Source organism: Drosophila novamexicana, unplaced genomic scaffold, assembly GCF_003285875.2.
Source record: "Drosophila novamexicana strain 15010-1031.04,08,12 unplaced genomic scaffold, DnovRS2.1 tig00000193-arrow-pilon, whole genome shotgun sequence".
NCBI classification, from domain to species: domain Eukaryota; kingdom Metazoa; phylum Arthropoda; class Insecta; order Diptera; family Drosophilidae; genus Drosophila; species Drosophila novamexicana.
Window position 1 is genome coordinate 6,309,983 of NW_020824787.1, and position 65,201 is coordinate 6,375,183.

The window sequence follows — 65,201 nt, forward strand, 5'->3', positions numbered from 1 at the left end:
AACAAATATTAAAAGCCAAAAGCAATATTCATTAAAATGGCGATAAAAAGTGCCCAACTTGAAGCGAACTCTCTTTCTCCATATATATATATTTATTTTTTTGTCGCCTCTACAGTAGAGCCTCGCAAATGAAATTCATGGCTCGTCAAAGGGTTGAGTTGGGTTAAGTGTGCAAAAGCAGCTTGGAGGCGAGGCAGTTTGGGCCTAGACGCTGTCGTTAGTTGGTACGTAATGTGCAGCTACGAGTTGACTGTGTGAACATTTCATTTTAATGTGGCGACTAGCCGTAACCCCACACACACCCAGTGAGGGGCAGGAAGATGAGGAGAGAGAGGGGGGGGGAGAGAGGGGGGAGAGCTGCCACTAGCCATGTGAGACGAGTTGGCAGTTGGCCGCTGCCCGTTGCTTCTTCATATTTCGTACTTGAAACGTAATTACTTTAGAAAATAATCGTTAAAAGTAATGGTCTGTATCAAATATATTAAAATATAACGCAACGATGGCGACGACCGGCGCTGGGCCAGCAGCAGGAGCAGAAGCTAGCGTCCGGGGCTGAATGTTGCCAACGTCAGCAGCAGCAGCCGGCGGGCGGCGTGTGGCGGGCAGCGGTTGGTGGGCGGCAATTGGAGCTTGGTGGGGATCTGACGGAGCATTTGCACTCGTCATGTCAGGAGTCGTCAAAACGTGCTGCATTTGTACGTCAAACGAAAGGAGTCTCGACTGGGCTTGTGGAACTGGAAGCTGGTTGGGCGCCATAACGCTCCATTGGACACCATTTGCCAGAGGGTTGGAGGCGGTATCGGGGTCGGACTCGGACTCGGGGTCGGGCCATCAGTTGAAATGAGTTTTTATCAACGTCTGTCTGTGGAGGCTATCGCAGTCGCATCTGCTCCTCGACACAGACCGGTCGCACATTAGTAAGCACAATTTTATTGCACCTCTGTTTCCATGCTCTAATGTAATTCTCAGTGACATTAAAAAAAAGCGAGAGGGCGGGCGAGAAAATGTGAAAATGAAAACGCAATTCGCGCTGCAGAATAGTTTGTTGTCCGGCTTTTGCCGACTAAGACATCACTTTCATAATGCATAAGGCAATTCGGAGTACTTCACCCCTTACCCACCTCCACGCCCTTGGGCGCCCATGACGTTTGCTGGGCTCCTCCCTCCCGCTCTCAGCGCCCTTTGTATGTTAAATTTAATTTCTTTTGTTTCGTTACTCGCACGTCATTTGCAAAATGAAATTATTACAAAATGTTTTTCTCACTTTTCGCATGTTGCCTTATTTGGGCTGGGCTTTGGCCTGAGCTTGGGTTTGGGGTTTTTCTTTAAGTTTTTCATTGGCTTTGGCTTTTCCTTTTCACAATTTTTCCTTTTCCCCTGCCGGCTTCATCTAAAGCAACGATTCCCGCGGGCATATCATCTGCTCCATCAGTGCGGCGGGGCTCTCATTTCATTTCATTTCATTTTTGGTTTGGTTTGGCTTTCGGTTTTACGTTCATTTCTTTTGTGGTCTCCCACTACTCACCTCTCTGTCTCTCTCTCCCTCTGTCTCTCTCTCACTTTCTCTCTCTCTCACTCTCTCTCTCTCTCTCTCTCTCTCTCTCTCTGTGTATCTCTCCTACCCATTTCTTTTTATTCGTCTTTTGTTTTTGCATTTCTTAATCATTTTTGAGTGTCTTAATTTAACTTGTATACTCGGCTTTTAATTTCGAGTGTGTCTGTTGGCTGTGTATATATGTGTGTGTGCGCGTTCAGTTTTCCCCTTAACTGGCCCTGTTAGTATCATTAGCATTTTCACAGTTTCCCTTGTGTCATTTTGCGCGAGGCAAAGAATTTGAAGGGATTCCCAAGTAGCTGAAAATTGAATTTGCAAAATAAACCTGATATTCACGAAAACTTTAAATAAAACATCTACCTTTGAAAATAAAGTAAACGAGAAAATTAAGATATCTTCGGCACGCCGTTCATTTAATACACTTGCAGACTTATATCTTTTGCAGATGGATGCAAAAAAATGTTGTATATAGAAAAAATAGCAAAACAAAAAACCATATAAATCAGTTAGAAATAATTTCTAAAATTTCAAAAATGTTTAGTTTTTTAGGGTATTTGTATTTTAATTTCGTAAAAATATTAATTTGCTTATATAAAACAAAGATTCGGTAGGATAAGCATAAGGTAAAGCATTTCTAGAAGGCTTTATTCCCAGAGGGAGAAGCAAATGAAGGTTTTGAAAAAGATGCTTCCTCAATTTTTAGAAGCATCTAAAGTCAAAGATTAGAATATCCTTAGTCAGCACAACTCTCCATCTTAACTGGAAACTAAATGGAATTTCGTCTAAGATTGTTTGCATCGTCAAAGCGCATGAAGGCCTTATGGGTACATTAAAGCAAATCCAGCTATTTCAATTTACACTTAGCCCGATAATGTGCGTAATAAATGTATAATAACCAAAAATTCAACTATTTTAGTTATCAAAGTACATTAACAGATAAATGTGCATAGAAAGCTAAGATTCTTCCAGCTCAGATACTTTTAATAAAGTGTGTTATGTGCTTTCCTGTTACGGCTAGTCTCTTTATAGTGTCAAGCAGGGTATCCGTGCATACTAATACTCCCTCCATGGTGTCACGAGCTGAGCTACTCATTAGTTTTACCAAGTCCACTTTATGGTTATATTGTAATCCTCAACAATTGCCGATGTTGTGGGCTGGTATTAATTTCAATCATAATATCACACCACAGCCTGGCGACAACGTAGCCTCCTCCTGCTTCCCCCTTCTCCCAGCAGTCATCCTAAGTCCACAACAAAAAGGTGACAAATGACATGGTCGACTCAAAGTAATTTCTTTCAATTAGGACGCTGCGCTTGCGCTGTCCGAGATCAGCAGCCGCCGTTGCAACCACTTTTGTTGCCGTTGACATTGACATAGCGCGCATGTGCAACACACTGTCTCTCCCTCTTCCGCTCTCTCGACTGAGTGCTATCTCGCTTGCACGAATCAAATCGGGCGTCGTGTCAGTTATTAATGTTGCACATTTTGTGCCTTAATGGCTAATTCAAGAGTTGACAGATGTGCGTAATTTATTCGCGTTTCTCTTTTCTATCTGCCCGTCTCGCTTTCGGCCAGCCCGTGTGGAGCATCTGCATCAGCTCTTGGCAGATCCTTCATACCGGCCGCTTGATAAACGATCCTCGCATTCTGGTGTTGAAAAATGTTGCGAAAATATGATGAGGCCATCACGATGGCGGCCCATGATAAGCCAAAAGGCATCAGCCAAAACCGGAAAGGTAGAGCCAGACTGGAAGGAACCACAGCAGAGTCAAAGATTCGGTTCCCCTCACTTTGAATAAACGACACATCATTTGGCAGCTATTATGGTGCAAAATACTTGCATTCGAGATCAGCTTTCAAAAAACTGCTCCCTATAAATTTTAACCAGATTGTATGCAGTATAAAACGCCACGAAGTTTTTTGGAGCTGAATTGCATGGGAGGAACGCTAGAGAGATTTATAGCATACCTTAGAGGAAGCCCTAAACCCATATTAATATTTATGCATAATATACATTTTTTCAAAGTTTTTCCTCGTTTACTTAACCACGATAAGAAATTATCGCTATCGAGCAATCGCGCTTACAGAAATGTTGTCGATTTAGAGACAATTGGAATGGTGGAAACGGAACGAACTCTTTGGGGTAAAATATAGAACTTCTTTTATTGACTGCAATTTCTGTCGATATGAAAGCATACTTCCTGAGAAAATGTAACACACTACAAACATATTATTCCAGTAAAACCAATAAATAAAATGTCAATTAAATGTTTGTAAAATTTATAAACATTTTACAAATATAATTCAAAGAAAATATTCTCAAATAGTTTTCAATTATTGCCACCAGGGAATATTCAATAATTCGCTTTGTTATTGGAGCAAGTATTTTAAAGGGCAACGTGTCAAATAATTTGATTGTTTATTTGGCCATTTATTTCATTTTCGCCCATCTCCCAAAATCATTTCTTAACTTATTCAAAATTAATTGTCTTATGTGCTTAGATATAAGCCCCATTGATCAAAAAACCAACAAGGTAATTTATTTAGTTAATATGCCTGTAGTCAATTTAATTAAAGCCAGCGCCAGGCATCAACTTCAGCTAAAATCAATGTCAAAACAATTTCGATTCAACTCTAAAACTCAGTCGAGAGAGACACATCAGCAACATTTGTCGATTTGACATGCGAAAACAGTTGCTAAAGTGGATGACGCTGGTGTTGGCCTCGGACGCGGCCTTGGCCTGAACAGGAGTGTGGACAGGAAAGGCGGAAATCGGAGCGGCGGGTGGCTGCGTTTTGCGGTCGCACAAATTGCGGAGTCGTGTGACCAAATCGTCAACAACAACGGCGACAATGCAAATTGCTTAGATTTGCGTTGGACCACAAAGCGTCCCGACATGGTCGGACACCTGACCGGCCAGTCAGCGGGCATCAGCTAGAACTGGTGTTGAAGGATTCACGATGTGACAGTGTCCGTCCTTTGACATGCGGCATAATGTTGCTGCCAGCCTGGCTGACTGTTGCTGATGGAGGCACCAACAGCGACAGCAGCAACAGCGAGACAAAAACTACCACACACACACGCGCACACCTAACAGGGAGAGCTCAAACTGCTGTTGACAGCGACAGCAACAAGGACAACAGCAGCAGCAGCAACAGCAGCAACAACAACAATGTCGCTAACAACAGCGGCAATAAACTTGAAGTTGACAATTGTAAAAAGCTGGGCACATGTGAACCAGCCACCCGGCCCCAGCGATGACGGCAACAGCATCAAACAACTGAAATGTTAGCAGCAACAAACAACAGCAATAGAGGCAACAACAACAACAACAACAGCAACAACAACAACAAGCAACGGCAATCATAAAATCAACAACTATGAAATTCATCACCGGCAACAGCCGCTCAGTGAAAGCCGCTCGTTGACACTTCCGCCACATGCTCAAGCTGGAGTCACTGGATCAGCAACAGCAACAACATCAGGCAGTTGTCGCTGTCGCACCATCAGCAACATACAACTACAGCAGCAGAAACAGCAACAGCAGCAGCGACGGCATCATCATTCACAGAGGCAACGGCGACGGGTAAGTGAAATTAATTGCATTGTTTTTGGCCAATGAATTCCTAGTTGCCAGTTTTTGTTTTCGGCTTAAACGCCTTGACGCCTTTTTGCCAACAACAACAACAACATCAGCAACAACAAAAACGAATACAAAACACACAACAGCGGCCACAGCGCGTTAAGTCCTCACCCTGCCTCCGTTAACTCCTAATCCTGTGTGCCTCTACAGTTCATCACACGTGATTGCCGCAGTATGTTGCAAGCATTTGAAAGCATTGCGCTGTGGCACAGTGTTGCCAAAGTGTTTGTCAACAAGAGAACATTAAATTTCCAGTGTTGTTAAAGCAAAACTTGTAGGATTTAATCATAGCAATTCCAGAGAAGGGCATAACACGTTTACGAAGTTTTAGAAAATTAAAAAAATGTAAATATTATTTACTTTATATTACCATAATATTAGTTAGTTCATTACGCTGCATTTCATTTCAATTGAGACTATGACAAAAAAGTCCTAGAAGGGAATCGTGTGAATATGAACGAAATAGTTCGAGTAAATTAACTAACGTTACAAAATAAACTCGAATACTGCCTTTGTAAGCAAGTAATTTATAACTCTCAGGCGCTCAGGCGTTTCGATTGGTTCGGTTCACAATGCGAACCAGTTTCTGCCTTAAGGCTTGGTTCGTGAACTTGGTATCACTTTCTTGGTTACAGGTTCAAATCTAACTATTTTTTGCTTTTTAAATTAAAGTTCAGGCTGATCTTTTTATATTTAACGTAATATGAGGTTTGATTCATGGCAAACAAAATGTTGAAAATGCTGCTCTATTCGTGCTCTAATAGTGCAGAATAGTTTTTAATCTCGTCGAGTGAACCGCTCAGCTTAGCTTCAATTTCTATTGATCCATTTACAAATGCATTTGCAACCACTGTGCGCCACTTTGAATGTGTTTAGAGCTTGCTCGGTCTGATGCCTGCGACTCCAAAGCTCCGCTGCATGCCACATCCTCGCAGTGCCCCCCTCCGTCCTGCCCGCTCAGCGACCCCTTCGTCGAGGTTTTATCGCGCTGCTCTAGTTAGTTACCATCATCAACATGTTGACATGTCTATGACTGCACACACACACACACACACACACACACACACTCACATGCACATATCTGAGTGTGTGTGTGCGTGTGTTGTTGTTGTTGCAATGCGCCAAGCGAGCTCAACAGCGTTTATCACTCATGCTTATGGTCTTGTTTTTGCGGTGATATATCACACTTGACACTCATTCATTCAGTTTTAGAGTTTAGTGTTTTGTTTGGGCTCGTTACCAGCATCACCCCCTCCCCCATTTTCCGACCCGTTATGCGACTGCCTGTGACCAGCTAACAGCTGTCTGCTTGCCACAACGCTTCCATTTGAATTTCATCACAATTGAAGCAACGCGGAACGAACCATTCAAAAATCTCCAATCCCCCACCCACACCTGAAAAGCTACTCGACTCAGGATCTGGCACTGTGTCCCTGGCATAGTTGACGGCGCCGCAACTATCTTCAGCCTGTGGACGCCACCCAGCACGCCCCATTCACCCTCTAACTCACTCAGCCTCCGCCTCACCCACCAAGCCAAGCCATGTTGCGAGTCTTTGGTGATTCTGTGATATTTTGGTCTGATGAATGCTTCTTCATAGTCGTCAGTTTTCATTCACATGCTGCTGCTCGTCATGCTCATCCTTATTATACCCTGTACTCATTAAAAATTCTCTGACAGGGTATGCTTCGGTTGTAAAGACATCTTTGTTTACAAGGAGTTTATGAAATGTTGATCAGGCTATTGAGCTCAAACGAAATGTGTCTGCTGAGAAGTTGATAATTAATTTTTTGATTATTTTTTATCGATAGCATAACTCAGCTTATTACAGTTGATAAATATCGACTTCCTATTATCGATAAATGTCTTTTTATAATCGATAGTTATCGATTTCCAAAGACTTTGAAATTGCAGACCGGCTTATACATTTTTGTTCTCATTTCGAAATTTCGATATCCAAACCATGTTTTCTGAAAAAAACGCGGTGTTTGTGTAGACAAGCATGCTTTACACTCCCTCGCTCTCTTTATCCGCCGTTATTCCAAAATCGATAAATATCGATTTCCAAATCCTGTTGCTTTTAAGTATGCTTACGGAAAATATACGGGACGCAGGGTGACTACTAGTCGGACGCCTTCAGCAGACGCATCTTGCCTCTGTTGTTGCTGCTGTCCTCTGTCTATGCTGACTGCCTGTTAATTTGTGCGCTGCAGGGGGAGGCAAGGTGAAGGGGGTTTAGTGTGCGGCAATTTATCCACTCGCATCACTCACATGAATTTTCAACACTGTTTTTGGGATATTTGTCCCCTTGTTGTTGTCGTTCTTGTTGTTGTTGTTGTTGTTGTTGTTGTTGTTGTTGTTGTTGTTGTTGTTGTTGCTGGTGGCTTGTGTTTGTTTTTCAATTGCTCCACAAATGTTTATGCAGATGAATTGTATTTTGAGTTGTGTTTTTGTCTGGCTGTGGCCATGGCTCTCAGTGTGTGCCAGCGAACAGAGCGTGACTGTATGAGTGACTGGGCGGTGGGCGTGGCAAGTGTAAGGAGTGCCGCTTGGTCCTTTGCCGCTTGATGAATGCGGCAAATGTTTGCTAAGCTTTCCATAATGTGACTATAAGTTGTGGCCAACAATATGAATGGCTTGATAGGAATTTGTCTGCATATCGATCCAAAATGTAGATAAACCAATAAATGAACTGTTAAAAGAGCAAAGAGTGCCAGAAATATGGAAAACCTTAAATATAATATAAAGAGACAGATGCCATATACAGTGTCCGGAATGGATTTGACTACAAAATAGTTTGGCCTGCCATTATATAATATAATATTTTTTCGTTTTATTAACTAGAAAAAATGTTGAATATTTGAAATCTCATCCTTTCCAATGGATAGGATTTTCTTTTTTAGAAAAATTAGAGGAAAATTCAGTAATCAATTATGAAGACAAAAAATCAAAGTTTAACATTGAATTTGTTAGTGTGAAAGTCAGACTATTGCACTCAGGATTTTTATGGACTATATTTGATCTGAAAAGAATGTGAAGAGTGTGAATGTGTGAATGAAGAAGATGCTTAGAACACGGCAGAGTATCTCATACCTTAACCTGGTCTTCGAGCTCTGATCTTCACTCTGTTGTTCTTACAAAAACTCCATCAAAAACCTCATCTACCTGTAATGCCAATTGTTTAATCAGGCAAAAAAAGATGCACCCTTCACCTTTAAAACCTAAAGCATAAATCCAAAGATCTCATCCCAGCCCAAATTCAGATTTCCACAAAATGCTCCCCTTTTGATTGTGCGCCCTTTTCAGTTGCGTCTTGTAGTAAATTAATTGGAAGCTACGTACAGAAAAATAAACAACCCGCGGCACTGATGAAAATGTTGCCAAAAAATACTGACAGACGCTTTACCACAACTCATAAACATTTGCACAAATGTTTTTGGTAGAAAATATAGAAAATGTTGCATATGGATATAGATTTTATTTAAACTTTTTTTCAAACATCCGATGTGTGTAAATGTAATTTAGCAGGCGGGTTGGGCTTAATTGTTCGAGGCGGGAAGGTTGGGTTAAGGCTGAGGGAGGGGTGAGGGGTTGTTCAGAAATGCCATTCAAATATAAAGTTGTTGTTGCCACAATGTATCTGCAGCTATGAGTTGCAAATGTATCTGCAGCACGGTCTAAATTTAACGCCAACAACAAAAAGTTGCTCGCAAAACAAATGTTTTTGACGCATTTTTCGTAACGTGCAAGGGGTAGGGGTTGGGGGCGTCCAGAGGGCAGGCGTGGCTGGCGCCAGGCATTTACAGTTTTTATGACGCCGCGTCGCAGTCGACGCGACGGCGTCAGCATCAGCGTCTGACGCGTCCGTCACCGCAAAGGTGTCAGAAAATTGCATGCAGCAATTTTCAGCCGTTTGACAGATGGACACGAGACGGAATCAAAGGGAACGGAACGGAACGGAATGGGGAGGAGCGGAGTGAAACAGCGTGTGATAAAATCGTGTGTCAATTCGATTTTTGACGTTAACCGCCGCCTAAACAACAGCAACAGCAACAGCAACAATAACAACGGCAACATGCAGCAAGTGCAACTTTTGTTTTTTATTAACCAGAAATGGGTAGCATGGAATTGGAATTGAAATTGGGTGCCGGCTGGGCTGTTGCCACGGCTTGTTGCAATAGCAGCGGACGCGCAACATGACATCTGTGGCATCGAATTGGCAGCTGCTGCAACGCAATTGCTGCAACCTGCCTCCAAGACGCGATGCTGCCGGCAGTTTGTTGACGCTGCGTTGTGGGCGAGCTAAATAAATGCTAACCGGTTCGGTCATCAGCTGAGTGACAGCAGAGCGACAACCCTGTCTAAGGCGAAGGACCGAGGGTGAAACAGAACAAGGTGTTGAATGCTCAACACTGTGCAAAAATAAAGTGCAATTCATCAGAAGCTTATATCTTAAATATATACATATATTTATTATTTATTTTTTAAAACATAAAAGCGCAGTTCTACTCCTTAAACAGAGTTGTTCACATTAATTTGCTGTCATTCCTAACCTTAAATCATTTTGTGTTTCACTTCCATTTTGTTCCCACAGAAACTTTTTAAAATTAATTGAATCACCCTAATCCATGCACTTACAAATTTTAAATAAAAGTTGTGGTTTAGTCTTAAGACGAATTTTAAAACTAATTTAATTTAAAATTATGCTTTGCCGTGGCCTCTTTATATATGTATATACCATACATGTCATATTATAGCCAAGAGATATACATACATATATAGAAGAGAGAGACGTAGTTTGTAAGCTGTAACCTAACTTTTACTTCAAATGCATAAAGATTGAAAACCGATTTTGAAGTTCAAGCCCAAAAGCTACTTATATTTACATATTTATTGGCCAATCTCGTCCTCATATAATTTACGTCTGAGTTCTTGAATAGAAACATGAAGCCTCATTTTGAGGTATACAGATAACTATCACGTTTATTTTTAATTTACTTTGGTCTTATTATTATTAAGAAATAACAATTTCTCATTAAAAAATTAACCAACACTCAAACTTGAATGCTCAACGAGCTTGTTACATAACCTCAAACTTGGATTATTATTCTATTATGACATCGAAATAATCTGATTTTATTATTTTTTGGGGATCTAAGTAATCAGCGTCAGGCCATATTCGGAGCCTACAAATATGTATAAATTTGTATATTATTGTTCACAGAGCTGCACTCCCCAGATTTTCTCTTTCTTCACTTATCAAAATAAAAATAAAAAAAAATTGCATTGTGCAATTGAAATCATGTTACAATGTGCCACGAGATGAAAGAGAGGTGGGGTAGGCATGGTAACATTCCGTTATGTCACATTTCTAGCCCACAAATAAAAAATAGCGAATCCAACTTTTGACGTGTGACAGCAGTTGGCGTTGCATTTTGGCCGCAATTGTCAGGTGCCGCGATATTCGAGGACCTGTCAATCCGATTTCAGATATTTGAACATATACTGGTAGAGTCAAGGGGAGCACGCAGCCCACAGCTCTTCTCTATGAATGGAGGAGCTTTAATATAAGCTTAAAACAGAGTTGAGTTTTAATGCTAGTGAATCATGTATTCGAAAATGGGATTAAATATAACAAATCTAAACTGATTTATATAGAGCTTTACAGAGTCAATCATTTTAAATTAAATTTTATTTATTCCATAATTATGTTCAAATTTAAGTCAAATATTACGACATTTTTTCTAATAACTAACATAACCTCACTAAATGTAGCAGCAAATGCAACTATGCGTATGCTTGATATACAGGAAGCCGAGCTGAAATCCGAGGTGAAACTGGAAATATGAGTAGTAAGCGACAGATAACTGGAAATAGTAAAGAAAATCAAAAACAAAGAACTTTTCTTAGAAACGCCGAACAAGAAACAGAAAGTAATAAAGATGCGTAATGGTTGCCTGCGCACAAGTATCGGAAAATAATTACAGACAGGCGAAAAGGATGTAGAGTTGACGGAACATAACCTGAAATAATCGGAATAGAAACAATTGAATTAACCTCAACATTTAATAAAACTTGTTTTGTGCATTAGGCAAATGTTGCAAATCATGTTCCATTTCCGAAACACTCATAATTGCCGGCCGAGCAAAGGCAAAGCAGATTGTCACGTGCGCAAGAGACTGCCCGCCTACCCATTCCACTGTTCCTTACGCAGCACGTCATAACCTCAGCTCAGCCTCAGCTCAGCTTTTGCGGTCGCCAAAAGCAGCGCAGCGCATTCAACAATTGGGCTGCTGTTGCTGCCGTTTCGCTGCCGCCGCTAAGAGGTGTGGGTAGTGGGGAGTGGGAGGTTTGTCTGGGCAGCGAAAAACGACTTGATTTAGCATTTTATTTTGCATGTGTAACAGAAGCAAAAAAAAAAAAAAAAGAAAGAGTTAAAAGTTATCCACACGCAGCTTTTCAAAATTTTGTTTTGATGCAGGGCGCACAAAACAGAATGCAGCAGCACAGCAGCAGCAGCAGCAGCAGCAGCGAAGTGCTCATTTCCTCCGTCTGCCCGCTGCGACGCTTCATTTTCAATTTCAATAAATAACCTTGATTTAAGCGGCTGCGGCGTCGGCAGCGATGCCAACGCACAGGCGGCTCCCACCCCCACAGTCGTTTGACCAGCTGCAATGCAAATACAAAGAGCGCATGAGAGAGATAGAGAGAGAGAGACGGCGGGCCAGACCGGCCCCCACACACAAACACCTGTCACACTGCACATTGTCGCCACTGCACAGCGCTGTTCGCTCTCTCTCCCTCTCTCTGTGTCTGTGTGGAGCTCTCTTGCACACGTGCTCTCACGGCCATTGCAGTTGCTGTTGTTCCGCTGCCCATTTGTTTCCATTTCGATTCATGCGTTTCGCTCAAGCTTTCTCCTCATTCCAAGCCAAAGTAGTAAAGCAACGGCTATAAATCAAAACAAAACTGCAGCCGCTGCCAGCTGGCGACGAAGCCGCATGCGCAGACCTCACTCAGTCAGCAGCAGTAGCAGCAGCAGAAGCAGCAGCGTTACTCTCTGAGCACGTAACGCTCTCTTTCTGTCTGCTGCCGGCATATATCAATTTAATGGGGAAAACGTCGTCGGCTCTCTCTCGCTTGTGCACGCCACAATTCATTTTGATAGCCCTCGCGCGCGTTTCTTTCGCTCTCGCTGCGACGTCGCCACTGCCGCTGCTGCTGCGGCGCTGCTATTGCCGTTGCTGTCAGCTCTCAACGTTGTCAGTGTCAAAAAGATGTTTTAGTCGACAACGGCAGCGCTGAACGAAATCATGTCGCATATTTTCATTGTTGAATTTTTCGCTAGAAATTCAACAGCGACAACCGCAGCAACAGCAGCAGCAGCGCAGTAACGTTAATGTCAAATGCAGCGACGTCGCTGCCGACAGCGGGTTACCAATACAATTACAGTGCGTGGCGCGTGTCAATCAGTCGACGCTAATAAATCGAATGGTCCGGTTAACGGTTAACGGTAAACGTTACAACTGACGTTTCAAACCGATTCAGCAAACACATTTTAACCGTTTCGCAAGTCGCGCGCGTTTTTCTAGTCGCCCAAACAAAAATACACAAAGCAACAGCGGAAGAAGCAGAAAAAGCAGCGCCAGCAGCAGCAAAATAATAATAATAAATTTTGTGGCAAGCGTCAGTAAATCATTAAATTAATAGCCCCACACACACACGCACACACACACACACACACGCAGCGGCACAGCTGTTGTGCGTGAGTGTTGTTGGTATTTGCCAGGAGGAGGAAGAGAAAGCGCTGCCTTCTGCTAGTGCCTTGGAAATTGGCGGCAGTTGACCGCAGCTACGACGACGACGACGACGACGCATGCAACACACACACACACACACACGTACACATACACATGCACATAGGCACATTGAGCTAGCGAGAGTTCGTCATCAGGCAGAAGCAGGCGGGGAGGCGCCGTGTTTCGTCCCCTTTGCCCATTGTGACATTTGATTTATTTGACGTGTGTGTTTTTGATAGAAGCTCAACACGAAACTGACACGTTCACACACACACGCACACACACAGGGACACGCGGGCACACACATACAAAGCGAAGCAGACGCCCCTCTCAAGAATTCAAACGTGGAACGCAAATAAAAAGAAATACATTTAATTTGTGCTTGTATTTGTATTCGAACTCGTGTATTTGGCTTAGTTAAGTGCGTTCGCGTTCGCCTCAAAGTGTGACCAACAAACAACAAACAACAAATAATAATAACAACAACAACAACAACAAATCGCCAATCGATGTGCGAACTTAATAACAGTATTTAAAGGCAGAGACAACAAAACTAAATTATTCACAAAATGATGCTACACGAGGCTGTCATGTTGGAGATCTATCGCCAGGCGTTGAGTGCAAGGTGAATTAACCGTTAGCCGTTAAACGTTAACCGTAATTAGACATGTTTTGACAGCAATTCGTTTGATTCAGTGTTGGAAAGTTCTAGAGCGTGTTGTTATTGAGAGTGTTTAGAAAAGTTGGAGCAAGAGAATTAAAGCGCCTTTTAGAGTTTTTTTTTAAGAGCGAGAGTTAGAATGTGTTTGATTTTACTAATTTTGTAATAATAATAGTAAAAATTGATTTGTTGTAGCTTTTAAATGCAAATAAATTCAATTCAATTACTTTTGGTAATTCTTTGCACTGCTCTTGTGAATTTAAACACTATTTGCATTTAATAAAATTTAAAAATGCTTAAATTACGTGCCATTTACCTACCGTTTCATGTTGACAAAATTTGCATTCCTTGACTTGACTTAAATGTCTGTTGCTTGATTTGAATATTTCTAAATTTATTTATATTTCAATTGTACATTTTGGCGATTAATTATGTGCTTCCAATGGCACTTTCTTTTAAACAAATATATTCATATTATATTTGGCACACTTTTGTTATCAATTCTTAAAGAATTTCCCTTATCTGAGCACTTGCTAAGTTCACCAGAGCTATTTAATTGTGCGCTTTTAGAAGACTTTGTTCATATTAGCAAAATTTATATTTAATACATATACACAAGTAAATGAATAAAATAATTATTTGCATTTCAAGTAGTTTTGTTAAACATTAGTTATGTATGATTTTATTAAATATAAAAATAGTTTAAATGATATTTTAGAGAGCGGGAGGGAAAACCCTTTACTGTAGACCCAAAGATTTTTACATTAGATTTGTAATATAATATATGCATAGCTCTTCTTATCTGCAATATTAAGTATCAATGAACAAATTCTGGAGGTTTTTAAATAATAGTTTTATTTTCTAATATCAATAAAAGGTTGAAGTACAGATGTACCTCTAAAAAAAATAGTGATAGGCTCTATAGTACAGAACGTAGAAGCTTTTTCTGCTAATTTTATTTTTTTTTAGCATAAATAAGGATATGTCACTTTAAAAAACTATATTGAAAGTTCAATTTAGCATTTGATAGAGCAAGGCAAATGCTTTGTCCCGTCTTAAGCTTTAACCAGTTGAGAATTACAAGCGTTAAGCAGCGAAAAAGAAAGTATACATAGTTAAGAACACCAGAGTCTTAGTCAAGCAACTTAATTGATTTTTCAAGATATTCGAAAGTATTAGAAAATAGAAATTAAGATGCAAGGAGTATTTAATTGCACTCACAAACAACATTCGAATAGAGCTTCCCGCCGAGTTTCATATCCGAGGCATATTTTTTGTATAAGCAACTCCTTTAAAATATGCTCTCTGAATTGCATATTCCAGCGAGCTGGCGAGTCCGCGTTGTCAATCGCGGGAATCGAATGCATCGGCGGCCGCTGGAGACGCCCGCTGCCCGTCCAATGAGTCGCACTGCTCGGCCAACGATTGCCTGACCCCGGCGCCCACGCCCACAGCCAGTTCGCCAGTGGGCCTGCCGCTGACCGCAACCCTGGCGCCCTCGGCAGCTGCGGCTCTGCTGCCGCCGCAGTCGGCAGCGATGGCCGCTTACCTGGCGGCCGCGCAACAGAATCACCTGCTGCTGACCAATCCGCTGGCGGCGGCCGCTTCGCTGGTGCAGCAGGCAACGCAGCAGGCCGCCTCGCCGGGGGGCCATGCCCTGGAGGAAGAGGCGCCCGCCTTGGACTTCAGCCGGAAGCGCACGCCCAGCGATTGCGAGGCGACGGCCAGCGACGAGGATCAGGAACAGGATCAGCCAGATCAGGAGTCGGCGCCTCTGGACTTATCCGTGAGCACGCGCAAGCGCCAAACGCCGAGCATCGAGCAGGACACGCCGGCGCGCAAGCTGCCACGTGGCACTGACTACAAATCCCCGCTACCGCCAGGCAGCTGGGTGCCACCCATCAATCCCTATTTAGCTGCCGTGGCAGCCAAGTCCGGGCTGAGCGGCAAAATGGCGCCCAGCGAGGCGAGCAAGGCGCTGGAGAAGATGAGCGAGATGAGTCGCCTGGAGACGCCTCCGCCAAGCAGAGGAACCAGCGGCGGAGGCGGCGTAGGCGGCGGAGCTGGTGGAGCCGCCACATCTGTGACTGGAGGCGGTGGCGGTCGGCACAGCGCCTGGCAATCGCACTGGCTGAACAAGGGGGCGGACGCGGCCAAGGATGTGTTCAAGTGCGTGTGGTGTAAGCAGAGCTTCGCCACGCTGGCGTTGCTCACGACGCACATGAAGGAGACGCAGCACTGCGGCGTCCAGGTGCCCTCGCCCTCGGCGGGCCTTAGCCAGGCGGCGACGCGCACCACCAATGCGACGTCCACAACGACCTCGAACTGCTCCAGCAGCAGCTCGACCTCCTCCAGCTCGTCCAAGTCCGAGCTGAACATGCTCATCAAGGAGACAATGCCGCTGCCCAGGAAGCTGGTGCGCGGCCAGGATGTCTGGCTGGGCAAGGGCGCCGAGCAGACGCGCCAGATCCTCAAGTGCATGTGGTGTGGCCAGAGCTTCAGGTCGCTGGCGGAAATGACCAGCCACATGCAGGAGACGCAGCACTATACCAATATCATATCGCAGGAGCAGATCATCTCCTGGAAGTCCGGCGACGAGCGCCCAACCAATGGCAACCAGGGCCAGGGTCAGGGCGGCGGCAGCAGCAGCAGTGCCACGCCCACTGCGACCAGTGTCAGCGCCGTGTTGACGTGCAAGGTATGCGACCAGGCGTTCGGCACGCTCAAGGAGCTGAGCGCCCACATGGCGCAGCAGTCGCACTACAAGGACACGGCCTCCAGCTGCTCCTCCTCGGTGTCGCCGCCAGCACCGCCATCCGGCTCTGCCGCGGCGCTGAGCTCTAAACGCGGCCGTCAGCCGCGCAACGAGAAGCGCAAAAAGTCGCTGCCGGTGCGCAAACTCCTAGAGCTGGAGCGCTCCGGCAGCGGCGCCGGGCTGGACTCGGCGCTGAAGCCGCTGCGCGACTTTGCGGCCGCCACGAAGATCACGTGCGAGAAGTGTGGCAGCAAGATCGAGACAGCGCTGTTCGTGGAGCATATACGCAAATGCCTCGGCGACAGCATACCCATACCGCCACGCAGGCCGCCAGCGCAGGAGCAGCATCCGCACCAGCGCCTGGCCAGTCCCAGCATGTCGGAGAAGCCAAGCAGCAGCTCGGGAGCCCCCTCCGTGCTGAATGCGCTGGAGCAACTGATCGAGAAGAGCTTCGAGTCGCGAATGGGTCGGCTGGCGCCGGGATACCCGGAGACTGGGACGCCGCTGGGCGCCAGCATACTGAAGCGTCTGGGCATCGACGACAGCAGCGACTACACGAAGCCCTTGATGGATGCACAGGCCATGCAGATGCAGCTGCTGCGCTCCACGTATGCCACGCGGGATCGCAGCGCCAGCGAGTCAAGCTCCGCCAGTCGCGTGGAGTCCGCCTACACGCCGGACAGGCAGCAGGCCACGCCCCGACGCACGCCTGACACGCCGGCCCCTTCGGTCACTGTGGCCACGCCCTCGCTTCCACCACCGCCCAGCAGCTGCAGCACCATCATCAAGTCGGAGCCCCTGGAGCCGGAGGCCGCCGAGCTGGAGCCCAGCAACAGGCATCTGATCAATGTGAAGAAGGAGTTCAGCATGGAACATGCCACGGGTAATCCCCGCGAGAGTCCCAGTGCCGGCAGCGAACGCTCCAACAACTCGCCGCCTGTCCAGAGCACCACGCTTGCCGAGAGCGGCAGCCTCCTCGCCCTCAACTCCATGTTCGATCAGCTGAGCAGCGTCGAGACCAACAACAATAATACAGGTATGCAGGGACAAGTCCCTGTCAAGACAGGGAAGGTGGGCGGGATCGACAGAGTGTGGGGCTACAGATTTTAAGAGAAGCATTGCAGACAAAGGATTTCTTTAGATACGTGTCCCATCAGCTTATGCCATGCAACCAAAATTCCTTTATCTGATTAACAACCCTTTGGGTTATACGAGCTGCAGCCAAACTTATGGGACTTTGAGACGAATTTAAAGAGGAATTTAGAGGTCAGCAGTGGAACCAGTCTAAAGGATGCCTTAAGGCTTTAACAGGGAGATTATGACTTCGAGTCAAGCCAAATCCCAAACGGATGATGATATTGGAATATTTAAACTGCAGAAAACTCTCCTCCTTACTCCTTCTGTAGAGTCAGAAGAAAAATCGAATTTTACAAAAGGATTTAACTGATTTAAGAATAAGGACCTTCATCATGGTAACACTATTAATACATTGGATGCTCCTTTGGGCTTCAGAGAGGTCATTCTTTTAGGATTTCCCCAAAATCCTATTTACATAATATGTCAGCAGCATAGGGAAGCTGTTTATTGCGAAGTTGCATTACATAAACCTTTAATTCCGCGCTTATTCCGCAAAAATCAGTGAAAACAAAGCGAACTCAATTTGCCTTAGACTGGACTACAGCAGACCTCTGAGGTCATCACCTAGTGAATATGGTCCCTTTAAAATATAGTCATATATTATTAAATTTACCCCCTCCCTACCCCCTTCCATATTGTAGTCCACACTAATCACCTTTATACGTATCACTCACCCAATTTTTCAGGACATTGCTTCAACAACAACAACAACAATAACAACAACAATGCGAATGGCAGCACGAAGAAGCCGAAGGCTCACCCCTTGGCCGCCCTGCAGAAGCTCTGCGAGACAACAGATCCGCCAGCCTCGAATACGCGCAGTGCATCCGCATCCTCCACGGTGGCCGGGCTGGGCAACGGCAGCGACCTGGTCGCCTTCAGCTGGGCGTGCAACGAGGCGGTGCTGAGCGCCGGCGCCGGGGCGGACGCCATCATCAAGTGCTCGTTCTGTGATACGCCGTTCGGCTCCAAGGGCGCCTATCGTCATCATCTGTCCAAGGTGCACTTCGTGAAGGACGCCGGCGAGGATTCGCCGCCGCTGAAGTCGCCGGCAGCCGCGCAGTCGCCCAAGTCGCTGCCGCTGGCTTCGCCCAAACGCTCGGCCTCGCGCAGTCCGGCAACGCCAGCTGCCCCCCCGCAGCTGCAGCCGCAGACGTCGCCCTCGCCGTACGACGAGAGTCCGCAGTCGAAATTTCTCAAATACACGGAGCTGGCCAAGCAGCTGTCCTCCAAGAATGCCTAAACGTAAGCAGAGGGGGGGGGGGGGGGGGGGGGGGGCGGAAGGTTACACTATGCAACAAAAAAACTAGAAGTGTTAATGGTTCTTAATTGTGTTGCATAGTGTTATTGATGCCTCAGCTGAAACTCTTTCGCAGAGCACTGCATTGATTTCCGATCAAAGAGAACGAATCAAGTCTGCAGATAATTTAGCTCTCTCTCTCTCACACTCTCACGCTCTCGCATTTCATCGCTCTCTGCAGCCGCATTTCCCCTACTTTGCTGAATTGGCGGCACCATTTCCCCAAGTCTGTGTATTTGCCCCACGCTAACTGTCTGGGGTAGTAGTGTGTGACGTCACGGCGCTGACGTCTCAATTTGCCCAGTTTTATTGTTTGCCAAATCGCACAGCTTGCCGTCGCATTCGCACGCGCGAGAGGCGTGCAAAATTCAATTACCACCACTTTGACGAACTGCTGTCCATCAAAGAGCACACACACATACGCACACACACATGCAGACTCACTCGCATTAACAGTGCAGTGCAATTGCAGGCGTGCTAAAGAGCGAGACGGCTGTAGTGTGCGCAGTAGTTTGACGAAAGGCGACGACAACAGTTCGTCAAAATGAAAAACAAACACACAAAGCAAGCGAGCAGCAGCAAAAACAAAACACAAAAGCAAACCATGCTGACCCATGTGATTGGATGGAGCAACAGCAGCAAAACAACAATAAGAACGCTCAAGTGGGTGGGGGAATTATTGAGTGAAATCGAAACAGGTCTGAGCGCAGAGAGCAAATTCATTGAGTGCATTTTGTTGGCTCAACAAATATTGCAAATCGAAATCATTTTTCGCGGTTCCTGGTCAAAAATGTGTGCCAAAAACTAAAAAAAAAAAACAAAAAAAAACAAAAATTAAACAAAATTAATTAATTAAAATTAAGTAATTACAAAAATGCAACGCAGTATACGTAAAATCTTAAAATACCAAAACTTTCTCTCGAAAAAAAGAAAACTAATTTTTAAATTGTATTTTTGTTCCTCAGAAAATGATTGTATACCAAGCCAAGAGGCAACAATTAGGGCGACAATTTGAAAAACGCATTCAATAGTTTAATGTAAATAAACTTAGTAATTAGCACTTCCTTCCAAAAATCAATATATATATATATATAATATTATTAATTAATTACTAACAATTGAAGTCAAATCAAAATGTAATCACGGCAACCCATGTATACGCATAAATTATACAAATATACTTAACTATATGAACATATATATAAAAACTACTTGAAAGCAAATTATATACACATATATAGATACTAATATATATGTTTACAACTCAACTCTCAACAATAACAACAAACTATATATATATATAAATATGTATTTAACCTAAGATTAAACCTAAGACTTCCAAAAAGAAAAACAAGAGAAAAGAAACTAAAAAAAATGTCAAACATTTCATCGTCATCTCAAGAAGAAGAAGAACATCATCAGCAACCAGAAACTAATTTATAGATCTACTTATCATATACCTATGAATGATATATATGTACGTATACGACTTGTATTTGAGTTTTTGTGATATTATTTTTAAAACTCCTTTCGCTTCCTTTTCGCCTAGATCATAAGTAAGTTAAACGACATGCAATAAAAAATAATATTTCAAAATCCCAAAACAGCAAACGGTTAATTCAAATGTATTTCTCCAGAGATTTCCGAAATTGAGGCTCACATATAGCTGTATCTATATCTTCAAATTCACATCTAAAGTTACCAAAAGCAAACGGCTCAATACAGAAGATGAGTTCAATAAAAAGTTGTATGTTTCAAATTGAACATTTTTTGAGTTTGCATTTCACTCGAGTCTCACATCTGGGGGGAAAATTTGGGGTTAACGGGAATTGTTTATATGATATTCAAAATAATTTCAATATTTTTGAAAATTTTATCTTTCATTTTCAATGTAAAATCAATATATGTATGATTTTAAAATTCGGCTTACATCTGGAAAATTAAAGGGAATTGTTATACGATATTAAAAAAATATTTTTCGAATTTGGATTTCAGTTTGGGCTTTAGATCATATTTTTCATTAGTATTTTTTTTGATTATTGGCTCTATTAATATATTTATTTAATTTTGCAATATTTACTATATATATATATTTATTTATACATATATATTTATTTATTTTATTTTCAGATTTAAAATTATGAAAAATTAATATATGTGTATTTATTATTGGAACATTAAATGAAAGGTAAGATGACATATAACTTAACGTTTAGGTTATTTGCTTTAATAATTATTTTCAATGAGCTTTTATCAATGAACTTTTAATTAGGAAGGATCTTCCGCGGGGAACTGTGGAATGGAACATGTGAGTACATGTGGAATCGGCAATGTGTGCACATATGTTCCATTATAAATGTTTTGTACGCGAATAAAAGAACAGATTCGTCCATTGAGTAACAAATGTCTATCTTCTTATGACTCAACGAGATTCGACTTTGCAAACTTTATTTAAACCAAAAAAAAGTTTGTTTTATAATGAATATTAAAGTGTTGTGATCTGTGACGGGGGGCGTGGCAAACCAAAAAAAGCTAAATCTTCTACAGTTTTACAGCTGAAAAGGTCAAAATTGTAATGAATGAGCTGCAACTTCTTCTATGTATATGGCATATATATTATAAATTGACAGATAAATTCTTCCTTGTTTTGATTTGTACTTTTTGCAACCTTTTTTGATTTCTAAATACTTATTATTAACTATTGTAAGCCTTATCATTAGGCATATTGTCTTGATATTGTTTTTCATGGTTTTACCTTAGTCCCATTCAGTTCTAGTTCTATTGACCCCCATTAATGGCACTAGCTCTTCACTAGACTGCCCCAATGGTAGCCCCAATGATTCACTGCTGCTGACTAGGCTCAGCCCTGGCCAAATCCCAGTTAATTGTGGATTGCAGACATGGCATATCAAATTGTAAACTAATATTTGCTAATAAACACGGCGAGTTAATTAAACCTGAATTATGGGGCACATGTAGCTAGGACTGTGGCAGGGGTGGAGGGGTGGTGATGGGCTGGTACAAGGGGTGGGTCGCAAGGGGGGCAAGAACAGGAACATGCGCTAAATGTGAACGCGATTCGCTGATTTATGGCCAACAAAGGATTAAGACGCGACGCCCAGATACGAACTTCATAGATGCCACACACACACACGCACACACACGCACGCTACTGCTTGATGTACATACATAAGTGTATGTGTGTTTCTGTGTGTGTGTGTGTGTGTCTCGTATCTTTTGCGACACTGATGACGATCCAAAACGCCAACGAAATCTCCTCGAAAACTTCAATTGCCAAAGGATTCATTTTCACTTAAAATTTATGATGTGTTTCGTGTTGTTTTTGAACGGAGACGCCCCCCCCCCCCCCCACCCCCCTCCCACATTCCACTACACCCACACTTCCTCACACACACACACACATATACCTCGCCTGGGGGCGTGGCTGTTGCCATTTGGTGTCACATTTGTGTTAAAAGATAATTTTTGGCCAAAAATGTTTCACAAAACTTTTCCGCCCGCCTCAGTGTTCGGTGTGTTCGGCTCCATTGACGTCTCGTTTCGCGTGGTTTTCCCGCACCCCGCACCTTTGGTCCGACGTTCCCACGACCCACTTCCAGCTAACTCCTCCCCCTCCTCCTTCTCCCCATCCTCCGGCTGCTGCTGCCTCTGTCTCGCTTAATGAGATACAAACACATAAATTCTCAAAAGTGTCATGCATCGCAAATAACGGTTTACTTTTTTGCCCGTTTGATAAGCCAACAAAACTGCCGCCTTTATACACTCACACAGCGTGTGTGTGTGTGTATGCGGGTGGGTGTGAGTGTGCTTAGATATGGGTGTGTGACAAAAGTCGCTCGAGGCGTTGAAAGCAAAGTATCAAATTTGTACACAGGGCAACATGATTTTATCTAGAAGTGCGTAAGTGCATCATCTGTAACAGAACATGCGGTAGCATTACATCATCCGTAGTACATCATTTAGTAAAAGGACATCATCTCTAGTACATCACATAGTAAAAGAACTCAATGTGGTAGTTGTACATCATCTACTATACAAAATAAAGCATCATTACATCATTGTACATCTTTTGGTAAGACTACATCATCTCTTGTACATTACATAGGACAGTGCTCTATGTAGTACATCATTAGTAACACAAAACATTCTGGCATTGCATCATCCGTAGTACATCATGTAGTAGTACATGATCTGTGACACATCCTATAGAAAGAGAGCAATATGTAATAGTAGCATCTTTCTTACAACATGTAGTAGTATAACATCATTATAGTTGTAAATAATGTCGTATACCTTGTAATAGTGGAACATCATCTGAAGTACGTCATGAAAAGTAGTATTACATAATTTGTAGTAATTTATCTGTAGTAGATTCCCTAGTTATAATTGATTAAATATATTAGTGGCACATCATGTATTAGTATTATATCATCTGTAGTAGTACATCACGTAGCAATATATTACGTAGGAGCTGTACATAATTTTAAGTACATAATGTATCATTAGTATACAGCTGCAGAACAACATGAAGCAGCATTAAATCATCTCTTGTACAACACATAGTATTAATACATAATTTAGAAGTCGTATGACATGTTGTAGATTTACATCATCTAAATGACATTATGTGCATCACGTTATAGTAGTACATCATTTAAACGAAGTACATTATCTGTAGTACAACCTGTAGTCATATCATGTGGTAAGTCGTAATCTGCAGAACATTATGTACATCATGTTATAATAGTACATCACATCGTAGTGGAAGATCCTATTTTAGTTATATTTAATGGCAGATAATTATTTAATCTAAATACCTGCTGGTTTTTATAGCATTCCATTCTTATAAACAGAATTCAGAGTTCCAACCATCTCCTGGTTCTAGAGCCTTGATCCCCAAATAAAATATTCTCTTTATAATTGCCTTATGTACTAAGAATACTGCAAGTCGTGCAACTTTTCCCATACAATATAAAGGCTAAATTTAATTTCTATTTATTCTGGGCATTTATTTTGGAATTGTTGGGACCTGGTTCTTTTATCCTGAAGCTAGGCTTCAGATGAAAAGTCCTACATGTTTTGCATGTGCACATATATTTTAATATTTATTTTGGCAATTTTTGTGAATGTGAAAATCTTGGTTTGTAAGGGAGTAATATGACATCTCTCAAGGAAAACTCTCTAGCTGGAGTTAACTATGACCAGACCCATTCATAAATATGCAACTAACTGGAAAGACTCCAACTAGAGCCGTGTGTCGTTAAGATCTGTTGTCAAAGTCAAGGGGAAAAAACGGGGCTTGGGAAAAAAACGAATGCTTGAGATAAATGTGAATAAGTATATTTTAGTAATTCGTAGCAAAAAACATACGCAGACAGCTGAAAGTAACGCCTTCCATTAGCCACCACCAGAGAGGACTAATGAGACTAGCACACAGACAGGAGGCGGGCGGGCAGGAGACGCAGGCAACAGGCAGCAGGGGGAGGCGGCGGGTGGCAGGACAACAAGCGCCTGCAGTGCGAACAGCAAAAGTTTTGCAAAGTGTCAGAAAATGTGAATGCGATTGTAGGGCGGCCATGCCAAAAGGGGGTGGTGGGTGAACGAGGGGGAGTGGGAGCGATGGATCCGGTGTGGGTAATGTGCCGAGGTAAACGCCAGCAACGAGATGGATGATATCTAGACGAATGATGCATGAGTCGCACTGGGGGCGGCAGATGCGCCATTGCCAGTGTTGTCATGTGTTGCCAGTTGCCAGTTGCCGGCTGCCGGTTGCCAGTTGCCAGTTGCCATGTGGGTGGCTACGTAAATTCCGACGCTTCATTCGCCGGATAGACTCGGCGCAGGAGGAAGACATGGCTGCCATTGCCATTCGAGGGGAAGGCCAAAGAGCGAGACGAAAGAGGACGCAGGCGTGTAAGCAGCAGCAGCAGCAGCAGCAGCAGCAGCAGCGAATGAGCATGCGAAATGCACACACACACACACACACACACACACTCACACACACATAGAGAGAGAGCAGCATATCCAACTCGAATCTTGTCTACAATAAATCAAATTTTATTACACTTTTCTTTATGCATGCCACAGGATATGGCAAGCGTATGGTGCACTGATGAGCACACACACACACACACACACACACAGAGACACATACACACCAGAATGTCCTGACGCACACAAGGACAATCACACGCTGAGATTTTCACATGCTCATTTAGTGGGACGCCCAAGGATGAGTGGGTGCAATTCTATACCTATGCGGAATAGGACAATCCAACCCATTGGCATCGCGGATATGGGGATTTTATTTTTAAGCACATGTTCCTGATTACAAGAATTTTATCTATTTGTGCATTTTAATGAAGCATATATAGATTATATTAGTTCTTAAAATATACTCTTAAAATCATCCCAGTTTTGTAGGCTTTACATATTCTATTGTTGTTCAAGGCACACGTTGTCGAAACTCAACTCAAGTTATGTTATGTTTTGTTATCTGATCTGTCTGTCAAAGTTTAGCAGTCAGTTCAACTGCCTGTTAAGAATTTAACGATTAATATCCCTAGCGTTGCCACCTTTTGTTGCTACTACACACTATTAATTATATGAGTTATATCTATAAGATATTGCCTGATTATGAAGTTGACCAACTGATACAACATATTTTTGACGGGGACTGTCAGTTAAGTACATTTTTTTATAGCTAACTTTTTGTTTACTTCAATAGATGTTTTAAATTTGCAATTTTCAATTCGTTAATGATATCTTTTTCAACACTGGAAAGCTTGGCAAAACAAAAAAAAATTGAAAAGCGGAATGCCGTAGTCTTAATTTTTAAAATGGTTTTGGAATATATATAAAATATATATACTATTCTAGAAGCTACATGTCAAGTTTAGTGACTCTAGTTCTCATTATTTACCAAAATAGCCAAAAAAAAAACAGGATTTCGATATAGATTTTTATCGATTATTTGGAAACGGGGCAAGTTATCGATTATCGGAAACAAAACTCGACCTACAACTAAAGTTTCTCTCCAGCTCTTATAGGCTATGAGATCCTTGCGTTCATACATATGGACAGACGGACGGACGGACAGACGGACGGACAGACAGACGGACATGGCTAGATCGACTCGGCTATTGATGCTAATCAAGAATATATATACTTTATGGGATCGGAGATGCTTCCTTCTGCCTGTTACATACATTTACATTTTGCACAAATACAATATACCCTTTTAACCCATTTTTAATGGGTTCAGGGTATAAAAAGTAAAATCATATTTTTTAATGTTCATTATATATCCTTTGTACAATCCACATGATCTAAATATTTGGATATAATTATTATATTATTATATTCGGGGATAATCCAGATTTCTATCATAATTTGTTGGCTTGCTGCACATCTATCAATATTTTATATATTCAAGATCTTAAGATTAATGCATTTAAAAAGCTTTTGTAGTATTTATATATACTTCCCGATTTACAAATAGCCTATTTATGTAAATTTCACAATTTACGACTTAAACAAATCAAATATTTAGGTATTTCGCATGAGCTAGAAATTTGTTTTCAAAAGTAAATAATAAATAAAAGTGCTTGTACGGCAATTAACAATTTAATCGTGTAGTCATCAGAATGTTTTGCGCAATCAATATTGTGCAAACATTACGTATACGTATCGCTGGTGGCATTATTTTAAAATTTCCAAGTGTTTGCCACGGTTATTGTGAGAACTTTTGCATTATGGCTGGTGGGGCATAAATCAAATTTCCATTACGCCCGAAAGGTCCCGCCCATATCAGAGACAACCCATGCTGTGATTTATTAGAAAAAACTGCATGCGGGAAGAGAGAGCGAGAGCGAAAGCAAGGAGAGAGAGAGGAAAGGAAAACAGCAGCAGGAACGCGTTTCTTTTGATAAAAATTTTGAACTAAATCAAAACTTCATTTCACATCGGTGCCATTTCTTGCGCCAGCGCCAGCTCTCAGTTCAGTTTTCAGTTGAGTTGAGCGGGCTCCAGGTCCAGCTCCAGCTTCAGCTCCGGCTCCGGCTCCGCCTACCAATCTCGGGTTGCAGCAAAAAGCGTAGCGAGAAAAGTGCACAACACATCGAAACAAGAAATGGCGGCAAAACTAGAAAGTGTAGCAGGACTTGTGGGAGCTGGAGTCGATGGCTCGTCCTTGTGCTCATCGGTGTCGCATTCAGCGACTACGACGACGACGACGACAACCAGGACGAGCGCGAGGCTGCCGCATCGTTGTCCTGCGACTTGACTCGACAAAATTCACTGCTGGCTGTCAGTTCAATAAATCATTTGCGTTTTGACACACCGTCGCTCCGGCAGAACTAGCTGCGCCAATGAAAATCCATAAATACGAAAACAAAGCAAAAACGTCGTCTGCCACAGCCACCAAGGCGCGACAAGGACGAGCGACAGCTCCAGCGCCAGCTCCATGTGGGATGCACATAAATTGCATGCTGCAGGAGCAGGCGGAACGACAAGAAAAAACCCTACATCCATCCCGCTGCCCCCATCCATTCAGGGCGAGTCGAACACGAAAACGTTGCCTCGCAAGAGTCCATAGATCAGAGCATTCCATGGCTGAGACGGCGTCTGCTGGCGGTGTTGTCCGGGACGCAAAGACGATGATGAGGATGTCCTCGGCGTGCTCGTCGTCCTCGTCGTCGTCGTCAAGATGCGCACAGGACGAAAGGGTGGTGGGTGGGCGTGTAATATATGGCACCTGGCATCCACCACTGACACTGACACTGCCAACCACTCGAGCAGTCCTTCCGCTCGTCCTGCAATGCAAGATGCAGCCATAAACAAAGTCTGCGCGAGATGCGACTAGAGATCCTGCAAATGGAACGTAAGACAAGCAATGTCATGGGGCTGCTTTGAGCTGCAGAAATGGGAAATAATACCAGACGATTGCTCGTTAAAGAGCTTATAATTCTCAAGTTGTTTAGTCAGAAGATAGGCACGTACAAAGATGCTTAAGATCGCGGCAGCAGATATACAAGAGTTAACCAAACTTATTATGACACAACTATATATTTATATATAAGACTTATTGTTTTAACTGACTAACTTACTGACTGACATATTAACTAATAAGCCTAGGAGCTGGAAACCTAAAGGTTTCACAGCTTTCCAGTGGATAATAAGAGTCCACCCGCTGCAGTGGGAAATTGAGGGAACTGTTATATGATTTTTTATATAATTTCTCATTTGCGTTTTGGCACTTTCTCTTTCTCTGCCTTTCTCTCTCTCATTCTCATTCATATAATCCCTCTTTTATCTCTTGTTCTTCCCTTACAATAATTGGAGGTAAACGAAATAATCTTATTTGCTTATGTGCATTTTTGGGTACATATTTAGATATAAACTGGTAAATAAAGACCTTAGCTCAGGATTTCTCCTAGTTATTTAGATTGTTATAACACTTATTAAAAAGGCATTGAAAGCAACCCGGAGCCTTTCGTATGCGACATTCGATGAGACAGGATTGATATACTGAGTGGAACAAGAATATTTTTACTTGGCAGTTTTTATTGTTCGTCATGTTTTATTGAGAAACATTATGTTGGAGTTGGAGATTGAATTGGCTGTGGTGTCGTGTCGTCAGCAACTTTCGACCTCTTTAAAATACTCGTTTTTGTTGAGCCTAGAGTCGAGTTAACCACATTTTCGCCGTCATTGTCAGGCGCATGGAGTAAAGTACAAAAGTTTGTGATATAAATCAAACCCCTTTTCGACATTTATGATCGTAAAGTTGAGAATAAAAAACAACATTATATGCATGGCATAAAAATCAGCATTAAATGTGACCCTGTAATAAATTCGCTGTACTCGGTATGCGTGAATAATGAAAACCCCAGACGAATGAATGGCCAGATATGCGCATCTATATATTGTGTACATATGTATATGTACATATATAAATAAATACATAATGCACAGAGTCGTATCCTTGTGGAGGCCAACCTGCCCCAATGGCCAGCAATTGCAGCTGGCAGCGCTGTAATCATTTTTTTTTTCTGCTGACCATATGAAGACATCATTTTTTGTCGTGAAAAACACACAAATAGTTAAATGAAAATATTGAAAATAATGAAAAACTGCGCGTGTGTGAGTAATAAATCGCTGCCAACTGCCTTTGAAGCCCGAGTCAGAGAATTAATACCACGGCCAGGCGGTAAATCATAAGATAATTACGTGTCTGTTCATAAGGAAAACACCTCGCTGGAATCAAGACAGCTATATATAATTAAAAAGTACAGTTCATAACTTACAGAACACGCTGTGACACACATATGTTAACATATATAAATATGTGCATTTTACATATTTTTCCGCCACTTCAGGTGAAAATGTGGATCTACACAAGGGTCGTGTTTGTTGTAATTACAGTTGTGCACTAAACATGAATAAAATATTCAAGACTAGAAAAATCTGAAGCTAGAAACAACTGAAAAGGCGTGGAGGAGAAGGAGAAGGAGGTGTTGTTGGAGGTGTGGAAATAGGACCTCAAGCAAACAGAATGAAATGCGCCAAGCGACAATTTCTAATTACAAATTCGCCACAGCATTTAACCCGTTTTTGCTGTTTGCTGTTCACAGGACGAGGAAGGGATATACGCGCACATACGTGTATAATTTCCATTTGGAGGCATCACACACACACTCACACACAAATACACACGCACACACACACACCTTTCGGACAACAGTGCAAACAGTGCATCCCCATAGGGCTGTGGTGGTTGGGGTGCCTGGGGGTTAGGGGTTAGGAGCTGTACCAAGACAGAAAAAAAGTGTAGGGCAACGGAAAAAAGCTCAGCTTGCAGCATTTTATGCTGATCCCTGTCAGGCAACAAAACACACATAATCTTCAAAAAGGAAAACAACAGCACACGATGATAGAAGCGCAGAGAAAACATAGCAGAAGGTGCGATACACACACACACGCAGCGACTGTAAGGGGGTTTAAGGAGAGGGGAGGGAGGGATAAGTAAACAAAATATTTATGCCCCCAACTGCAGCCGCTGGTGCAAGCGATAAAAGTGTTGCTCGAGCATTTGGGGTCCGGTTGTGTCCTTTTTATGTAAAAAATGCAGCCAGCAACAAACATCAACCAATAATGCAGACGCGATTATGTCCAGAGCCGGGCAGGAGGAGCTGCTGAAGTTTTGTTGGCCAGCTTCGAAGAGCACAGAGCCATGGCAGAAGGACAACTCCGAATGTGAAGTTGATGGCAGCGCAGAAGAAGGACGAACGAAAGGCTACCACAGATACTCGTCGCACACAAATCGTTGCGCAAAAGGACCTGCAAAAATTAAAAGCAAACAAAACACGATGAAAACAACAAATGTGCACTAAAAAAACTACAACAAAAAAACGAATACAACAAACGAATAAAAAAAATTGAAAGTGTTGCACAATGGGCGTTGTTTCAAGTCCAGCTCACACACATACAGTCTCACACACACAAACACACACACACACATAGAAAACGATTCGGAGACGAAGCTGTGTCCTGATTTATGTCACTGACGAGCACAGCACAGCAAATACACTGCAACAAATCGTGTGCTTCTTCACAGCTTGTTATCAGCTCGTCTCAAGTGACTTGCGAAGCTTAAAGTAAAGTTAAAGAAAATCAAAATTTTCTAATAAACCTTATTCAAAGTAAGTTCTTTATTATTGATTTGATCCTCAATTAATGTGGTGAATTGATTTGAAACCTGAAAAATCGCTTGAAATCGGGTTAGGTTAAGCTCTTTATAATGCCATTGACGATTCATTTTAAACTGAACTGATCTTAAGTCTAGATCAGACATAAAAAAGCATAGCTCGCACCACCTTCAAGAGTTTTGTAACCTATCAACGCTGATATCGATAAAAATTAACAGCTACGTTTCAATACACTCTTTTCGCCAGTGTTTAAAAACGCCAAAAAGTGCAACAAAATGTTACGCATCAGCTACGCTGCGAGAAAAAAAGTAGCAAAATAGGTAGAAACAAGAAACAACAACAAATGAACGAAAACTTACGATGACGACAGCAGCGACGACGCCGACGACGATGTCGAGGATGTCGGCTCGTTTCCGGCTGGCGACGATGATGACGACGACGACGACGATGTCGCTGATGTCACTGACGAACAACAGTGACCAGGCGGAGCTGGAGCTGCTATGGGACAGCGCCTGGTGGAGCTTGCCGCCAAAGCGTAGCCTCCACCAAAGTGGCATCCTCCCAACCACACACGCACACACACAGAGTTAGATATGGGCAGACAGAGCAGAGGCGTTGCGCATTCGCCGCGTTGTCCTGTGCCAGGGCTGTGAGTGCCCTGTGTGTCCTGTGCGCGTGGTTTTGTGTGCATTTTGGATTTCTTTTGTTTCGCTTCGTTCAGTTGAGTTGCTCGACAGCCAGTCAGCGGCGTCAGCGCCCTACCCCCCTTCCCCGTAACTTAACCATACAACTACCTACAGCCTCTTGGCCCACTGGCTGCGTTGTTTTCTTGCGTTGCGAAGGACATTTTGCGCCCCGACGCAATTGCAGCTGTGTGTGTGCAGGTCCTTCTAACAAAATTTAATACTTATTGTGCCTTTTGCGCCTTGTACCTCGCTCTTGTTGTTCCTCTTGTTGCTGCTGCTGCTGCTGCTGCATAAAGAAACGCAAACAGAATTTATGTTGTGACATTTTAAATTGCGCAATTTTTATGAAATCCTTTTCTGGGCGACTCCCGTTCGAGTGTGCGCCTCTCGCTCGTTCTGCCCTTCTGTTTGCAGCACATCCTCATGAAATACTATACAACACTCGCACACACATTCTACACACTGGACAGCAGCGCCATCTCTCGGCCGACTCTTGACTGCAGCGACAAAAATGCGACCCATTTGAAATTTTTGTGTGCTGCATTTCTCGCCGAGCTTCGCGCCGGCAAACAAACAAAACGTCCTGGCCGAAGCCGCCTGTCAGCCTGGCGTTTATTTATTTTTATGTTTAGAGTCGCCAGAGTCCAAAGTTGTCCACCAACCGAAATGTCCGAATGGCATCCAAGCCAGCGCGAGCCACCAAAAGCCCCACCATGATTTACGATGATGATGCTCTGGAACGCGTCTCCAACAGGAGTCGCAAGACGCTGCTTGCCCAGTCAGCGGTGTTTTACATAGTATTTCGACGAACGCATTCCACAGCTGACTGCCCCAAAAAGAAAAATCCACTTTTACTAATAACTTAAGCATTCACATTGCAACGTAAACCAAATCAGAACTTGATTTTTCTAATATTCTAGACGTTAAATTCTATACATTAATATTTAACGCTAGGTGCTTGAGATCAGGTTTGATCAGGTTTATAAGTTAACATAAAATCTCTTAAGAAAATTATTTCTCGGTGAATGTCAAATATCTGTACTCAAGGCTTGTCCTCTACAGTTCCCATTCTGAAGATACAATTAAGGGTTTATGTGTTTATGCAATTATGTTTATGCACATGAATATTTTCTTAAAACAACTTAGACCAAGCCTAAGAAAAGAGCAAATGCCTTACTCTGCGCTTCTCATGAATTTAAATAAGGCCTGTAGCGCTTCATGCATTAATGATTAGTGTTTTATTAAGAATTTGAGTTGATAATCTAATTAATGCAGTATATATGTATATACATCTCTCTCTCTCTCTCTCTCTCTTTCTCGCATTCCATTCTCATCTTCGCTTCTTTTCTTTTGTTTTTTTTTAGATGACAATAAAATCCTTTCGGTGGATGTCAATTTTTGGGTAAGTGCATATTTACATACTTTTCATATCTGGGCATGGGTTAAAGTCAAATATATTTCAATTAATACTTCCATAAACATTCAATGTGCATCAAAAACTGAAAGGGGGCTCTTGCTGAGAAGAGGGCAGGGTATTTAATTGCGATTACTTTTTGTGCGAAATATCGTTATTCGCGACGAGTTGACAGCGACATTTGGCAATGCAGTTGGCTCCGTTGTAGTTGTTGCTGTTAATAAAAATTTATGATTATTGTTTTCACATTTTTCATGTTGTCAATATTAAAAACATTATTTTTCACGCGAATTGCCGTCAATGGCCGAATATCGCAATGTTGGACAAGGATCGCTCGTCTGTTTTGCAGCGAGGAAATTGTTATTGAAATTCGTTGATGGAATTCGCCAAAAAATAACAGCAACAACAATTGCATGTAGAATCCATTCAATCGACTGGCCAGCACTCATAACTCAGCCTCAGCCTGGGCCTGAGGCTCGCTGCCTTAGACTCAACCGTGGAGCAGTGGAGGCGCCATTTGGACGGCTGTACAGGACACAAATCCATTCCATGGTGGCACTGGCATTTTCCATTGGCATTGTTGCGGGATTCGGCACAATTGTCAGGCAATAAATCGATGTGTGTAGGGCTGTAAATTTTTGCGGATGGCCGATGAAAAAGTGCATATTATGCAATTCGACAATACGCCAAACATGTCGACCTACGTACGCACCACACACACACACACACACACACACACTCGCACCCGCTCAGCTGCATTGCAGCGCAAACGGAAACGGAAACGCGCACACAAGTTCAGCCTCTTCTTCATCTTCGACGAACGCTGGACGTTGCGCCCCTCCCCTATACAACCGATTGCAGTGCTTTGCATATCAATGAAAATGCATAAATTTTTTTTCCTGGCCGCGTTGATTTTTTGGTGCACCCGACGGCTTGCGGGTTGTGGGGCTGCGCGGTGGCTGCGGGGTGCTACTTGCATTGCCCAAAAACGAAACCGAAACCGTCCATCAAGGAGCATAAATCAGTTTGGGCCGACGCGCTGAAAAAAATGGCCACACGCGAGGACCCCACCCACGATTCAGTACAGGATGCTTCACATTTGACAAAAAACGCAACAGCCCCCACGGCCACCTCCGGTTCCCGTTCCCCATTCCAGGACACGGCCGTGCAATGTACTAGCTCAGTTACACACTCACACCCACACACCCGCACACCCATTGATGAAACGTAATCCTCCCGAAAAACTGCACCATGCAAAAACATCGAAAATCCATAAAAATGCATCATAATTTCTTACCACGCCCCACTGGAACTGGATCATCATCATCGCGTTTAACAGCCAAATGGTTGACGCTGAACAAGTTCGAATCCCCACATTTTGTATGCCATGCACTAGGGGTACTCAGGCTGATCACAATATTCATATTTCGATTGGAAAGTTTACTATTATATTGATTGCAATTTTTATTGCTTATATATATAACTTATAACTTATTAATTTTCATCAATTTGGAATTTTCCCGTTTCTGTCTTCATAATTACTTTAAATTCTTCTCATATTTCACTTCGAAATTGTTTAATTATTACCAAAGCTGCCTTTAACCCGCTCGGCCAATTCTGTTGTCAGTTTATCCAATTATTAGCGTGATTCGCACATCGTTTTGTGGAGCTCCAATCAAGTACAATATTAAGTATATCTATTTCATATTTCTCTGCCCACTTCTGACTAACCCTGATGCATTATTTACCTGCCTGTGCCCGAATTTTGCAACATCCTGCGGAACTGATGGCCATCAAAGCCCGCTGCGTGACTGTGCAAGGGCTGAGCTGTTGAGTGCATGCGCGGCCCACCGGAGCAGCGCAGTTGACGCATGTCCTTGTGCGAATGTCCTGGCCGCATGTTAATAGATTTGCATTGGATCTGGTGCTGGTTCAAGTAGTGGTCCTGGTTCTGGTCCTGGCCTGCGAGCTGACGGGAATAACGTAGCGTATTCCATACGCCACTTGCTGTGGCATCTTTTCCGCGCGAATGCATATAATCACTGGCTGCCCGCCCACGCCCTCCCGCCCACACGCCCATTTTGGGCCGACTCTTTGTTTTCCTTAACGAATGGGCGACCGTAAATTTTGCTTCATTCATTGGTAGGATGCGTCGAGAGGTATTCAGAGGGCTCATTCCCGCGCCTCGTTTCGGCCGCGACGCAGTTTTCAATGTGCGCATCTGAGTGCATTCGATGCGATATGTTGCCGCTGTCCACATGTCATCCTTGCATTTATTTATTGAATTATGACTTTGCCGCTAGCCAAAAGGTAAAACAGGCTTCTGCCAACAAAGAGTTATGGCTTGTAAGCGAGCCAAGCCACCATTCGATGCTTTAATGCTGATTGATAATTGTAAACCTGCTGCCGAAATGTACTGCATTTGCTCTTCAGGCAAAAATGTGCAACTCTTCTTTTTTTTTCTGGCATGACGAATTTTGTTTAATTTATTTAAGAATTGGGGTATTCACAGCAAGTGGTTGAGAGTATAAAATGTTTAAAGATCAACAGTATTTTCATCTTTCACAAAATGTTTAGGCAATTTTTCTGTCAGCCTCTTTTTTATATGGTTAGTAAATAACTGGCAGTATTCAAAACTATTAGATATTACCAGGCGTTGATCATTTTTATAAGTTTAATAGTTTATATTAAGCTATCACTTTCACTTTGATTATATAGACGGAATTAGGTCTAGGTATATATACTAGGGTCTAGGGGTATATATACTTGGTAAAAGTGTCACATATGACTTACAACTAGAGTTAATATATATTTATATAATAATATATCTTATTTGGTTTACTTAAAAGCATAATTTAAGGACTAACTGAAAACTAGTTTCAATGAACTTTCTCTTAGATTATTAACTCAGAAAAATGAATAGCTGTCAATGTTTATTTTTTAGATTTTGAACATTAAATTGTTCTCCTTTTAATTTATTGTATTTGAACTGAGTTTTGTATGGGATTAAATGCTGTAGCTGATCAACTTCTCACACCCTCTCGCCGATGTCTCTAATGAAATAGATGTGCACATAATTATTTGTCTTTGTGTTGAATCTTCATTTGTTTCACGTTCGGCTTGTTTGCCTTTGGCCTGAAGTGAGCTACTTAAACATTGCACACAGACCACGACAACGACGACGGCAAGGTAGCACAAAGGGGAATCTGGCGTAGTTTCTAAGATTTTACCAGCTGGCAAATATTTGAGTACGTAAGACGTCGGCGTTGCCTTTTAATTGTTTCTAATTTCCATGTTGACACTTGAGCTGCAGCCAGCCTCACAGCCGCACAACTGCACCCTGTGTACCGGGATCTGTATCAAAACAGTCGCTATCTGGTGTTGACAGACCCCGTGGAGGCGGCTTCTAATTCCATTAGCCGCTTACCGGGGCTTACTTTCTTCTAGCCCCAACACCCCTGGCTGGCGTTTGATGTTGAGAAATGCCGCACACGACATGCATCCACATTCTAATTAGGAATATGTGAACATTTTTACTTCTAGCCCCAACCCTGTGCGGCGGCTCTTTGAGCTGCTTTTAGATTCTTTGGTTTTTGCCGAAAATTTACGACTTTTCATTAGGCATTCGCTTAACCTGTTGACTCGAGGCGCAAACAAAAGCACCTGCTACGCAATTCGAGCACGTCTCCGTCTTTATATCTAGTTATTTCTCCCCTTACATATATAATCAACAGCGGATCAGATCTATTTGTCTGCTAGCTATCCAATCTCCGTGCGTTTAATGAACGGCTTTCTATGGATTGTAAATGTAAATGGAAACAGTTAAAGCTTAAAAATCTGTTTGTTTTTATTATATTTCTTGAGAGCACTGTTTAGCGAACCATTTTTCAAGATCCTTCTGTGTGATAAATATTATATGTAACATATAAAAACATTAATCAACCTTTTTTGCTGCCAGTGAGGGGAAGTTATATAATTAAGCCAAAAGCTCAGTTTTTGAAGGATTAGTTCTGATCAAAAAATTGAGCTCGTGGGCATTGTTTTACTCGATCATTCACTGAAAAATTCTGTCAAATTCTGGCTTTCTGTCCACCTGTCTCGCAACAAATAAAATGTTAGGTTTATATATCCACGCTATATGTGGAATAAAGATTTCTTATGGAGTCATGTGAAGATCGGCTACAAAATATTTAGCATACGCCCGCTTGGAGCGATCGATCGGAAATATATCTGTTTATAAATATTACTAAAGGGCTCTTTTAAGCTGAGCGAGTATTACTCATTCGGGTGCAACCGAAGTGTTTTGTCTGAGCTGGCGGAAAAACTTTTAAATATACAATATCACCTAAACTTAGTCCATTTGATAAATTGACTCTACCTGCCGTGTTATAGCCTATCCTTGGATATTCTTGGATATACACAGATATATCTTTTACGGTTTTTGCAATATCCCTTCTTTTTGCACATACGTTTAATAGTTGCAAAAGTATTTCAATTTGGAATTCAAACTAGTTAAAATATAATTACTCTAACAATGTTTTCAATGGCTGGGCATTTGAAATACAAATTCATTTAATTGGCGGCACACATTTAATTGGGTAACCGAATAACCGAAACCAACGAGTCGATTTAAAGTCCACGCAAGTATTTAAAATAACGGCAGCTCATCACGATTGAGCTTTAATTCCACGTGACCCGCTGCCCGCTGCTGGAACTGCGATTCGGTTCACTTGGGCTCTACTGTGTTATTTGGATATTTTTGATATTTGTCACAGTTCGATGCACAGATAAGACCCCAAGGCGTTCCATGTGCTGCCCAAAACCGATGCCGCACTCTGACCAGGTTAGTCGAAAGCCCGCGCCGCATCGGTTTATTTGTTGCGAAGAGCCCAAAAATGAGTAGTACCTGTCGCGTAATACGCTCCTCGAATTTTCTGCTGCTGCTCACGGGCTACCAGATGCACTGGTTCGACGCCAAGCAGCAGCGCTATAGGATCTCTCTGCCCGGCGTAGTCAATGTCTTTGTGCTGGCCTGCGTCTATGCCGGCTGCTTTGCCCAGCACTTTCAGCCTTCGGCGTTGCTGAAGACGCTGCAGGATGTGTCGCCTTTTCTGTACGACCTAACCCGGCTACAACTCGTTCTGAGCATCAAGGTGTTTAGCTACGCCATTTACGCATCTGTGCGTGCTGTGGGCGTGGCAAGTGCACTGACGGCCTCGTTGCCAATGAAGAGCTCGCCGGGACGTCGCCGCGTCAAGAAGGAGCTCCTCGCCTATGGTCTGCTATGCTCCACGTTCGTGGTGCTGCTCTGCTTTGGCCTGTACATCGGCTATGAGCTGGAGTTTAAGCTGCCGCCGCTAAAGGATATCATGATTGGCTCAGCTCTGTTCCTGCCTCATCTTGTGCTCGCCGGCGCCTTGCGATTCTACAGCATATTTGCCTGGCTAGCGCGTGAGCGGCTGCAGCAGCTGCAGGCGGAAGTAGACGAGCTGCTGACCATTGGCCAAATGAGAACTGAAATGCAGCTGGTGTCAGGCACTAGTTCCGTGGCAGTAGCTGCAACGCCCTCCAGCATGGACAGCCTGCTCAGCCAGTGCGAGCAGCTGCAGCAGCTGGCAACGAACTTTGGCAACTTGTTCGAGTCCCTGGAGCACTCCCTGCTGCTGCTGCTGGGCATCAATGCCAACTGTTTGCTCTTTGGCGCTTACGCCTTTGTCTACTACAGCAGCACGTGGTACGTGCTCTTCGATGATCGCAGGCAACGCATCTTCTATGCCGGAAACGCATCCATCTACGCCTGCATTGGCTGTGACTACGCGTGTTTGCTGCTGGCGCAGACCCTGCTGGAGCAACAGGTGGGTATTGCCTCATCTGATCTCAGGGGTGGAAAGCCTTAGAACGTTTCCATGAAACGGCTTGCCTTAAGTTTCAGTTCATGAAACTGGTTTTCCAAGGGTGTGAGCCCCGCGTCAAATTCCCATTGATTTCCAATAGAACTATTCATTTTATCAACAGTTGTATTTAAGATATACATACAAATGTTTGATTTATTAGAAGAAGCGCACTTTTCTTACAAATATCTAAACAAACAGAAAAAAACTACTTCAGAGCCGAACTCTTTTTAAAGAAATATACTTCGGTTTAGGCCTAGGTTCGCCTGTTAAAAACAACAATTGGAAATCCGGGTTCAAGCTGGTTTGGTTTTTCTTCTTGCAGAGCATTCAGTTCTCGGAGAGACTGAGCACAGCTCTTGGCCAAAGAAATGTCCTGCCCAAGCGAATGCGTCGCATTGCCAAGGATATGCGCACCATTTTATCGAACTGCTTTCGGCTTAAGTTCCTCTCGATCTGGCGCTTTGATGTGGCCAACTTTACGCTGGTGGGTAAAAAAAGAAGTGTTTAAAATTTGGCTTTTACCCTTCATGCTTTCTTTGCCTTGCAGCTGCAATTGCTTCAGCTGCTAATTATAGCGCTGATTGTCATATATCATTATCTAAACGATGCTATTCAGTTGGCAAACGAACGTTTCGATAGCAACAACGATGAATAATACAGATGTGGACATAAAACATTAGCTAACTACCTGAATGTCGTGTGCTTTAACTATTATATTTTCGGTTAGTTTCCAGTTCGAGTTTCCACTCTGCCCATGTGAACTCATTTAAATTATCTGTATATGAAAACTTAATCTATAAATTTATTCGTTGCCCGAGCAACGAAGCTGGCCACAAATCACGATTAAGTTTCTAATAAAATTGTTCCCCAATCAAACTAAAATTTTGTCCTGCCTGGCTTGTTGTCTCTCCTGGAGATGGCATTTTTGTCGTAACAACAAATATCGTGTCACGTTGTCTAAAAGGAAAGTACCATTAAGCTTTCTCTTAACCAAAGTTGGGACTTGACTGTATAGGAACATAATGTTTAAAATAATGAAATAGGTGTATTTGTATATTTGGTATTATAATACAAAGGTTCTAAAAACCGATTTTATTCAGTTAAAGTTATTTAAAAAATTTTAAATAAAAAAGGAGTTCTAGGTGCATAAAAATATTATTCGATATTATGTTGATATCCCATCTATACTATTTTAGAAAACATTTTCAAGCCCCTAATTAGAATGTTTGGAATTTTGTTTAATTTCCTTCAATAAGTAAACAGATTTCGTTTATATCGAAAAATACTTAGCCATATATATAAATATCTAAAATGAGAATTTGGTCAAGGCTTATCCTGTCTTTTATTCTGGAAACTTAATTTTCATCTCTAAGACTTATGCCTGCTTATTTTCGGCGAAAACATCTGGATTTCTTATGTAGTAGGTACTCAGGCCAGGAATTCAACAAACATAAAACGGGTTTTTCATAAAGTTCTCACTCAGTCTGTGGGAGAGGGAGCACTTTCTGGTGGCAGGGATAAGAACATGCAACGCCGGCAAATGAACATAATTTGTGTTAGGAAATCTACATAAAATTTACTGTGACTCCCCCCACAAGCTGGCAACAGCAAGGCTTCTTCCACATGCACACACACTGAACACGCGCCAGGACCATGCAACAGTGGAGTTGCTGATGAGCAGATAAATTCATTAGGCAAAACCATGTAATTGTTCCACCAGGACAACGGGAAAGGCGACGCGACAGTGAGCCCCGATGGCGGGCTAAAACGGGTGCTAAAGCCAAACAAACAACAGCAGCGCCAGCCAGGCAAGGATATGCGGCCAGTTGGCCCAGCTGGCAGCAGTGCAACACGAGGCAACCAGGCAACCAGGCAGCCCAGCAGCCCAGGCAGATCTTAAGTTTTGCGGGGCTGTCGGCCGTCGCATCAGAGGCGGAGGCACGTACCGGCAGCTGGCTAGGAAGGTGCTGGCATGCGAAGCGTTACTAAATACAAATTAAACAAATCCATAAATAATGTTTAATAATATTAACAAGGATATTAGCAGAAACCACACACACACACGCACACGCACGCACACACACACACACACACACTTATTGCAATCAGTGTGACTGCGTGAAAATGCACATTTTGTGGTTGTGCCTCTGCTGGGCTTACGACTAGACGTCGACTTGTGTACTGCCTAAGGATACACGGGTGCTAAGACCACCTGGGATTTAAGTGGAAGAACTGGCTATCAATCGCAACTCCATCAGCCACTCGATCTTCAGCTTGTACGCCGACGTACGTAAACTACACTTCTGACATTGACCACTCGTGTAGGGAATTTAATAATTGTATTAGTGTAAAGCATAGAAGAAGACCTACGAACTCAAAAAGTATATATTCTTGATCAGTATAAACTGACGTTTCGATGTAGCCATGTTTGTCCGTGTGTCTGTCTTCCAAACATATTTGCAAACCGGAATCGGAAAACTATATTATATGGCTCCTGTTGGGACAATCAGTCCTAAATTAAGCGTTGGGAACAAAGTATTTGTACAACAGTCTTTTATTAAATTAGATCAAAATTAAAAGAAATCTCCAATTCGATATCGTTTTAAAAGGGGCGCGAAGTAAATTTTCGCTATAATAACCAAAAAGATATAAAAGTGAGCAGGTTGTCTATAGAGCTATTTCAAGAGCCCAACACTTCTATCGTCAGGTTTGCTAGCCCTTGTCACAATTTTGAAGCTAGAACTTATTGAGAATTATAAGCAAGGAAAATTAATTTGTTCTACAAAATTGTTTTCAGATTATAGCTATTCATTTATTCTTAATTAATTTGATTATTGAACACGTTCGTTTTTCCATATAGAAAAGTTTTCGGAAACTTTAGCTTAAACTTAAAATGGATGCTTATTTTCTTTATATACTCCAAAACTTTGTTTTGCATTCATAATTCAATTTAAAAAAAAATCGGTAAGGGATAAGTAAAGTTTTTCAACAATTAATGTGTTAATAACTTAGTTAATAAAAAAAAATGTACTAGAAATATCTTTCATTCAATTTATATTTTGAGTTTTCAGGAACTTGCTCTGATTTTAATCTCTTCTTATCTTTGCGATTTTTCTGTCTACCTCTTGAAGTTTTTCTGTCTGGCATTTGCGTTTTTTTAACGGCGGTTCCCTACCTCTCAGTCGTTTTTTTGAATTCGGATTATGTTCGATATTATTGGTAGGCATATCCATCGATGAGGAGCTCAGCTCCGAGGTGTGTGTGCTGGAGCCGTAGCTAGACGAATCACTGTCTGAGGATGAGCTGTTGCTACTGAACCTACGACCCTTGCGTGGAGCATGCAGGACATTCTTCATGCTGGGCCTATAGCCGCCTTTTTTGGGTGTATAGGATACTTCTCTTTGGGCTGCTTTAAGCTTTCGGTAGAGCTTGCGCTTGCAGGCATTGGCAGGTGACAGTGTTGTCGCAGACGAAGAGCTCGTCGAGTTGGTTGTGGATGAGTAATCGGGTGTGCTGCTGCTGCTGCTGCTGGGACTAGGGCTGCTATATTGGAGTCTCACCTGTCTACCCGGATCATTTGGCCATCGGCACCGGTCGTATAGCCGCATTGCCAGAAGGGGCGAGCGTTCCTTAAGTTGATGATCGGGCAGCTCGTGCTGATGCGTGTAGTACGGATCGGTGTCCAAGTCATTGAATTCCACCCAAGGCTGATGCTTGTGACGGCGCGCAACCGAGTTGCCCACTTTATAGCCAGCCTGTCGCATCATCTGCTTGAGACTTTGCAAATTTCTATCGAAGGAGCTTTCAAGGTCCGGCCCAAGCTGCGGCGGATAGCCAAGCCAGTCTGGCGGCGGCGGCAGCGGCAGCTCACTATAAATGTGATTGCCCATGGTGTCATACAAGGATGACGCCACTGGCAGGTTAACGCGCTCGAACATGACATAGTTGCCCAGATCTGTGCTTCCCGGATGCCTGAAGCGGCAGTTGTCGCCCCAAGTGCAGCTATTGCGCTGATAGAAGCGGCAAACAGGCAGCAGCTCCTCGTCATCGTCACCAGTAACCTCGCCATCCTCCAGTTCGGACTGTATCCGTAGGGCCGCCGGCTTCTTGTTGTTCCTCCTACTAATGTCAGGCGGATCTTTTCTGATGCCAAGCTGCTTCTTTCCAGCTTTCTCCAGCTTCAGTTGCAGTGAGCTTTTCTCAGACAAGCCTAATGAAGGAGGTGTCTGGCAGAGAAGTTCCTTTTTAATCACGCGTATATCACGCGGCTTGATATCCGTCAAGTCAAGGCACGGCGACTGAGGTTCCACTTTAACTGTTACCTTCGGTTTATCTCTAGGAGTCGACATCATTTTGATATGGCTCAATGAGGCCTGTTGACAGCCAGTACACAGATAATTCTTCGTGTACCCAAATTAACAAACTCAAACTTGCATGGCAAAATATTAGGGGGAAACGTATCTACTCGATACTATCAAGTTGCATCTGATTTGTTATCGATGCTCGATAAGCCGATGCTGCAGCGTTGCCAGAAAGCTTCATTGGCTCAAATTAGCCAATTAGTTCAAGATGTATATATTTATAAATATATTCATAAATGCCTCTATTATTCTTTATTTAAATAATTTATGAAACTTCCCGAAACTTCTATCTCTATCCTTCTCTCTCGCAATTTTATCACAATCATAAAGCCAGAAAGCTTTTTGATCAGAAAAACTATTTACTAATTCCAATTAGCCAATTAATTCGATGACTTCAATGAACTATATTTATTTTTAAATATTTCCATAAATGCCTCTATTATTATTTATTTTATTACTTTATGAAGCTTACCGAAATTTCTCTCTCTTTCGCAAATTTATCACAATCATAATCATGAACTTATCATTGCGGACATAGTAAGCCACATAAATATTACATTTCTTAAATAAACATATAGAAAAATTTATATAATGTCAAAATTGGAGCAAATAAATTTGATGCTTAGAAAATCCGTGTACATGACTGTGGCCCACTTGCGAGATATACTGATTCTGCCTCTTGACACACTAGTATTGGTGACAACAACAATTTTGCTGAAGATATTTCAAAAAGTTTTCCTCTGTTTCATTGGAGTATATAAGGATGTGGACACAGCACTCCGAGAGGCAGAGGAAATCGCGCGATGCATTTGGAATGTCTGCATTAAATTGTTTGTTGTCCTACTAGACGATTTTTTCATTGTATCGAGAGCTGAATTTGGATATGTGGGCATACAATAAATCATATAAATGAAAAATAATAATATAAAAAAAATAAAACAATAGCAACAGTTACCTAATACTCAGACTGTCACGTAAGAACCGAAACCTGTTTTAAGCGACTTATGAACGTTCCATCAGTTTTCCGTAGATCATTTGGGTATAACGTGGCGTATACTTATTTGTATCCTCAGTGTGTATTGCCAGCAAATAATAAAGGGTTTCACAATTCCTTATTGGGATAACAAACACAATATGTAACCTAAGTACTACATTTAAATGCATATTAAAAAGCATGCGGCTGGCTTGCAAATTAGAGGCCCTCGGGCAACTCCATGGCTGCGGCCCGTGTCCCGTGACCGTGACTCCCCTGCTCCGAACGCGTCCAGCATCAATTTCCGCAAAATTGCGCCACTAAATTACCATAACGGGGCGGCAATCCTGTGCCTCCCGCCCGGTGAATAAGACGAGCGAAAACTAACGGAAACATATTACGCCAACTTGAGAAACCAAACAAAAAGGCGACAAGTGAGAGATGCGGCCAAGGACGAGACAGGGCCAGCAGCGACAAGGCGAGACAAACGCCGAGCCCCAAAAATCAAAAGGAAAAAAACTCCAAATAACCAAAAACAAAAGAAAAGGGAGCAGCGCGAAAAACGCAAACATCAGCAATGCGGCAGCCATTGGTGCTACCTGTTCCCTGTTCCCGAACCCCAGCTCCAGCTCAAGCCCCAGCTCCAGCTTTGAACCGGGTTCTTCAGTTTGTCCCACAGGACTTGTAAATAGCAACACGCAAACAAGTTAAAAAGTTCTGCTGTTGTTCTTCGGTTCGCTTCTTTATGCTTCGCCTGGCTCGGGCCCAACATAATCGTTTCTCATTTCAATGGCGGGGGCAACCGACCCCGACTCCACTTTCTGCTCCAGCTCCATTGCCTGCTTCTGCTGCAGCTCACCTTTTGTGCTGGCCCGCAATTTAGTTTTGAGCGTAATTTCTTTTAATAGCGCCAGTCGACAGATAAAATTCACCACACCCAAACACACACACGGACACTGACGTCTGCGTCTTGTAGATGTCTCGCGCCCAGTTAGAGCATTTGTCGAGGTGCTGAGGTCAAGGGGTGAGCGGGGGGGCGTGCGCGTCGCAGGCGGATATCGCAAGTAAATTGCTTAATTTTGGCCATGCCTTAGACTCACCCCCCTCTTGGATCAAGGCTTGGTCAGGGGGCAGTACCTGGCAGAGGCATCTCTTAGGCCCTGCTACTTGTTTTGTTTTATTGGGCCTTGGGGTTGCAGCTGCTAGTGTTGGGTCTTCGGTCTTCGGTCTTCGCTCGAGGTTGACGTTTTCGGGCATGACGATTTCATTTGCATTTTATGATAATTGAACTTCATAAATATGTCACGGCAGCATCTTAAAAGTGCCAACGGTAAGTACACACACCGTTTGTTGCCAGAGATAAATGCTATGGCTGCCAGGATCCCATTGTCCTCGCCCCCGTAACGTTGGCGGCATGTGCTTCATAATTATTTTGAAGTGTTGTCGTTAATTTGAAATACTTATGGGCGGCACGGGCTGGACCATAAACTGCTAAACAAAACTGGATTACGGTTACATTTTAAATATGCTAAATATATGTGGCATCCTTATGTATAACCAGGCTCGGGGGCTGCTCTTACAGATGATGATGATGATGATAGCCATGCCTGGAATATATTCAGTATATAGTAAGTAGCAATAGTCAGGCTGGATATAAGTGTTGCAACAAGAGCCTTATTAGGGAACAATTGGGAACAGGCAGAAACCGAATCTCCTGGGCCTCCTCACTTTCTTTTAAACGCATTAGCCTCTCCAAAATTAGGTCCCAGATTGGTTAAACTTCGGAACTGGATATAAGGGCACATATTATATATGAGACTGGGATCCAAGTCTTCTCAAAATGTTTTTTTTTCCACCAAACGTTTTTTCAATTCGGGTTTCAGCTCGTCGGTTTTTTTTTTCATTTTTTCGACTAGAGGATCTCTTCATTATAAGGAAAATAAATTCGATTTAAGGCTGGATTGCAGCCCCAGGTTTCTACTGGTTAAATCTAAAAATAGCTATCTGTTAAGTCAGATGACTCCGACTGCAATTTTCCTGATTACGTTTAGATTTTATTTCTTTATTTTTAACAATCGTTTTCCCCAAGAGGTATGTTAATTATTTAAGCGCTTACATTTTGGGGGACATGCCTAATATCTTCATCCATTCAAGCTGATGTATGCGGAAGTATTTCCAAGCGTCAATCATTTAGTCGCCCAACAGCCAAACCCTAACCCAGTCGAGTCAAAGCCGTTTAACACCTCATTAGAATCAAGACTCATCTACATTCCAGCGCAGGACCAACAGGATCCATTCATCTTAAGTGTGAGGTCACAACAGCAGCAACTACAACTATTCGGCGGCGCCATGAATAAAGTCAGGCATAAACAGGATATATGGCCACAAATCCCAGCGCCTTGCAGTGGCAATGAATATTAATGAGATGTCATCAGTCTTTCGTCAAATTAAAACGCACAGCAGAACGCAACGGCCCAGAACGGGAGGACTGCGTCTATGACTTCGACTCGAAACCCGGGCGGAGCGAGTCGGAGCAGAGCTTGTTGCTGGCGCACATCCTGCGGTAACTTTTCTAATTGTTGCCAACACACAACACGAATAAATCAGCCGGAAAACAGGCAGCCGCTGACGTTGGAAGGGTGCGATAGTCAAATGTCTCCGACTCCGACCCGTCTCTCAGTCAGATGCTGCCTGGCCGTAAGGAATTTTCGGCAATTTGTTTTGCACTAGTTGAGTATTCCATCAGCCGGCAAGGTGGTTGCTGGGTAAATCTCAACCCTTGAGCGTCACCTTCGCCGTCATACGTCAGCGTACTATCATCACGCTTGTTTACACGCATAATTATGTGTGCCGGATTCCGGGAATTCCACTTCCATTGCCGCCGGCGACAGCACCGCAAGTCAGCCGACATTGTTGCCTCCTCGCCTTGACATGCCGCCCCCCTCCTCACCGCTATGTACAGAGCATATCCAAGGAGCCAAAGCGCTTCTGGCTTCGTCTTGCGGTTTTGCCGGCTGCCTCAGGCGATTTAATGCCTCGTGACAGATTTCTCACTTGAACCCAAAATGACGGGCCGTGTCACAATTTGATGCTGATAATATGTTAATGAGGTTTGTTTATTTGATTCATATTCCCCTTGTCAGCTTGAAGCAACTTTGGGGCCAACTTTACAGCTGAGTCAGCTCAGGTCTCCCAGCACTTGTTGTTTACTTAAATCCAGCTTAAGTGGAAGTTAATCGCAGCTTTTGGACTTACACCACAGACATAATTGCATCAGTTGCTTGTGGCTCAATCTTATTTATAAGAAAACATTAAGTTGGTTTACAGTGTTATTGAGAGTTTTGTATGTGAAGGCTATGCTATATGCTATGTGAAGGCCCTTTGAGGTTAGTACGGATATTCACCCTTTTTCCGACCGTGCGAGTGATATTAACAAAATTAAATTTAGCTTGTGTTCACATGATTTTTTGTTTAAAATGTAAGCTCCGATTGATTAAAGGAATGTAAGCCCAAGAAAGAAATTTCAAAATTGTGTTAACTTTGAATATTCTGTCAAATACTGCAAAGTTTACATGAGTGCTTCGGTTTAATAAGAACCGAATAACGGAAAGAAATCATCAAAATTTCATTTATCAAACTAAATCGTAATTTATTTTCAAAAAAAAAAGGTAAGCCCAACATATTAGCCATACTTTCGCTCGCATTCACTGAACTGCTCGACTTTTGCAGTTACCATGATACGCCTTAAGCAAATCGAACCAGCCCAGGTCGAGGTACGCGCCAAGGACGAGGTTCGCGCCAGTTTCATCGTGTTTGCCGTACTCTGTGCTACCATTAGAGTGGCCCCATATTTGCTGCGCAAACTGTCTTCCTAGTTAGATGTACCCGATTGCTGTAGCCAGAGCTTGTTCCCTAAACCCAGTCACGACAAAGAGTCTGCTATAAACAAAAAATAAATTCAACTTAACATGCAAATAAATTAAAGAAAGCCTTAGCTGTAAATTATCCATTGTTCATCTAATCAATGTTTGCATAACTTGTTTATCTTAAGATTTTCAAGAGGAAACAGAGTGTAATGGCCCTGTTCATTTAAATGAATCTAAATATATATACCAAAAGGAGAGCATCGCTTTGATGGCTCGTCTCTTATTCAACATTGACGTATACCAGTATTTCATGTCTCGATTCAATGATTTGTCTTCTGAGTACAATTCGAAAAGGATTAATTTTTAGGCACATGCTTAACTCTTATATGCCTCTAGCTATTTTAAATAAAGGCGCCTCTTTAAACGCTTTATAGCCGTATGTATGTCCAAATGTGGCTAATACTTTTAATGGTTTATCTTTATATTCGATTAGATTATCTCCAGATGCAGAAATATATTCTGAATGTATGTAATCGAACTTATTATAGTATTATTCCTTTAATATTATAATTATTCCCATCAAGCTCATTATTCTTATATTATTATTATTTTTCGATATCTATTATTATTATATTTATGATTATCTTTGTCGATTACTATTATTATTATTATCTGTTATTAACATATTATTATATTTATGATTATCATTATTGTAATTTTTATTTATTTTTTCTATTATTATTTTTATTATTATTATTATAATTAACATTATAAAATTTATTTTTATTATTATTATTATTATTATTATTATTATTATTATTATTATTAATATTATTATTATTATTATTATTATTATTATTATTATTATTATTATTATTATTATTATTATTATTATTATTGTTTTAACTGTCACTATTGTTATTTATTTTGTAATTAATATAATCATAAATATTAATAGCATACATTTGGGGGCACTTTTTAAATCTTACGCTCACGCGAGTCAGCTTATAAAAGGACCAATAGTCAATAGACTTCCTTATAACATATTTATATGTTTATTGGCTCTTCTATATAGCTAAACCACGGATTTTAATGTTCCTCTAATATTCCAAATTCCATAGAAAATATTTGGGCACGGTTGTGCAGTTATGAGCTGGGCCCAACTTCTATTCCTGCAAAGGGGTGTGAAGCGGGCTGAGGTGGTGCGGCCTTATAGCCCCATTAGTCGTTGCTGATTCTGGCGTACATTATTTCTGGCACGGCACGTGTTTGAGCCACAAACAGATGAATTTCTGCAGTGGAGAAGCGACGACGAATTATGAGCCACTCAGCGCACTTGCGCGTTCCAAAGGAGCAGGGAGTAGGTCGGGATGGGAGCACGGCTGTGCTGGGCTGGGTTGGTTAGCTGGGCTCCTATGCCAGGAGGCTGTGCGCTAGCTCGCTCGTTCGCTCGCTTCCAACAACTGCAATTCGTCCTCGGGGTCTTTTTAGTGTTAATAATAAATAAACGTGGCTTGGCTGGAGGCGGGCACGCTGCAGGCAGCAGGGCGCAGGGCGCACCTTTGTGCTTGTGTGTTTGGACACCGGAGCGCATTTTAATGGACGAATGCAACGCTATTGGCCTCTTGCACCCGCCACCCGCCACTCGACACACCTTGCTCCAGCTGCATGTGTGACACACCGACTGCCCCCCACTCTACGTTCGACCCAAAGCTCGTGTCCGTGCCCATGCCCGTGCTGCTACGCTTGAAATACGGCATTTGCTCGTCCATCTTTTGATTTAGCACCGACATAAAAATGATTTATCAGTGACATTAAAATAATGCACACTGCGGCGCATTTTATGTGCGAATGGATTTTCGCGCCTTTTTGTTTTCGTCCCTGGCAGAATCCTCCTCATATTCCCCTTGGCTCCTCCTGCGTCCATTCCATCTCGTGCTCATCGCTGCTGCACATTGCATTTGAGCCTAGTCCGACCCTGGCATTCCCTCTACCCGCAAACAGCTGTCCGTCCGTCCTCTGGTCCGTCAGTCTTTGTATGCTGCCGTCAGCCAAATGTTTTACGGCCGAGGTATTTGTGACTCTGTGTGTGTGTGCGTGTTTGTGTGTGGACTAGAGCTCTGCACCTATCCGAACCTAGCCGGAGCTTCATAAATGTAAACTTTTATGCGATTATCGCGCTCTCTTTCTCGCTGCGTAGCTCGGCACATTTTGCAATGCGACATACACTGAAAATAATAATTGGACATTTGAAGGAAAATCCTAACTGTTCTTTATAAGAGAATAAATTCATACTTTTAACCGTATGGGATTGGTGGCTTATTGCATATGAGAATAAAAATTAAATTTTAAATTTTTAAATAAAATTTTAAATGCAAAGAAAACATATTGTTAAAAGTTTCCAACTCCTGGTAAAAATTGATTGATAATTAAAGTCTATATTTTAAATATTTTGTTAATGTTTTTCAAATTGCTCTAAATATGTGGAAAGCATTAAGCTGAGCTAGATTTTGTATCTATTCCAAAAAAATGTATATCTATATATCCTTAATGTAGCTCAAGTACTTTCGTATTGCAATAAATATGGCACTCGATTCTCTCAGTGTACTTTGTGCTATGTATTTGAAATGTGCCATAATTTGCACCCAGATGTGTGACAGAGCAGACGGGCCAGCGGGCTGGCAATCAACTGAGGATGCAGCTCGGCAGCCACAGAGCCCCAGTGAGGACAACATATGCCCTTATGGGGCCAGGAACTCATTAGAGCGGGCGTCGTGTCCATGTGTGTGTGTTTGTGTTTAATGAGGACTGCAGAAGCCAGGAGCAGGCGCAGGCGCTGCTGCACAGAGGAGCTCAGCAGCAGATATGAGACAGATACGAGGCACATGGACATGCATGCACATCTGCAGACGCCGCTGATTGCCCGGCAATGGACGCCGACCCGTTCCAGCCCGGCCAGTTGGCAGCGTCAGCATAATTTCCTGATGCTAAATGCCAAACGCAGAACGCAAACGGGATGAACGGGGACGAACAGCGAACAACAGCCAGCAGCCAGCAGCCAGGAGCCGAGCACTTAAGCCCATCCGCCGTTCTACTGCCATTCGACGACTGTCCACTGACCGACTGCCATTGCACGAGCTCGAATGGGAAACCGTGTCCGTGTCCGGGCTCGGGACTGTGACTGTGACTGTGACTGGCTGGAGGAGTGATAGCCTGCCTTGGTTGTGTCTGTTGTTGTTGTTGTTGTTTTTGCGGCTCTGTGTCATTGTCTCGCGCTGGGAGGGCAGAACTAAGACCATAACCATAACCAGAACTACGACCAACAGCAGGACGGGTAACAGGACCTGGGCAATTTAGAGTGGCGCACACACACACACCTGCTTTTGGGTAATTTATCTCGAAGAATTATTATTTCAAATATTTTGGGCTGTGGGCTGAGCGAATGCCCGTTCAACCCCCCAGGACGGGGCAACGAAATAAAAGGATTTTAAAATGGTCATTTGATATGAATTATGCGCGTTGGTGCAATTACAGAACCCACACCTAATCACAAGTCCCGTTCGCTCCCCTCTCCTTCCGCCAACCTTGCAAGAGCTGTACCGCGCCGGTTGATGCCTTTGTCTGACTGTGATGCGGTTGTCTGAAGCGCTTAGGCGGGACGGTCTCGGTACTGGAACTGGATACTGCGCTCTTGTTTATCGCCCCATGCGAGCGTGTCCTGGTCGTTGTCCTGGCGCCGCATTTGGCGTCCGCGGCTAACGCATAAAACATGCGTTCTTGGACTTCATTGTTAAATAATTAAATCAGCTGCGAGACTAATATATTTCTCTTAATTGCAAGCCAAGTCATGTGTGCGCTTGAGAAATGTCCCGGCCAGTTGGCCCATTTCTGATTTATGTACCGCCAATAGACGACAGTAGTCGAGGTCGAGCATATGCAGCATTATATATGCATCTAGGCATGTCCAGATAAAGCAGCTGCTTATCGAACAGATTTATGATATAGAGCTTGTGTAGGAATTGTTACGCTACATGAAATCTTTTTATCTACAATATTTCTTTCAACTCTTTACTCGACACTAAAATCTTGATTGTCGCTTAATGTTAATTAGGTTGAGCCTAAGCGTAAATATGGTCTTTGTGGATTTATTCTCTCGACTTGATTTCAAGCAAATAAATGAAGCGAATGCTTTGAAATAACTTAATCTTACCTATTCTAGATACTATTGGCATCTCAAGTATGTCTTCTGAATTTGTTCCAACTTCCTTTTTTTGACTTTTTTTTGCTAACTACTAAACAGACATTTAATATATATTTTGTTAATTTTTCTTATATCATGACAATTAAGTTTTATTTTTTGAGTTTTTACAAATTTTCTTGAATACCTTGCAAAAAAATGTCGGTATATTTGATATCGGTATGAAAAGGTGTCATTTAATACTCAAGAACGGATAGGCATATAGAGGATATTTCGGGAAGTAACGCGAACGTGAAACAATCAATGGAAAATCAACAAAAACGTTAAAAATAATTGCCGCGGCACCCAAAAACTACGTTAGCTTGTGGTAGCGGGCTGGTGGAGGGAGGGGGTTGGCATACAAATTGAAAGAAGAAAGAAATGTAAAAATAATCGGCAATAAATTTAGCAAAAGTGTCGAAAACGGTTCATACACACACACACACAAACACACACACACATGCTCGCAAACACACACGGAAATTTGGCCACGCCAAGAACTCATAGTTCAATGTCCTGTGCAGGCGACGACTGCCAGGCGTGCGGAGAAGTGTCAGCAACAGAAGCGAGAGTGAGCGAGAGAGAGAGTGTGAGAGAGAGTGAGAGAGAGAGAGGGTGAGAGGGAGAGAGAGTGGGGTGCAAGGTTCGCAGTAGCAACCGCATTTATAATAAATTGAATTGCAATAACTCAACTTCAATCAAAAATCATAATTCATGGATTTCGACAGGCAGAACCGCTGCCGAAACCCGCTTTTGGCCCGGGTGGAGCTGCAGGCGGCCCGCTCGTATCCTTGCACGGCACTCCTGCCTGCTCCTCTTACCCTTTTGCTCTTCTTTTTTTTATTTTTGTTGGCCGCTGCGATGCATTGCATTGGCCGTCGCTCGGGCGACGCAGCCGAAAATTATAAATCTACGCTTTGACATGAAGATGCAAGTGTGTGTGTTGTATGGTTGGGTGGGGAGTGGGTAAGAGTGGGGAGCGGGGAAAGGGGCTACTCGGTCTGCTACTGAAGACATGAATTTATAGACGAAGACATAAATACAAACGGAGCCATCGAAGTCGAAACGACTGGCCAAAGACACCAAAAACACTGAAAAGTGCGCGCGAGCAGAGCCCAAAGAGGCGGAACACGCTCAATGCCCATAAATATCCTTGTGCTTGTAGTTGCAACTGTTCCGGCGGGGCTGAGGGGATGCATTTTAGGTGAAAATAATCACCGCTTCACATGAAATCATTTTGCGCCACAAAATGCCAAAGAAAAATGCAAGCAACGCCCAAAAGGAAAGCAAAAACTTGAAGCAGGATACGCAAGGATCTGCCCGGTAGACCAGCAAACTCAACGCCGTTCAATTGTGCTCCAAATGTGCTGCGATATAAATTCAAAGTTTTGGCCCTATCAAGGGAAAACAAATCAAATGTGACAATTTTGAAAATCGTTTAAATGATTTTTCATTTTGATTTGTTGCCAATATCACAAAGGACGAAAAAGTAGACTGAGACCAAGACGAAAGTTCAAGAAAAAAAATATTCTTAGATAGTGCTGGAACTATAATTGATCATACTATTGTGGCTTGGATTGTTATTTAAATGACTTGAATGATTCCTTATCTGTTTTTGCTGCACATTTAAAAGTAAAGGGGAATAATTTTATTGTTCGCCTTACTATGCAATTCTCATGAATTAAAGAACAACTTGTTTTCATTCCTTGGTTGATTCTTAAATTACTTTTTTGATACCTTATCTGCTGGCGAAGCACATTAAGAGGGAAATGATGAAATTTCAAGTATCGCCTTAAAACATCTTTGCAGCCCTTTATATGAATATTACATTAACAAGAGAGTTGTTTATTTTTATATGCACGTATGTGTATTTATATATTTTTTTTATGTTCTATGATTATAGATGTGTTTGTGCATGTATGTGTGCATGTATATACTTATGCACATGTGGACTTGCATTTTAATATATTCTTTTATACCAACCATAGATCAAGTATTGCTTTTCATTGCACTGCAAATAATAAATAAATAATTTTTAGATATTCCTCTGCTATGCGATTCTCATGAATTCAGATTTTCATGCTTTGTCATAGGTCATATTTACAGGCTAGGTACTTTTCTTTACCTCTGTAATTACACTCCTCTTGATGTTTACCTCTCTCTCGCTTAATCTTGCTATCTTTATATTCCTCGCCTGCTTTTACTCTAATCCACTTTAATCTTTTTTGTCTTTTCAGGAATGTGTATATATAACATATATGTGCATATATATATTTGGGTAAGTACCTATTTGTACTTATACTTATACTTACATTTGTTATATTTGTTGTTGCACTTATATTTTTTTACTTGTTATCAATTTGCCTTTTTTCTACACAACAAAACTTCTGTAATAGTCGTATAAATCCTTCATAAGAGATAACAATAGGCATTATAATGCTAAGGACAATTCTTTGGCAAAAGTGAAGAACAAGAACGAGGCACGGAAAGAAATTCACATAATTTTTTCAAGCTTCCGTCTCTTTATTGAATGAAATAATAGTAAATAATGAAAAAGAAGTGCTGTAATAAACTGAGGCTAAACTTATTTTTACCCATATCGACTTTTAAACACACTTTTGACGGATTGGTCAAATATGCAAATATTACAATATTACATTACAAAATATTGGTAAAAATGCAGCCTAACTTAAATGGTTTTTTTTGTTATAGCTTTTAACTTATGTAACATTTATTTTCCCAAGAGAATTTACTTCTACTTTTGAATTTTTTGCTTGTCTGGCAGCGCAATTTGATATTGAGGATAGACTCCAAAATGTTTGGCCAAAACTTTTGCATGATTTTATCCAGCCTTTTTTATATTGTTGCTCGCCAAATATTTTAATGTTTATTTATATGTAGATTTCGGTTAGGTTTTTGTGCAAAGGGCGGGCAAAAGGGCTTGCGAAAAGGCTGGCGGATGCTCGACGCCGTTTGACCATAGCCAAAGGATCTGTACACACTTTTTTCAGCGTCTCCTGTCATAAAAAAGGACTAGCATTATACTGAATAAAATGTGCAGCGGCATCGGTAACACCTTTGCCCGGTACCAAAAGGATACTTCACAAAAGGTCGCGGAAGTAATTTACAATTTGGAAAACAGAAAAAATAAAGAAAAAGAAGGGAAGAAACATCAGACAACAGTGCAAACAGAGTAGCAAAGGATCGAGCATTGGGTTTTGTCTGGTCGCGACGCAAATTGACAAGATTTATTTTCAATTAAAAACAAACAAACGAAACGCGGCGCACATTATCCTTTTTGCCGTGAGGAGGACACATTCAAACATTTTATTGGCAGCATTTTATGTGTTTTTCTCAATTTGATAATAAATCAAAAAGCGGCCGTCGCATTTCCACATTTCCACAAATTTTCACAATTTCCAACATCGTGTCGTGTCCTGGCAAACTATTGTGGGCATTCGCTGTTGGCGTGTGCAAGGACGACGCCACCCCTAAGCCACAGCGCATGGCGCGTTGATGAATTACGAAGGACATGCAGTCACACACACTCACACACACTAACACACACACATATACTAACACGCACAGCGATTGGCTGCACGTCGACGTGCAATAATTTTATGTGTCCTGGCGAGCTGTGCGGCAAGAAAAAAGTCACTGCGGAGGACGCGCTGCAGCCGCCTCATTGTTGTCCTTGTTATTTATGACCCATTAAGGCAAGCGGCAATTGCACATGTTGTGGGGGCCAGTAAGTTGAAAAAATTAAACTTTTAATATTAAGTCGTATATAACCAGCAACTAAAGTAGAGTATTATCTCTCGAGGTGGTCAGCGTAATGTCATCTCGCTCCCACGCCTCGGCGGTTGTGTTAGTTGCATCTCCTCGCGTCAGTTTCGCACCTTATACATAAAGCGACAAGAAACGGCATCAAAGAATAAGACAAGCAATCACGCCATAGTTCCGTTAAATATCACAAGCGACAAATGTAGCTGGCGTGGCGTATCAGTTGCATAGCCAAAGTGAGTTATCCACGCGGTCACCTCGTTCACTTCGTCTTCAGCTGTGAAAACGAACAGACGCAACGGAGTCATAACGTCTGCTCATTTTTCTAATTAACATTGCTAAGATCACACGTGTTAAACTTTTTCGGTTATAATCAAAATTGAAGACAAACGTATTTGGTTAAGAAGTATTCGCGAACGCGACATAGTGTTGGAACAGGTAATACTTTCCATAAAAAAAAAAAAAACAGTTAGAACTGTTTAACGTAAATCCACCTTTTTACAGGGAGCGTTAGCAGCGCCCGACAAGCCCAGATATCGGCCGGTCTGCGTACGGCGCCCCCGCGCTCTAAACATTAAACATAATTCGGCGACCGGCCGAAAGAGCCCCATAATCAATCACCGCCCCTATTTCGGCGATTATTCGGCGAATTAGTTAAGCTCCAGTTCACACCGGCTGAGGCGCAGTTGGCTCAACTTAAAGTTTACACCGGTTCTTTTCATCGCTATATATTTGTCTAACGCTTAAAACGACCGAGTTGTGTCTTGCATACCTTATCTTACTCGGCAGAGTATAGCCACGCTTGATAGCGTGAAGCGTAGGTGTGACACAAAGGAGTGAAGGAGAAGTCTTTATCTGGAAACGAAATAGAGTTAACCGCAATCGAATAGTCTAGCTCGCTCGATGTCTCGCGCGCATGCGTTCTAGTTGAAACAATCCGTCGTCAAGCCGCGTAGGATTATCAGCTGTTTGATGTTGTCTGGAGGCCAGCCAATCTGAGTTTGGATTCTTAGTTCTTAATTACTTTCTTTGCTTTCTTTATTGTTTTTTTTTTAATGTAACCTTAATATACAAATTTCCTGTGAGTACATAGTAGCGTTACCCGTAGCAGCGATTTCCGTTTAAATAATTTTCTTTATGCACAGCTACCAAAAGCTTTAAAGCACCACACCAACTGCACTTTCGATGGGCCCAACGAACCTGCACCGATGGATATAACAGTGAGTGACAAGTCCGAATATAACTTACAGTGAGTACGGCCTATTATTGGCGAACGAATTATTTAATCGGTTTTATCGCACTCGGAATGCTCGTGTATTAACATGAATATATATAATAGTTTAACACCGCCCTGTTACACCTGAGTCTAGGCAAAAGAAAACAAAATACTAAAGAGTAAAGCATTCTTATATGGATCAGATGATTGTTATCTGAAGTTTACTTTAATTAAAATGTACCGATAAATTGTACAGGAAGGTCCGTCGCCGGTACGATCCTACGCTGAAGTCATATTGTTTATGTTGAATTAAATAAAACATTAGTGAAGGGGTAACCACCCAAATTAATCACGAGTTACCAAGGTTGGGAGGGTAAAGAATGGGGAGCGATCAACACCTACCGCACCCTAGCCACTGAAATTCTCACATAACAGTCCGCCGTTCTCATTTTTATTAATTCTGTACGTGAGTACAGCCCGAATACATCTTATTGGACCTTCATCTTATTAGTATACAGTCAGTGCACTTATCCTTTCTGAGCACAAAAGGAGTGATATGTGAAGGGAAGAGGAAAAGACCCACGCCAAATCCGACGAGCATAGTATAGAGCAACGCTAGAAGTGCACACCTTCCGAATCTCTTCACCTCTGCGGAAGAACATCAACCGCACGAAGCTGGTGGCCTCTTGAATAGAGCACAAGATCGCATACATACCCTTCTGCATGCTACAGAAAGTGGCGCCCAACGTGGGGCCCGAACGGCTAGGAGAAATAAGCCCTACATTATAGCTCTCAAATTTCACCCATTTAATAACATATTAAACATTTACTAAATTCCGTAATTTTATGATTTGAAGTTTTCCATATCTGTCTTATGAGACTGTTCTCTGGAGAAGCGATTATAATTCGAGTGCTTACGGATTAGTCGACCGAGTCGAATCATATTTCAGGGATAACTTTTAAGTTATAGAATTCACCCAGTTACCCAGGTTGTAGCGACCCGTTGATATGAATGAATCATCGTCTCTAGGAATAGCGATACCTATTACGAATAGTTCGACCAGAGTGAATAGACTCACATACAACAATACGCATCTCGATTCTGGGGTAACGAATGCGAGATTAGGTCGCGTAATTATGCGGAAAAGCAACTTAAGAATAGTTGACCTGTAAATACAAACCCGACCTCAGCAATTAGAAGTATCAGTAGTTTTCGGTATTGGCGACGTTATGTGAGATTATCCAGTTGGGATAACAATATGACCAGCATGGAGTCGGAAGGTGCGGACCGAATTTATTATTAACAGTTCAGTTTAAAGTTTCAGTTAAAGTTTAAAAAAAAAAAAAAAAAAAAAAAAAAAAAAAAAAAAAATATATATATATATATATATATATATGAAAATGGCAGTTCGTCACAGTAGGGAGAACCTGACAGATATATTGAGCGAACAAGATGCAATCTGCAATATTTGCGACCAACCCTTAAGTCAAGCTGATTTAACCGCAGTTTCGCCATGTAAACATAAATTTCATTACCCATGTATTACCGAGTCTTTAAGAGAATCTAACCACTGCCCAACTTGCAAAAGGCTCTGTACATTTAATCAGTTGGCTTTATCAAATAACAACTTGCAAGCTGAATTATCCGCTGCTGACCAGTTAGTCGACATTGCTACGCATGAGGAAGCATCGGAAAACAGCAGTACCGGCAATCGAGGTAGAGGCAGAACAAGCAGAATTAGTAACGCAGTACAGCGCCGCGGTATGGTGACCAGATCCCAACAGCGGAGCCAACTTGCGCCGCTGCCAAACATTTGCGCGAGTGAGGCAAGCGTGTCTCACGAAGCCCCTAAAGCACAAAGTGTGGAAGATATAAACCAAATAATTCAGGCCGCTATGCAGCGTCAACAGCAACAGCTCATGCAGGACCTGACAGCATTGATTCAGGGACAGTTGTCAACACGTCAGGTTGACAGTAATAGTCATCACTCGGGTCGAGAAAGAGTGTTTACTCCACCCGGTGAACCAGTTTTTATAGCAGACCGGAACCAGAATACATCCTCAAGTTCAGGTCATATCAATAACCAATACAATGGCAACGCCAGGAGACCAAACGCTTCGGTTCTGCCAGACAAAGTTCCAAACATTATTCAGAGTTGGCGAATCAAATTCGATGCAGCTAGAGATGGTCTGCAAACGGACGAGTTTCTCTACAGAGTTCGAGCACTAGCTCAACAGAATTTAAACGGGGACTATCAGCTTCTATGCGATCACTTACACCTCTTCTTCGGTGGGAAAGCCGTCGAGTGGTATTGGAGGTTTCATCGCGCTTGCCCTCAGTTTACTTGGGACGAGTTTTGTAGAGAGTTTAGAAAGAAATTTGATGACATTGATACAGATATGGATATCTGGGAGGCAATTAACAGCAGACGTCAAGGCGATAAGGAAACCTTCGAGGAATATCAGTTTCAAGTCGAGAGACTTGTGTCTCGCCTAAAAACCATAATTTCAGAAGAATCGTTAGTACGACTTCTCATCCGTCATTCAAAGCCCCATCTTCGTTACGAGCTAATGCACTTAGGCATAAACACCCTAGCGCGTTTAAGAGAAGCAATTCGCACTCACGAGCAATTTTCCAAACAAGTTAAGCCCCTATCAGTGAAAAATATTTTTCCCCAACGCTCTACTGTCTCCCAGCTCGATAATGGGTCGGACGCCGAAGAACTAGACGAAGTTTCAGCGCTGCAGCACAAGCAAATGAAGTGCTGGAACTGCGCAAAGTCAGGCCATCGGTTCGAGGATTGTCTTGAGGCGCGTATCATCTTTTGTTATGGATGTGGGATGAAGAACACCTATAAGCCAAATTGCCCAACATGTAACCCGTCGGAAAACCGCAGAAGGGATGCGTCAGCCAACAAAAACCTGTCGCATCCGAACCATTAAAAGTAGATTGTAGTACTCAGACCGAAGTCACAAATCCAATTTCATACAGACCATGTAATCCACCATGCCAGATACCTCAAGCTAAACTAGAGATTCACCAACCATACCAAGTTCGAGCAGCTCAGTATGCATCAGCCAGAAAACGCATCTTCGGAGACGTAGACAGTTGCTTATTGATTCGAAAACCCCGACGTTCAACCTTGCGAATGAGGTTTTTCTGGAAAAAGGTAGAAGAGAGCCGTAAAAAGCTTATTTCCGCCGTATTCTTGAATTCAGATAACCGATTGTACACCGATATCAAAATCGACGATAATAGTTATACCGCTCTTTTAGACTCAGGTGCAACTATAAGCTGCATTGGCGGCGTAGCCGCACAAAAGTTCATCAGACATCCACAGCTACAGAAGTGTTCTGGGCAAATCAGAACAGCCAATAATGCCAAATGTTCCGTAGTTGGCAGACTTGTCGTTGAAATAACTTATCGCAACCAAACTAAACCAGTAGAATTCTTTGTAATACCTGACCTAGAACAAAACTGTTACTTGGGAATCGATTTCTGGAGAGATTTTGGTTTACTTAATAGAATCACTGATCTTCCCTCAGAATCGGTGGCAGAACTAGATGTAGGTCGAGATGATAACACAGTAATTAGTGCGAAAATGCATTCTCTCTCAGCAGCTCAGCAGCGCAAGCTCACTTCAGTGATTAGCAAGCTACCCTCTTACGAGAAAGAAGGCTTGGGACGCACACACCTAATAGAGCATAACATCGACGTCGCTGATGCTAAGCCCGTCAAGCAGCGTCATTGGCCAGTTTCCCCTGCCAAAGAAAAACTTATGTTTGCCGAAATTGAAAACATGCTGGCACTAGACGTGATAGAAGAATCGAAGAGTCCATGGAGCAGCAATTGCGTGTTAGTACAGAAGGGAGAGAAAGTTCGTTTGTGCTTAGATTCCAGAGAACTGAACAAGCTGACGCTGAAAGACGCGTACCCGCTGCCACATATAGACGGCATTCTTAGTCGCTTGCCTCCCGCTCGTTTTATCACTGGTCTCGACATGAAGCATGCATTTTGGCAAATCCCGCTTGATAAAAAGTCTAGACTATGCACGGCGTTTACAATACCAAACAGGCCCTTGTACCAATATAAAGTGATGCCTTTCGGACTATGTAATGCCGCGCAGACTCTATGCAGGCTCATGGATCAAGTAATCCCAGCAAGTCTACGAACAAGAGTATTTGTATATTTGGACGATCTCTTGGTTCTTTCCGACGACTTTGTTTCGCACATGAGTCTGTTAGAAGAAATAGGTATATATCTTCGTAAGGCGAACTTGACCATTAATATAGCCAAGTCCAAATTTTGTATGACAGAGATAAAATATTTAGGATTCATTATCGGCCATGGACAGCTCAAAGTCGACCCTGGCAAGGTTAATGCGATCAATGAATTCCCAGTCCCAACCACGGTGAAGCAATTGAGACGGTTCTTAGGTCTCGCCGGATGGTATCGACGGTTTGTAGAAAACTACGCTGCGATAACCTTTCCCTTAACTGAACTTCTGAAAAAGAATAAACCAATGAATTGGAATTCGGAAGCGAAAGAAGCCTTTGAACTATTGAAAAACAAGTTGACATCTGCACCTGTTTTGAGGACGCCTTGTTTTTCGAAACCTTTTATATTATTGTGTGATGCAAGCCTGCATGGTCTTGGCTGTGTGTTGGCCCAAGCAAATGATGACGGCGTCGAATTACCAATTGCATATATGTCCGAAAAATTGTCTAAAGCCCAACGAAATTATTCAGTCACCGAACTCGAATGCTTAGCAGTCATTAAAGGAATAAATAAATTCCGAGCCTACATTGAAGGGCAAGAATTTACGGTAGTTACAGATCACGCTTCTTTACAGTGGCTAATGAGGCAAAAGGATCTATCAGGGCGCTTGGCCAGATGGTCGATCCGATTGCAAGGCTTTTCATTCGAAATAAAACATCGTAGCGGATCGCAAAACGTCGTTGCCGATACCCTGTCTCGGAGGTACGAAGCCGACATTTGCGAACTTTTGAATTTTGGACCAATTATTGACGTATCGTCCAAAGAATTTACTTCCCAGGAATATCTAGATTTGATAAATAACATAAATGATAACCAGCATAAGTTACCAGACCTAAAGGTTGTCGATAAATTTGTATATAAGCGAACTGAACCCGCAAAAGATGATGATACAGCTAGATCAGACTGTTGGAAGCTTTGGGTTCCAGTGAACTTGAGAGAACAGGTCTTATATCGAGCCCACAATCCGGCGGATTCAGCTCACCTCGGAATCGGCAAAATGGTAGAAAAGTTAAAGCGACATCTCTTTTGGCCCGGCATGGTAACGCAAATTCGTGACTATATATCCAATTGTTCCACATGCAAGTCAACAAAAGGTCCTAATACAGTTCTTAGGCCACCAATGGGCAAACCTATGACATCGGAGAGACCATTCCAAAAATTGTACATGGATCTATTAGGTCCATACCCACGGTCAAAGAACGGAAACATCGGTCTTTTAGTCATTGTCGACCACCACACGAAGTTTCACTTCCTGCACCCGTTGAAAAAGTTAACGTCTAATAGAATCTGTGAGTTCTTAGAGAATCATGTATTTTACACATTTGGAGTACCCGAATCCATTTTAACAGATAATGGGTCCCAATTCAAATCTGGCTACTTCGAAGCGTTTTTAACTCGCTTCGGCACGTCACACATCTGCACCGCAAATTATTCTCCACAGGCGAACGCAAGCGAGCGATTGAACCGTTCCATATTAGCAGCTATACGCGCATATGTAGGAAAGGATCACACAAGCTGGGACAAGTATCTGAATGAAATTAGCGGATCACTGAGGTCTAGTGTGCATCGTAGTACAGGATTTCCACCATACTTTTTGTGCTTTGGCCAGAATATGATCATGAATGGTAAAGACTACGAACTTCTTAGAAAAGTAAACTTAGTTACAGACGACACTTCCTTAAAAACACCTGATCTATTGCAACTAGTGCGCGCGAAAGCTAAAAGTAACATCTCTAAAGCTCATGCAGCTAACGCGAAAACCTATAATTTGCGTAGCCGCACGATAAAACTAAATGAAGGCGATATTGTTTACGCACGTGGCTTTGCACAAAGTAATGCAAGCAAAAAGTTTAGTAGCAAACTCGCCCCAGCCTTCAATAAAGCTAGGGTTGTCAAGAAATTAAGTCCGACTTATTATGAGCTGTCAAATGAAAACAACAAATCTATTGGAGTGTATCACTTAAAAGACATAAAACTATAGACCGACTGATAAACGAAGTTACTGACCCTTTTTCAGTTAACATCTTCTCCAGTTGAGACTCTCGTAGTATTAACTGTGGTGTGGGGGCCAGTAAGTTGAAAAAATTAAACTTTTAATATTAAGTCGTATATAACCAGCAACTAAAGTAGAGTATTATCTCTCGAGGTGGTCAGCGTAATGTCATCTCGCTCCCACGCCTCGGCGGTTGTGTTAGTTGCATCTCCTCGCGTCAGTTTCGCACCTTATACATAAAGCGACAAGAAACGGCATCAAAGAATAAGACAAGCAATCACGCCATAGTTCCGTTAAATATCACAAGCGACAAATGTAGCTGGCGTGGCGTATCAGTTGCATAGCCAAAGTGAGTTATCCACGCGGTCACCTCGTTCACTTCGTCTTCAGCTGTGAAAACGAACAGACGCAACGGAGTCATAACGTCTGCTCATTTTTCTAATTAACATTGCTAAGATCACACGTGTTAAACTTTTTCGGTTATAATCAAAATTGAAGACAAACGTATTTGGTTAAGAAGTATTCGCGAACGCGACATAGTGTTGGAACAGGTAATACTTTCCATAAAAAAAAAAAAAAACAGTTAGAACTGTTTAACGTAAATCCACCTTTTTACAGGGAGCGTTAGCAGCGCCCGACAAGCCCAGATATCGGCCGGTCTGCGTACGGCGCCCCCGCGCTCTAAACATTAAACATAATTCGGCGACCGGCCGAAAGAGCCCCATAATCAATCACCGCCCCTATTTCGGCGATTATTCGGCGAATTAGTTAAGCTCCAGTTCACACCGGCTGAGGCGCAGTTGGCTCAACTTAAAGTTTACACCGGTTCTTTTCATCGCTATATATTTGTCTAACGCTTAAAACGACCGAGTTGTGTCTTGCATACCTTATCTTACTCGGCAGAGTATAGCCACGCTTGATAGCGTGAAGCGTAGGTGTGACACAAAGGAGTGAAGGAGAAGTCTTTATCTGGAAACGAAATAGAGTTAACCGCAATCGAATAGTCTAGCTCGCTCGATGTCTCGCGCGCATGCGTTCTAGTTGAAACAATCCGTCGTCAAGCCGCGTAGGATTATCAGCTGTTTGATGTTGTCTGGAGGCCAGCCAATCTGAGTTTGGATTCTTAGTTCTTAATTACTTTCTTTGCTTTCTTTATTGTTTTTTTTTTAATGTAACCTTAATATACAAATTTCCTGTGAGTACATAGTAGCGTTACCCGTAGCAGCGATTTCCGTTTAAATAATTTTCTTTATGCACAGCTACCAAAAGCTTTAAAGCACCACACCAACTGCACTTTCGATGGGCCCAACGAACCTGCACCGATGGATATAACAGTGAGTGACAAGTCCGAATATAACTTACAGTGAGTACGGCCTATTATTGGCGAACGAATTATTTAATCGGTTTTATCGCACTCGGAATGCTCGTGTATTAACATGAATATATATAATAGTTTAACACCGCCCTGTTACACCTGAGTCTAGGCAAAAGAAAACAAAATACTAAAGAGTAAAGCATTCTTATATGGATCAGATGATTGTTATCTGAAGTTTACTTTAATTAAAATGTACCGATAAATTGTACAGGAAGGTCCGTCGCCGGTACGATCCTACGCTGAAGTCATATTGTTTATGTTGAATTAAATAAAACATTAGTGAAGGGGTAACCACCCAAATTAATCACGAGTTACCAAGGTTGGGAGGGTAAAGAATGGGGAGCGATCAACACCTACCGCACCCTAGCCACTGAAATTCTCACATAACAGTCCGCCGTTCTCATTTTTATTAATTCTGTACGTGAGTACAGCCCGAATACATCTTATTGGACCTTCATCTTATTAGTATACAGTCAGTGCACTTATCCTTTCTGAGCACAAAAGGAGTGATATGTGAAGGGAAGAGGAAAAGACCCACGCCAA

The 65,201-nt window shown here is 42.4% G+C and overlaps 5 protein-coding genes across 5 annotated transcripts; 4 read left to right on the top strand and 1 right to left on the bottom strand.

The window, feature by feature from the left end:
• Positions 1-13,244: 13,244 nt before the first annotated feature.
• Positions 13,245-18,795, top strand: LOC115759130 (protein tiptop). Its single transcript, XM_030699975.1, has 3 exons — positions 13,245-13,624; positions 14,984-17,451; positions 18,239-18,795. The coding sequence occupies exons 1-3, from the start codon at positions 13,569-13,571 to the stop codon at positions 18,793-18,795; spliced, it is 3,081 nt and encodes a 1,026-aa protein (XP_030555835.1). The 5' UTR covers positions 13,245-13,568.
• An 18,450-nt stretch (positions 18,796-37,245) lies between these two features.
• LOC115759291 lies at positions 37,246-39,391 on the top strand. Its single transcript, XM_030700193.1, has 3 exons — positions 37,246-38,571; positions 38,774-39,059; positions 39,123-39,391. Exons 1-3 carry the CDS (start codon positions 37,577-37,579, stop codon positions 39,228-39,230), a joined length of 1,389 nt encoding a protein of 462 aa, XP_030556053.1. The 5' UTR covers positions 37,246-37,576; the 3' UTR covers positions 39,231-39,391.
• Positions 39,392-41,442: 2,051 nt separating this feature from the next.
• Positions 41,443-42,990, bottom strand: LOC115758805. Its single transcript, XM_030699582.1, has one exon. The coding sequence runs from the start codon at positions 42,925-42,927 to the stop codon at positions 41,662-41,664; it is 1,266 nt and encodes a 421-aa protein (XP_030555442.1). The 5' UTR covers positions 42,928-42,990; the 3' UTR covers positions 41,443-41,661.
• A 4,504-nt stretch (positions 42,991-47,494) lies between these two features.
• On the top strand, positions 47,495-47,911 carry LOC115759107. The gene is made up of 2 exons (XM_030699946.1): positions 47,495-47,577; positions 47,639-47,911. Exon 2 carries the CDS (start codon positions 47,644-47,646, stop codon positions 47,782-47,784), a length of 141 nt encoding a protein of 46 aa, XP_030555806.1. The 5' UTR covers positions 47,495-47,577; positions 47,639-47,643; the 3' UTR covers positions 47,785-47,911.
• Positions 47,912-55,777: 7,866 nt separating this feature from the next.
• On the top strand, positions 55,778-60,462 carry LOC115759085. The gene is made up of 3 exons (XM_030699917.1): positions 55,778-56,233; positions 56,300-56,876; positions 56,941-60,462. The coding sequence occupies exon 3, from the start codon at positions 58,407-58,409 to the stop codon at positions 59,952-59,954; it is 1,548 nt and encodes a 515-aa protein (XP_030555777.1). The 5' UTR covers positions 55,778-56,233; positions 56,300-56,876; positions 56,941-58,406; the 3' UTR covers positions 59,955-60,462.
• Positions 60,463-65,201: the final 4,739 nt, after the last annotated feature.

Coding starts and splice junctions, on each gene's coding strand:
- LOC115759130 (XM_030699975.1), top strand. CDS start 13,569: ATGATGCTACACGAGGCTGTCATGTTGGAGATCTATCGCCAGGCGTTG. Junction 13,625..14,983: donor CGCCAGGCGTTGAGTGCAAG/GTGAATTAACCG, acceptor TGCATATTCCAG/CGAGCTGGCGAGTCCGCGTT. Junction 17,452..18,238: donor GACCAACAACAATAATACAG/GTATGCAGGGAC, acceptor CCAATTTTTCAG/GACATTGCTTCAACAACAAC.
- LOC115759291 (XM_030700193.1), top strand. CDS start 37,577: ATGAGTAGTACCTGTCGCGTAATACGCTCCTCGAATTTTCTGCTGCTG. Junction 38,572..38,773: donor TCTGATCTCAGGGGTGGAAA/GCCTTAGAACGT, acceptor CTAAACAAACAG/AAAAAAACTACTTCAGAGCC. Junction 39,060..39,122: donor ATGTGGCCAACTTTACGCTG/GTGGGTAAAAAA, acceptor TTTGCCTTGCAG/CTGCAATTGCTTCAGCTGCT.
- LOC115758805 (XM_030699582.1), bottom strand. CDS start 42,927: ATGATGTCGACTCCTAGAGATAAACCGAAGGTAACAGTTAAAGTGGAA.
- LOC115759107 (XM_030699946.1), top strand. CDS start 47,644: ATGATACGCCTTAAGCAAATCGAACCAGCCCAGGTCGAGGTACGCGCC.
- LOC115759085 (XM_030699917.1), top strand. CDS start 58,407: ATGAAAATGGCAGTTCGTCACAGTAGGGAGAACCTGACAGATATATTG.